This window comes from Panicum virgatum, chromosome 4K (genome assembly GCF_016808335.1).
Source record: "Panicum virgatum strain AP13 chromosome 4K, P.virgatum_v5, whole genome shotgun sequence".
In the NCBI taxonomy this organism is placed as follows: Eukaryota; Viridiplantae; Streptophyta; class Magnoliopsida; order Poales; family Poaceae; genus Panicum; species Panicum virgatum.
In genome coordinates, this window is record NC_053139.1 from 29,168,134 (window position 1) to 29,238,024 (window position 69,891).

Genomic DNA, 69,891 nt, shown 5'->3' on the forward strand with positions numbered 1-69,891 from the left:
TATCACCCCTTGACAAAGATGAGAACCTTCTGAAAACCATCGGCTATTTTTGGTCTGATGCTCTGAACTGTTTCCTCTTTGGCCACAGTCCCATGACCCCTACTCTGCTAGATGTCACCATGATCACTAGCCTAGACATCGGATCCCCTAATCCAGCTACCCACAAAATGGCAGAAGTCCCCTTCAAACTTTCATCCAAGGCAAATTGCACAAACTGGGGCACTTACATGAACCAGCACATGAAAACAAAAGGTTCAGTGACTGAAAAAGAGCACACAACCTTCTTAAATCTTTGGTTAGAACATTTCATCTTCTGTGGTCCTTCTCTAGCTCCAACTAAGAATTATCTTCCCTTGGCCTACCATCTGGCCCATGGCAACCGCACTGGCCTAGGTAAACTTTTCCTTGGAGAAACCTACAGATATCTCCAATTGATGACATCTAACTTACTTAACCAAAAGAAACTGAGAACTGGAGGCCCTTGGTGGTTTATTCAGTTGTGGGCACAACTGTACTTTCAGCACTAGATCCCAAACTTCCAAGGCCTGACCAAGAATTCCTTTCCTGATGAGAGTGGCAAACCAATTAGATGTACTAGTTACGGCCAAGCTTTATTTAGTCTTCCTGGCAGCAAATTGAACCCGACAGACGCAGCAAAATGATTCAGAATCTTCTACAAAGGCCTAGACAATCCACTCTACTTTCCATTCACTGAATCTGAATCCTTTGAGAACCCAACTGCCTTTAGACTGGATAGTTTTGCCGATGACAACAGCACTCGGCATCTATACTCCCTGATAATTCGACCTGGCTTTCTTCCTGTCGGCATGAGTACTTCCAATAGAATCATCAAACCAGGCTATGAAACCTATCAACCAGTCATAGCAGCTCGGCAATTTGGCTTAGGACAAGTCTCTCCCCACTTCTATATTCACCACTTGGTGGAGAGTAGAGCCGATCTGCCTGATGGTCTCACCAGCTCAAGATGCTACAGCATATTCGATGATCTCCACATTCCAATACCAGCCGATCTGTCCTTTGATCCTTCATCAATCGATTTTAGCATGTGGTGGGGAATGTGGAAAACTCACATTTTCAGAAGAGCTTTAGGCTCTCTACTGCAGCAAATTGATCTTGAATATGCAACCCCTAAGGAAGAGGTACTGAATTTGTACACTTAATCCCTTCTGAGTCCTCTATCCTTTTACTTGTCTAATCCTTGCTCACCTCTCTTATAGCAACAAGATGGTCCAGCACCTGTGACTAGTAACGGGGAACCATTCCACTTTCTTCCAACTGCCCCTGATGTCCTCTTTTGTAAGGGATCACCATCAATAAAGAAAGTAATAATGGCTGTTCAGCCAGACTTACTCCAGTCGGCTTCTAAACGAAGACAAACTTTTGCAAGTGCTGCCCCCCAAGTGCCAACTAAGAAAAGGAAGATGATCACGAGGCGAGTCATCAAGAAATCAGCACAAGCTTCTCCGAGTCCATCAGAGTCTAACACCAACCAGGTAACTCATCTTTCTAAAACCTCTTCTTTATTGCGTACACATGTACTCTGGTTGACTGTAATTTTATTTCCAGGATGCAACTGAAGACATCCTTGAAACTAGTAGCCCAGTACAACACGAAGTCATCGTTCATGAAGCTGACACTGGAGCAACTGAAACTTCAAATGCTCTGACAGACGTACATGACGAACAGGCTGACATAGTCGAAGGCACTGTTGTCACCTCCAATCCAACTGGATCGGCTACACTTGAACCGATCATCACTTCTTGTTCAGCACAGGTAACTTTATGAGCCGATTTAAATCAGCTATTCACCCCATTAATGCTCTTCATTCCCAATTAATCTTCATCGTATTGGCAGGGCTTCAATATTTCAGACCTGCTCTCCTTTGATCCAGCATCAATGGGCCTGAATGCACCGAATGCAGAAGTGCAACCACAACAGCAGCCGATTACAATTACAATTCAGCTTCAGAAAATCAAGGACCTGCTCTCTACTCCGATTACTGCTCTAGTCGGTGATTCCAGTGAGATAAAGAACATCTTCGAGCAAATAGAATCCCAACTCCCGGAGCCATTGCAAATCAAACTCTGGCCAGCCAGCAATCTTCCATTCTTCTGGGTAGAAGTGAATAGAGCACAACAAAGAATAGAAGCATGTCACTCTCAAGTTTCTCTGAAAGTTAACATTGCTCAAAAGTGCAAGGCCCTCAACCAGAAGAAGGCAACTCTAGATATCAAAGCTGACGTGTCTGCCAACATGAACCAACTCGACTTTGTATTATACTGCAGCCAGATGGACTTCATCGGCTTTTGCCATTCACCCTCCCACATGCTCGGGAAATATTTCTTGAGGTGCTGGCCATTGACAGCCACAGGAAACTTGACACCATCCAACTCTTCAAGCATGTAGGCATTTTCAGGCAAACCCTGTTCAACTTTGTATGGCCCGTGCCAAGTTGGAGACCACTTGTCATATTTTCTATCTTTAGTTCCTAATGGTAAAACTGCCTCCCAAACTAGGTCCCCAACCTGGAATTCTTTCGGCCTGACCTTTTTGTTATATGCATGAGCAACTTTAGCCTTATTTTCCTTAATCTTTTCCAGCGACCAAAGTCTTAGCTCTGTAAGATCATCCACATTATCGGTCATCAAGGCTGCATACTGTTCAGCCGATAGATCATTCTGAAACTCAACACGTCTCGATCCGGCCGTAATCTCCCATGGTAACACAGCATCTTGGCCGTAGACCAAATGGTATGGTGACGTCTTGATGGATCCGTGACACGAAATACGATATGCCCACAAAGCCTCTGACAACACCTCATGCCAGCGCCTAGGATATTCATCAATCTTTCTTTTGATCAGCTTGATCAGGCTCTGGTTGGATGCTTCAGCTTGTCCATTAGCCTGGGCATAATATGGAGATGATCTGATCAACTTGAATCCCGTGTCATCAGCGAAGTTTCTGAATTCCTCCGATATAAAGACCGATCATCCATTGGTCGTAATGGTCTGAGGGATCCCAAACCTATGAATGATGTGCTCTTTAACGAAATTGATCACATCTTTTGATGCCACCGACCTCATGGGTACTGCCTCCACCCATTTTGTGAAATAATCCATAACAGCTAGCACCCATTGGTGACCTTTGCTAGATGGTGGGTTAATCTGGCCAATCATATCCATGGCCCAACCCCGAACGGCCATGGCTTAATAATAGGATTCATTACTGAAGCCGGCACCATCTGAATCTTGCCGAATTTCTGACATGCCTGACATCCCTTGTAAAATTTAAAACAATCCTCAAGCATGGTAGGCCAGTAATATCCCGATCGCCTAATCAGCCACTTCATCTTATGAGCTGATTGATGGGTACTGCAAGCTCCTTCATGAACCTCATGCAAGAGCCGATTCAACTCCGAAGGCCCCAAACATTTAAGCAGCAATCCTTCCAAAGTCCTGTAGAACATGTCGTCCCCTATCTGAACATACTTCATAGCCTTGAGTCTTATCCTCCTGGGTGCCCCCCGAGCCGAATCCTTCAAGTAATTGAAGATATCGGCTCTCCAGTCTCCAGGTTCTAGAAACTGAACCTCTACATCAACCCCATCGGCCATTTCTTTGTGCCCGGAAGCCATCTGTGCCAAATCATTGGCTTCATTGTTCAGAATCTTGCGTATCCAGTGGAAATTGATGTACCTGAATTGTGACATCAACTCACGGCACTGCATCCATATTGGAAAAAGAGCCTTGCTCTCACATCTATATTCTTCCGTGAGCTGAGAAATCACCAGCTTCGAATCTCCAAATATTTCCACCGCTTCTGCACCAGCTTCGAGGAGCAGTTCCATCCCTTTGCGAACGGCTTCATATTCCACCAAATTATTGGTGCATGGGGCAGTCATCCTGATGGAAAAGGAGTAAGTCGCCCCTTGAGGCGACACCAACAGAATTCCCACACCGCACCCATCATCACAAGCCGATCCGTCAAAAAACATAGCCCAAGCACGAATAAATAGTGCAACAATATCAGTGCGGATCCTGTCTGCAACAAGATCCGCCAGTGCCTGTCCTTTGACTGCTTTCACAGGCTGATATCGAATATCGAACTCTGACAATGCAAACATCCATTTTCCAAGCCGGCCTTTCGGAACAGGAGCCGACAACATGTGCTTTATGACATCCGATTTGCATATGACAATTATTTCTGCCGAAAGAAAAATATGACGAAGCTTTGTACATGTAAAGAATAAGCAAAGGCAAAGCTTCTCGATTTCAGGATACCTGGTCTCGGCGTCTAACATAGAACCACCCTCTCCCGGCCATCGTGCTTCTGAACCAATACTGAAGCAATGGAAGTGTCACCCACGGATAGGTACACATAGAACGGCCTATCTTGCTGAGGAGGAACCAACACTGGAGGCTTTAATAAATATTCTTTGATCTCATCGAAACCTTGCTGCTGTTCTGCCCCCCCAGCGAAACTCATCGTCGGATTTGATCTTCACTAAACCCATGAACGGTTCGATGCGCCCAGACAGATTAGAAATAAATCTATGAGCTTCTGCAACTCTTTCTTCGTAGTAGGTGGCTTCATCGTCTTCACAGCTTCTTGACTCTTCAGGCCAATCTCGATTCCTCGTTCATGCACCAAGAATCCCAAAAATTGACCGGCCGATACGCCAAAAGCGCACTTCTTTGGGTTCATTTTGAGCCCAAATTTCCGAGTTCTCTCCAAGACTTGACGCAGATCTTCTAGATGCCCCCCAGCTGATTTGGACTTGACCACGAGATCATCAATGTAGATTTCTACCAACTTGCCGATAAGATCATGAAAAATGTAATTCATGGCACGTTGATACGTTGTACCGGCATTTTTCAACCCAAAGGTCATGACCAAGTATTCGAACAACCTGACTTCACCTGGTACTCTGAACGCGGTCTTGTGTAGATCCTCTAGGGCCATAAAGATCTGGTTGTAGCCGGCATTACCATCCATAAAACTCATCATCTTGTGGCCGGCAGCTGCGTTGATCAATGTTTCTGCAACAGGCATCGGATACTCATCTTTTGGCGTTGCTCTGTTGAGGTCTCTGAAATCCACGCAGACTCGCCATCGGCCATCTTTCTTTTGTATAGGGACCACGCTGGAGATCCACTCTGCATACCGACATGGCCTGATGAATCCTGCATCGAGCATCTTTTCCACCTCTTTCTTAACTTCTTCTAGGACTTCGGCCTTCATCTGACGCGCTGGTTGCTGAAACGGCCGAAATCCTCTCTTAAGCGGGAGCCGATGCTCGACGATGTTTCTATCCAGACCGGGCATCTCAGTATAATCCCATGTGAAACAATCCCGATACTCCTTCAACAGTGCTATAATTTGTCCACGCAAGATCGGGTCTAACCTTTTGCTGGTAAATGTTGGTCGCGGATTATCCCCGGGACCGATATCGACTTCCTCCAAATCGTCAGCAGACGTAAACTCGTAACCTAACTTGCCACCGTCTGAAAGATCGACATCGACAGCAAACACAGCGAGATGACAAGAAAAATTTTCCGGCCAACCGCACGGGCTGGCCGTTCCCACATTCCCGTTATTATTCGGAATTGAATGCTCAGCAAAGTCCATTGTTTGTACATTACGTGACAATTGTAACCCCAAGTACATATTACTCATTTTTTGGGGCCGGTCGCTAGGACCGGCCTCTCTAACCTTGCTGGATTCCGTAGCTTGCCAGGATGTATTTACTCGGTGAGGCTAGTAGATAAGACCAGCCTCAGTCCATTTTTTGTCGCTTCGATCCGATCACAATCTTCCAGCGCGATCCCTGAGATCGGCTCTTTCCCTTCCGCATCCCAGGCGTTCATGTCCGCGAGCGAAACCTCACTGGAATCATCGGCATGGACAACCTCCACTTCATCGCCATCCCACTAGACCAAACACTGGTGCATCATGGAAGGAACACAACAGTTTGCATGAATCCAGTCCCTCCCAAGCAGCACTGTGTATGTACTCTTGCTGTTGACGATGAAGAGCCAGGTTGGGACAGTCTTGCGGCCAACTGTCAACTCCACATTGAGGACACCCTGCGCCTCTGACGGTTGACCGTTGAAATCATTGAGCATGACATTGGTCTTGATGAGATCAGCCGTAGAACGACCCAATCGGCACAGCACTAAGTACGACATCAGGTTGACTGCAGCGCCAGTGTCGACCAGCATCCTGTTCACAGGCTTGCCATCGATGAAGCCCTTGAGATACAATCCCTTCATGTGCTTGTAACTTTTTTCCTTGGGCTTCTCGAAGATGATCGGCTGTGGGCTGAGATAAAGCTGCGCGATGGCCAATTCCTCCGGTTGGGGTGCCCGAAACTCCAACGGGAGCACGAACACCATGTTCACATTAGCCGATGGCTTCTCATCGGCTCTTGGCTGCTTGGGGCGCCACTCCCTCCTTGGAGGACGCCTCTCCTCCCTTCCCGGTCGCCTGACTTGCTCTGCGAGATCCGGACGTGGTTTCCTTAGCACGTCAAGGTACTTTGCTTCCGCTTCCTCGAAATTGCGCAAGCGCTGCACTCTGCGCTTCTGTGACCGGCTGAGCCCGTCAGGACACCACCGTGGACGATGATACTTATCCTCTTCTTCTGGCTCGAGATCATCCTTGGATGGTCGCCTCGCACGGTCATCGTGACATGTCCTGGGCCCTAAGCGCTGGAACACCGATGCTTCATCTTGCTGGCGACCCCGAGGCCTGCACTCCAAGCAATCATCTATAGTAGGCAATCGGCTCATGCCGGAGTTCCAACAGTACCTGAAGAACGGGCAATGCTAGTGGTCGCGTATAGCCTGGCGTCTCCCCAGCGTCCTCCCTGTGCAATGCTCATACTCATCTTCTTCCGATTCGTATCGGCGGCGCAACTTGTACTGATACTGGTATTTTTCTAGAAGCCGATTAGAAGCCGGGAGCTGATTGCGGATGTGACGCACTTGCTCTTCAGTCACATGCTGCTGCTCTGGCTTGTCGTCATCCTGGGGCCGTTTGCCAGAAATGGCCTCTTTCCTCTGCTCGTCACGGCGGCGCATGGGTCCCGCCATGTTGATCTAGAATGCCCAATTCTGGCCCTCAGCTCCAAGATCCGACAGCTCCACTACGTTAGCCTGCGGGAACGGTTGGCTGTCCACTTTCATCGTGTGTTAGGCCAGAATTAATCGACCTTGCTCGATAGCCGATTGGATTTGCCGACGTAGCTCTTTACAGTCATTCGTGGCATGGGTGAACGAGTGGTGCCACTTGCAGTACAGCCTTCCCTGCAGCTCTTGTGCCGTCGGCAGCTTGTGACTCTCCGGGAGCTTCAACTGTTTCTCTTTGAGCAGTAAGTCGAATATTTTCTTTGCCTTGGCCACGTCAAAGTCAAAGCCCTTCACAAGCCCCTTCTGTTTGACCCATCTGCATGGGACGGGGTTTGCCCCCCGGGTCCACTCTGCCACAGCCACTTCTTGTTCCTCACTAGAATCATCGGAACCATCTGCTTGGTCCATGTTTACATGGCGCTTGAATTTCTCTTGGTACAGGTTCGGGTGATAGTGTTCATACGCCGTGAGCTTCTGCACCATGTGTGCCAGCGAGGAAAATTCCAACTGAAAAGCCAGATCCTTGATCGGCTTAGCGAGTCCCAGAAGAGCCAAATCAACTGCCTCCTTCTCTATGATGCGCGATGAGTAGCATCGGTTCTTGACTCCTCTGAAGCGCTGCACATACTCTGAGACAGTTTCCCCTCGTTTCTGCTTGACTTGGGCGAGATCAGTAATCCCGGCTTCGGCAGCCTCTGAATGATACTGGGTGTAGAACTGATCTTCCAGTTGCCTCCAAGTCTGGATCGAATCTGGGGGCAGTGATGTATACCATCCGAAGGCTGAACCCGTGAGAGACTAATAGAAGAAACGGACCCTCAGAGGATCCGATACTGAGATCATCCCCAGCTGCGTCAGGTATCGGCTCACGTGCTCAATAGAGCTGGCCCCCTCTGCTCCGCTGAACTTGGCGAACTCTGGAAGCCGATACTTAGGTGGCAACGGGATCAGATCATAGTCACTTGGATACGGTTTGGAATAGCCGATCGCCTTTCTCTTGGGCAGGATGCCAAATTGGTCCCTTAGTATCGCACTGACCTGCTCCACACCAAGAACTCCTAGGGCCGAGGGTTCAGCATTCGGCCCAGTAGCATACTTTGCCAGCCATGCCTGCTTCTCTGCGTCTGCTCCTAAAGCTGCTGTACCTGCCAGCTGTCCCGTGCGTGTTGCGCTGATGTTGTCAGGTATGTACACGCACGTGTAGCCATGCGGGATCTCTTTAGGCGGCTCAATCAGGAACTGTCCTTCTCCTGGGTCACCGCCAATCTTGTAGACGACATAGATCGGCGAGCTTTGCTATCCTGCTGCTGTGAGTGAATATGGCAATGGCGGCCAAGACTGGAGCGAGGCCTCTCCCCTGTGACTCCCCAGAATTGGTCCTGACGGGGAGTACTGGTTCTTGATCACCTCCTGGACAACGCGATGTGCCGCATGCTCAAGCTCGTTCACCAAGCTCTCTGAGTGCCGATGAAGCGCGTGAGCCACCATATAGTTCATCTCCTGGCGTAGGGCCCTGGTGCGCTCCTCTGAAGGCACAGATAGATCAACAATGTCGAGAACGCCCTCTGGTGAGAACCCCTTCCACCTGATGGCATGGTTGCGGGTCCTCTCAAAAGAGCCGATGAGATCGGCTTCGAACTGAGCTTTGACCTCATCGTATTTTGCTTGTGCTCTGGTTTGGTGACCGGCAGAACCGGTACTTGGTCCTGTGCTCCTGTCATCTCTGCGGTGGGCGTTGTTGTTGATGAAGGTCCCACCGGATGTGCTAGAATGTGTTGTCGTTCGAAACCCACCGGCGAGTAGCGACAGGCAACACGAAGAGCCGGGAGGTCGCCGGGGCGCTGGCAGGCACTGCGCCCTCGTAAACGGCCCGCAATTCCAGCACACGCCGCGGCTTGTGAAGACGCAGGGCGTGCCACCTGACCTATACCCGATCAGGAAGATGCGAACGTGCTTGCAACGATTTGCCTGCATACACAAACACGTGGAAACGTAAGTCCGAGCCGTGATCGGCTCCCTGGGACGACTCTTGCATCGGCTTTAAAGAGCCGATCGAGTCCCAGTGTCAGATTGGATCTGCATCTATCCGGATATTAATAAATAAAGCAAATAAGTGTAAAGCTGCTTCAATTAAATCTAATCAATCTAATCCACGACGGTAAAAGCTTCACTGCTAGATCGGAACATCCTACACGTGGTTGGGCCTAATGAACATAATAAATAACTAAAGCATAACAAAAAACAGAGGCCTAAGAACTAGCAAGAGCCAATTCCCGGATTAATTCCCTGTCAAGACTAAGGCAAAGCATCTAATACATCACCGGATCATCCAATTCGTTTGCAAGGCCTAACCTAGCAGATATCACGCCAACTCTCATGTACAAGAGCAAACCGTAACAGATTGGATCTACTAGACGGAAAAGAAATAGGGTGTTGTCTCCGTGCAACTAACTCTATGCAACAAGAATTAGCATAAGATTGAAACATGACTGCACAGAAACAACATGATATTCGTAGATGATAAGCAACAAAAGCACAATAGATCTACTAAAAGTCATACTACGAACATCAGGATAACTAGCATTACTCGCCATCAAAAACGCTTCAGTACGAGTAATACCAAGGTAAAAGCAAGAACAACGCTGCCCTGATCGCAAGAAGTGATCAGGGCAACATGGCACTTACTTGGATGAAACCCTAAGATTAGGGGTGGCGGTGCGCCGAGAGTTGTTGTTTGCGAGACGTGATGACGTTCTTCTTTTACAAATAACATAGGGTACATATTTATAGTCCGGAGACTTGGGAAACAATCTAAACTAATGTGTCCATATTGGACTTTATCTCTAACTAAACCTAAAGATACATGGCACATGTGGCCCAAATGCTCACACAAAAACCGATTCGTAAGCCTTCTTCAATCTCTTCATTAAGCCCAACTTACTCGCGGCCCATTAATTAACCCTGTTAATTTATGGCGATAACAATTCTTTACTACCAGACTTTACGACTCTAAATTCTCGTTTCAATGATATTGCACATAGTCTCACAGCATCTTTTACGGCTTCAATGTTTGCATATGTTGCACCTTGCACTACCTCATTCCCTCTGTACTCCCACTCTTGATTTCGTACGTCTTCTGCGACATGATTGCCAAAACCATGCTCCTTCCATTCTTTTGGCAATTAGTACTGCTCGTCATCAGATGAGCCCTCATATTCTTCCATCTCCATTGCGGTTTGGTCTTCTGCCTCCATCTCGTCCACAATGCTATGTATCCTCTCTCCCTCATCAGCAAGGCCCTGTGGTCCGATGTTTTGGTTCTCTATCTCTTTTGGCTCATCTTGCTCAACATAGTTGGTCTCTCTTCGAATACTCGGAGTTGCTTGATCTGCACCATGTTGGATTTCATTTTGTGTCTTCTCCCGGGTTTGAACAAGAATGGCCAGAGGCCACCCACGCTCTAGAGCTGCTTGCATGTACTTCTGTCAGTCATCAGTGCTGTATATCATCATCAATTCACATAAATCACTTTCTACCTCTCAATTAACAAGAGACTGGACGGTCATCACATGTGTCTCCAAATCAACACGGAACTCACGCTGCAACCACTTATATATGGAACCAAAACTCCTCTCCAGAGGTTTATCTATGGCGCTAGATGTGCACTTAAAGGCAGAAAGGTCTACTCCATTTGGCCCATACAAAATATTGTAGTCACCAAAAAATACTTGAAACTACATCTTGCTCGACATATCTGTATATCACAGAATACTTATCGAGTTATACTCTTTACTTCACTACCTTATTCAATAATCCGTAAAAACTAAGTATGGATTTCAACTACAACATATAAGTATTCATAACTACGTGCTGACACTCAAATTCTATATTGCATAAGCGAAATTCTATTCTAAATCGTAATTAATTTATAAACATGTCTCTAATAGTACTGCAATTGTAATAATAAACGCGTAATACTAATTTTCTAAACTAATTTACTACTACGTAACTAAAGTATTATTAAACTCCTACTTAAATGGTTCTACTATAGCACTAATTAAATTAAATTACTCTACAATACCAATGGAAAAATACATAAGCTAAATATACTAACCTGCAGATCACAAGTGCGCAATCTGGCAGGGCTTCGCCGCTTCCCTTCTCCTCACCCCTCTCTTTTTTCTGGATTTTTGGTGGAATTTTTGAGCTCAAATGAGGAGGCAATGAATGCTTATATAGGGGGCAGAGCCGGTCGCCCGAGGGGGGGGGCGACAAGCCCCCCTATCGCCAGTGGGGGGCGACAGGCCCTCCCGTGTCGCCCGTGGGTGGGGCCCCCAGCCGCCCGGGGGGCGACAGGCCCCCCTTGCCCCCACGTGCCCCCGGCTAGGGATCTCTTTGCAAATTTGAAGAAAAAAATTACATTAAAGGCCTGTCGCCCCCCCGGCGACCGGGGTATATTTTCGAATTTTTTCGAAACAGATATATATTTTGAAATTTTGATTTTTTATAAATGTAAAAAAGAAAAAATCGCAATTGAAAAAGCATGTGGTGATGGGCCCGAATGTGCTATTGGGTTAATTCACGCTACTAGCCCACCCGCAATGCCTTCACGTGATTGACAATTTGTACGTAAATATTAGAAGTCACTCGGGCGATTAGCAGTCAAACCATCACACAAGGTCAAATAATTATTTTTTTATTTCAATTTTTTTTGTTCTTAAATAATTTTTTTGTATTGCTGAAATAATTAAAAAATTGTTTCGAAACAAAAAAATTGTTTTGAAATAAATTTGACTAGATTACACATGTGAGCCGATTTGTACTTTAGGTCCAAAACGTAAAATCTGGAGTAGGACTCCCTTGTGCGACAGTTCGCGTGGCAGAAACTCGCGTTACTCACCCCAATTTGTAGCATATAAGCGATGTATAGTCTCCACCTTCAGCGCTAGCACCGTGGGATCGGGAGTTCCGTCATATGGCTAGGTGTTGCTAATAGATATGATTTTCACAACTTTAAGCCCACTAATTTCCTAATAATGAATAAAATCTACAGAAACCTATTAGCGGATCAAATCCGGTTATATGTCTAACAAAGATGAGAAGTAATGTTGGGTCTAATCACCGTATTCGGCTGGTGCACCAGCCTCCAGCCCTATAGTATTTCTCTCTCACATCGTTCCAGCACTAGCCTCCAGCCACCAGTCAGGTAACAGTATTTTTCTCTCATACCACTCCAGCTCCAGCCTCCCGAACGCAGTGAATAAAGTTTGGGAAGAATGCTTGGGGTGGGGTGGCGGTGGAAATATATAGCACATTGAGTAATCCGGTGCCAGCATTATATATTATTGCCGGTGTTCTGCACCACGAAACCAAGAACCGGCGGCTGTGGACGGTTGGATTGGCCGCGCCGGTGAAGGAGGTGGTGGCATATATACTGCATGTCTGGCAAACGAGAGACGAGCAGAGTAGGCGCCAGCTGGTCCGGCTGGAGGTGGAGATGATCTCGCCGATGAGCTCTTCCATAGGCGTACTTGTAAAATCAATTAAGATGCAAAACAATCAGATGATGAACGGAGCCTATAGAGCAAGCATAACTGACATGCATGAGATTCATATGCATACAAATGGCACTAACATAATTCCAGAAAGAAAAATGCTTGCCGTGTCGTTTCTAACAAAAAACTTCATTACCATGGGTTTCGGCTTTGTGAGAGCGTAAATAGCTAGTTTTGTACTGTGTGGGTTACATGTAAAGAAAAACGAAGAATGAATATGGGCTAGAGTTTGGGTTAAAAAAAAGAAAAAAAAATCCTCTTTACCTCCCTCAACTATCTTAAAAGTCTATTTTTTCTTCCTCAACTATAAAACCAGATATAGTTGCTCCTTCATCTCTTCAAAACCGGACAAATGATCTCCCCGGTGGTTTCCCTAAGTGGTTTATCTATTTTTCTTTTATATTTATTTTGGTTGAATATTTAAAAAAACTATGGTAAATCATAAAATAATCATAAAATCTAAAATCTAATTTTGCTGATTTATAAGAGAGTAGATCTATGCACGAACATGTGATACGGTATACTTTAGCACAAATTTTTTGTTGTAGCTTTAAATATATTCTTTTTGATAATTAATTCATAGCAATAGTTTCCATTGTCCAGATATGGTGAAATTTTTATGGCGGGCTAATTATTTTATGCTTGAATTATAGTAAAAATTTCATACTCATTGGATCAATGTATACCCCAATAATAGTTACTGGTTTCTCTCGGTGCGTTTTCTATTTTTCTTTTATATTTATTTCAGCTGAATCTCTGAAAAATCACTATAAATTACAAAAAAGCATAAAATGGAAAATAAATTTTGTTGGACTCTACATGAGTAGATCTATGCAGTGAACATATGATATGGTTGTTGACACCGTTTTTTGACGCGTGTTAAGGAAGGTGATTTTGTGAAGGGGAGGTTGCCGATTTGAAAGAAAGCAAAAGATGCACAGGATCAGAATCGGCCGATGAGATGTAACTGATGGGCTAGATGGAATATTCCATGAGGGTGCTGATCCGTGCAATTTGGTGATCGGCCAATGAGGAGTTGCCGGTGAATCAGGAGGAGAAAAGGGAATCCAAGCTCTACAAAGGTTCTGATGATTCGGTTGTAATATTTAGTAAGTTTATTTTTAGAAGGTCTTTACTTTTTAGCCAAGTAATGTGTTTGCCGTAATCGGTTAGGACTTGTTGGCGTAGACTATAAATATCAGTTGTACGGGACCGGAAAAACTTGATACACATTCAATACAACAAACACTTTACAATTTCTTTGCACTTTTTTTGTGACTTCGCCTTTTCTTTTCTTTTCGGTGAGTTCTTTCAAGTTGATCAAGGACGTCTCACATTCAACCAACTTGATTTGCTGGTGAGTTTTCGTTTTACCGACTATATTTGAGCTTTAGCTACCGGGCGTATCGTTGTGGCTTCGTTCAAATCTATTCAAAAGTTATCGAGTTTATCTAGGCTTTGATCTCGGGCGCATAGCTATTTTTTCATCTAGATTTATTCACAATTTATCGATATCGGCTAGATATGTAGGTTTCTTCCTATGCTTTTGGCCATTATCACATCTATCTGCTTAGAAACATATTAGATCGGCTTTAAGTTTTGAAATAACACTTTTGTTATATTTAAAAGCCGGTTTAAATCTTTTTTCAAGCTCGCATCATCTAAGTTACACATTCATAGCTTAGATATGCTCTCGAATTTGACTTTGTTTTATCCCTTATCAATTACAGGTCAAATTGACTGGCACGCTTGGTTGACTTTTCGGAGCTTGGCGAACACTTGCCCTCGGATTCCAGTGTGTTGATTTTTGCGTCAACAATAGTATACTTTAGTACAAAATTTTTGTTGTAGCTTTAGATGTATACTTTTGGGTAATTAATTCATAGCTACAATTTTCATACTCAAATAATGGTAAATTTTTTATGGTGGGATAATCATTGCATGATTTAACTTTTCTAAAAATATCATACTCATTGGAGCATGTATGCCTGAGTTATAGATTTATCTATAAATTGATCTAAACAAATCTATAATTCATCCATACATGATCCAATAAGCATGAAATTTTTACTACTCCTCAAGCTTATAATGATTATCCCACCTTAAAATTTCACCATAATTGAATGACAAAAACTATAGATATGAATTAATTACAAAAAATATATATCTAAAGCTAAAATCAAAACTTTGTACTAAATTGTACTGTAATATTTGTTCATTGGATAGATCTACTCATGTAGAGTCTAATAAAATTAGATTTTTTATTTTTTTATTTTTTATAATTTACTATAATTTTTAAAGATTCAACCAAAGTAAACATAAAAGGAAAATAGCCCAGTTTTAAAGAGATGAGGGAGCAGTTATGCTCAGTTTTGTAGTTGAGGGAGGAAAAATAAATTTTTGCTATAGTTGGGGGAGGTAAAGAGGATTTTTTTTTTTAAAAAAAGGAAATATTGGGTTAAGGAAACAAGTCCCATGATCCATACTCGCTGGTCCGATACCCACGAAGACGTGGTTCTGTATTTGGATCAGGCATGGCCCAACACTTCGCGGCTCTATGGATATGGCCCATGAAAATAGGTGACTCAGATTAATTAATTCCCTTTGGTAATTGGTCTTCTTCATAGTCGTAGAGGAAACATTAATTTCTAACTATCACTCGAGTAAAAATCTGATACATGCGTCAAGCCGTCAATCGATTTTTCTGTTCCATCCCTTGACTGGCCCATTCGATCCTCTTGTGCAGTGCAGGCCACCTTTTGTCCCTCTCTTTTTAGGTAGAGAGGATGTGAGGATGATGGGAAGACCAGCCCAGTTATTTTTGGCTGCCACTCAGCCTTTTCATCGACGTGAACCTCTGTAATGGTCTAGTCATGCCACAGACACTCCGTTGAGTGCCATTGTGACGCTGTTGCTTCTCACCCCTACTCCACATGACATTTAGGAGTTCCCAGCATGATATTTAGGAATACACTTCTTTGAACTTGTTCTATTGTAAAATGTTTTTCTACGATATAATGTAATCTTTTTCAAATTTACTGTAGTATATTAATGATATTTTTCTAGTCAAATTTTTAAATAATTTGTATTGTTTTGTATATTCAAGATGTGTTTGAGGTGAAATGCATTATCCAATGTTGCATGAATTTCTTGTGTTGTTAAGATCTATTAAATGGTACGATCTCTTTGCTTCATATCAAATCAATATTGTGCTCTTGTAATATTAATATTTTCTTTCTTTTTATTTGGATGAATGTGTTGTTAGTTTTAGTCAAGTTTGATATTAAAGTTATCTGTGTACTTGTGTTTGAGAAAAAGTTATCCGTGTACTATGGTGTTGTTTATTTTGGTGAAATCAAATTAATGAAATAATTTCTAATATTTTGTAAGATAATTTTTTTTAGAAAAGATGTAATATAGATGAGACACTAACATACAGATACACTTACTTTTTGTAAAATATAGTATAAATAGAAATGATTGCATACACACACATGCGCATCCACCCTATGAATACACTCACATAATCTTACCCCTACGATCACCTCTCAGAGACTGAGCCGGAATATCTTGAAATTGATGAGTAACCGTAGTCACCTCGCTATCGAGGAGTATGTCACCTAGCACCGAAATAATAGATTTGTTATTCTTGGAATGGATCTTGAAAAATGTGGGCACTCATGCTGAATCGAGAACTCAATCTGGGCGGGCAGGTACCTTGCTAGCCGAGTTGCGCTCAAATCACAAGTCCAATGCAAGTTAAGTTTTAATATTGTAAATTTTTATCAAGAGGGCGCTATTTAGGGCGCTGGGTGCTGGATTATTATCCAACGCGCTAGCGCCCCCAACCCCCCCCCCCCCCACGCTCGCCCCCCGCCCGAAATAGGAAAATTGAATTCCAAAACCGGAAAATTAGTTGTTCAATCGGAAAAACTCATAAATAGGAATTTGAAACCGGAAAATGGAATCCCGAAATCGGAAAATTCTTTGTTCAACCGGAAAAACACATGAACAAGGATTTGAGACTGGAAAATGGAATCCCCAAACCGGAAAATTCTTTGTTCAACCGGAAAACCCATGAACAGGGATTTGAAACCAGAAAAGATATTTCTGTAACCGGAAAATTGTTATCTCAACCGGAAAAGAACAATCCGAAACCGAAAAAGGTATTCATGAAACCTGAATCTTGTAATCTTAACCGGAAAAGAACATGACACACCTTTATTCAGGGATCTGGAACTAGAAAATGTATTTCTTAGATCGAAAAATTGTGCTTTACCTGAAAATTTACCCGAAATAGGCTGAAACAAGAAAACAAAGATTTAATAACCATAAATATGTTATTGTAACTGAAAAATCAAAATTTGTAACAAGAAAATTATGAATATATTAAGCATGTTGGACTACATAAGAAATCCATTTGCCTCGCAAAGAGTATCGACCGTGGTCGAAAAAATCAAAATTTCTAACAAGAAAATTATGAATATATCAAGCACGTTGGGTGTGGGATCACACTGAGGCTAGATAAGTTATTTAAATTGACAACATGGGTAGAAGAATGTTGACTTTTTTGCAATAGGAAAACAAAATAAGGTGGAAACGAATAATTATTTGTCAAGATTCATGTTGATGTCCTCTAATGCCTCCGTTAATTTCTCGTAGGTTTGTTTGGACTTGACCGTTGACTTTAGGAGCTTCATTTTCCGGTTGCAGAATGGATGGCCATGACTCAGCTAAATTTTTCGGTCACAGAATAATTTTCGGTTTGAACCTCCTAATTTTTCAGTTGCGGAACGGATGAGCTAAACTTTCCAGTCATACAGAATAATTTCCAGTTCTCTTAATTTTCTAGTTGCGGAATGGATGCTTATCTTTTTTCCGGTTTAAAGAAGAATTTTCCGGTTTTGGGATCATATTTTTCCGGTTTCGGGGTTGGGGGAGGAGCGTGCTGAATAACTTATGCATCACCCTGGGTGCTAAATAGAGAATGTAATTTTTATTATTCTAATATATTTCTAAGTTTGAGTCATGTTCATGTCATGGTCTATCTTAATTTGATAAGATATCCTTTTGATTTGTAAATGATGGTCTGTTTTATATGCATGAGTGGGGTCATTTTTTGAGTGATTTGTAGCCAAATTTTCAAACTGTTCATACCCAGAAGATCAGTTGGCGAAATCGAGTTATTTTTATCCTACACTCGATTTTTGGCAACTGTAAATGCTACTAGCCTCATAGCTCTAAAAATTGAGTGACGATGTTTGCATTTTTCACTCGATGATCAGGTAGTTTCATGAAAGAAAGAGCGCCAAAGTATTTTTCATGGCAGTAATGAATGAATTCAATACGAGAAGTGAGATCACCAAACAAGAAACACGTCCTCCTTGGCACCTTCTTACTGATCAAACGTACAGCATGCGACAAAATATCAAATCAAATTAGTAAGTTGTTGAATCTCTGACAAGCTTTGGCAAAAAGGGACCACAAATTGTTCAATAATTCGGCTACAATCATAAATTTCGAGAGCTTTCCTGCACCATCCGGTGGCAGACCAAATCGGGGGGGGGCGGGCGGGCGGCGGACAGGGCCTGGCCCCCCATGAGTCCCAAATTTCTATTACAAATTTAAATTTTGATTAAATTTTTATAGAAATTTGTATGGTTGGCCCCCCTAACAATGAAAAAACGACATCCTGGCTCCGCCCCTGGACCAAATAATTGATTCTTCGCAATAATGATATTTTAAAGATAATAGTAATAGATGAAAACTGCACTGAATTCGGAAAGCAACCGGAGACATGGTCACCTCCATCCATATCTGAAGAAACAATGCTAATAATAAGTTCCAGAATCGACGCGATACACAACTTAAATTCGGACAACGTCGTGCTAGCTTCATCCCGCCGGCGACGCGGGCATCACTGTCGGACATGGGGCATGCTGGGCGCGAGCGCATGAACTTAGGACCATGTCACCATCCATTGAATGTGTGATGTATGAGTACATGATTGATCAGGGATGTGGCAACAAGGAGCAACACTGCTACTGACTGATTAGGAATAGCTAGTTGGAGTTGGATGCCGGATACGTAACGGTAGCGGGAGACAGTACAGCTGCTCAAGTTTTTGGATCTCGGGAAAGCACGATCGGTGGGCGACTGTGGAGTTACCTGGCTGGAAGGAAACTATGCCAAGTTGAGAGTGCAGAGAATTTCTTGGCAAGTCACTGATTGGGCCGTGATTTATGGTGGTTGGACTGCAAGGTTGATAACTTGAGATCTGTCCAGTAGATGTTTGTGAACGAGGAGTACTTGTGGAAAATTTAAATTGAAAGAGGAAAAATGCACAAGAAGTCGAGGTATCCAGTTTTGCAGTGACATTAACCGTGTATTACAGCATCTCTTGCAATGGCTCTCAAATCAGACACTTTACTTCTTGAGTAAGGGATTTCTATTTTTTGAGGGCTAGTTTTTTAACCTCAACTCCACCAGTGACCTCTCAATCTCACTCTCTTCTTCTAATCTAAAGAGTGGGACCCATTTGCTAGTGGATAGGGGGCTTCCTAGACACCCTCCAGGAATAGAGTGTGGAAGAAGATATTTGGAGGCCTCCCCAAAGTAGGGGCTTTAGAGCAACTCTAGCAGAGCCCATAATCAGCCCCCTATCCCAAGTTTAGAGGGCTAACAAAAAAAATGCACTCCAACAATCTTCTGCTACACCCTCTATTTTGGGGAGGCCTAAAAAATTCCTCCTCTACCCTCCATGCCTAGGGGGTCTCTTGAGAGCCCTCCATTATAAATTGTAATTGAGGGCTATTGCTGCTGAAATTGAAACAAATTTAGAAACCCTAAAAAATAAAGGCAACCACCATTTAACATTTAGAGAGTGTGATTTAGGGGCTATTGTTAGAGTTGCTCTAATAGAGGATCTGCTCTAGTGCGATCTTTTATTTTCTAACCTCCAAAGTTATGATGTGAGCTTATTTAGAGGGTCTACTGAAGTTGCTCTTAAAAGTTAATTTGGGGAAACTATCAATAACTTTGGAGAAAAGAATGTCCCTACTACGACTAGAATAATGTAAATTCTTATGTTCTTTTTTTAAAAAAAAAAGAAGGCAGGACGCTGAGAAGCAAGAGTCCCATCTTACAATAGGTCTATTGCATTGTAGGAAATCAAATTAAACTCAAAACACATGAGTAACAATATATAGAAACTAAAAAGACTGGGTTTCCCACGTGCGCAGCCCCATTTCTTCCTTGATTTGTATTACCACTCGGGTGGATCAGTTTGCAACTTTCTGTCGAAAATTCTAAGTTCCACACCGGTCGTATACATCAGGGGCTCAGGGCCGCTTTTAATCAACTGCTGGCCTTCTTTTGTAGCCCTCTAGTGATCTATTCCACCACTCTTCCACCGTCGTAGTACCCGTCGGCACGGTAACCAGGCCGCCTGACCATTGCTTGACCTGTTCCCATGTGTCTTTCGCAAATGGGCACTGCAGGCACAAGTGTTCTAACAATATGAAGAATTGTTACACAATGCGGTGGACAAAATGTTTTTGGGAACACTTTCACCAAAAAAATATCAGGGTTACCTAACTCCACATATACATACACTATGTCCTCTCCAAAATAAAGTAACCCTAGTTTAAAGACCCTCATTTGTCCCAACAAGTGATCCTTGCAACGATACCTTAGCTTTTGCAACTTTATAACGATCCATGTCAAGGCAATGAACTTTTTAAATATCCCTCCTCTTTTTTCTCAAAAGGGACTTCTCCAAGATTCATGTCGGAGTTATGCCTGTGTTTCGCAAACATGTACTTCGATCATGTTTTGCACCTACTGACTCATCGCAGGTTATGGAAGGATTAGAATATTCAAGAATCAAGAGAAAGACAGCAGAGATCAGATTGTTCTGAGAGAAGAAAACCTGCAGATCAGATCTCTGGTTGCATCATTGTTCCTTGCCTATGCTACAAATGAAGTCCTGTATATGCCCTGGGACACACGGCAGCTGTTGCCATGCTGTGATTTAATAGTAAAGATCTTAGGGCTCATATATTGCCTCGTGCAAATGCAACATACCGACAGTTTTTCAACAAAAAAAAAAGTGTGGACCACAAGACATTCTGTAAGATTTCTAACCGAGAAAGTGTATCTAGAGCTAACAAAGTTGATCATTCAGAACAACAAAAGTTACAGAGAAAAGCTAGGTTCTAGATCGGATGTGAACATCTGATGTTTCCAAAAGCAAACAAGGATCATAATTCGTCTAATTTAAACTGAAATTTGCAACATCAATAAACCATTGGTACTAGGTGGATATCTAGTGTACTCTACTTAGTGCGATACTGCGTGGCACATGTCCTTAATTGGCTCCCCAAGGAACAGTTTTGTCATGATTCATGAGTCACGAAAGCATGTAACCTCAATATATATTTTTCTCTTCCTTCAGTACTGACCATTTGAATAATCTAGTGCTCATAACCTCATTTGCACCAACAACTTCTCACAACATCATATACAACTTCACGTCCACTACTACAAAGATTGATTTACCACTACCTTTTTTAAGAACCTCCGAGGCGGGCAAGAAAAATAACCGCCTCAGTTAATACTAGACATTAACCGATGCGGTCATCTTTTATTAACCGAGGCAGTTATGACAACCACCTTGAAAAATACATTAACCGAGACGGGCACCATTAAAATAACCACCACGGTTAATATAAATTAACCGAGGCAGTTGTTCTAAACCAAACGCCTCAGTTAATGTATAAAGCCTGCTTCAGAAAATACCGAGACCCAAACAGGTCCAGAAAACCCGATAACAGACTTCCATATATATTGTGAGTTAGGGTTAACAGTTCCCCACTAGTTCCACTCGGCCGCCACCACCCCTCACTTCCCCCTCCACCTCTCCCCTCCCCTCGATTCCCCGCCGCCCCACCCCTCCCCTCCCACTCTCTCGACAATAGCGCAGGGTGACGCGTGCCGGAGCATGCGGCCCGGGGCAGCACGCAGGCACAGGAGCTGGCCATAGTGCCCTCTCCCCTCCTCCTCACCGGTCCTCTCTCCTTCCCTCCCCCTCTACAGCAGTGCGGGGCCAGCGGCCGCACCAGCAGCCAGGAGCAGTGGCCGTGAGGCGCGTGGCGGCTGATGTGGATCGACACGGGCAGCAGGAAGGCGTGGCGGAGGCCCCGCCCGCGCCTAGGAAGGAGTCAAGGCTGGCTGTTCCGGCAGACATTGCGCGGCGGACGATGGTGGCAGGCTCAGGCACGCCGACGTTGGATTTGGCGGCGGTGCGGGTCGGCGGACTGGCGGGACACGGTGACGGGATCCGGCGGGCTTTTTCTTTCTTTTTCTTTTTTCTTATGATTAACCGAGGCGGACAACAAAACTGCCTAGGAAAATAGGTCATTTACTGTGATCTTCGCTCCGAGGCGGTTCATGTTGCCCGCTTCGGTTAATGCTTTTTGACCGCCTCAGTTAAGATTTCTATAATAGGTCATTTACTATGATCTTCGCTCCGAGGCGGTTCATGTTGCCCGCCTCGGTTAATGCTTGTTGACCGCCTCAGTTAAGATTTCTATAGTAGTGGTCTGTTGTCGTACTAGCTTTTTAGAAACATCAACTTTTTACAATGTTATTTATTTTTCTACAAAGTGAAGAGGGTTCGTTAACGTATCAAATCAATCAGCATTCTGACTATTCTCCATGCTTTATTACGCAAAATGTATCACCACAACGCCAGACCCATAGAAGATGTGAAATGCCAATGTAATTCCATTGGTATTATTTTTTCTGACAAACACCCCTAGCTCTGCCCCTGGCTGTTCTCTTGTTGGTGACAGCGCCTTTTCCATCCATTATTAGAAGTCATGTTTGTCTGAATCTGTTATGTTAGATAGGAGTACAAAAGTTGATCATTCAGCTCAGCTGTGGTTTTGACAAGCAAAAACGTGAGGTCGAGGTAGTGCTGAAAACAGAAACTGCCACCGTTCGTACATTTACTAATTTGTATATTGGTAGATGCAATACATATATCATGCAGCGCGACAGCAGGTATAGATGATCAGCATGCATCTATGAGCCGATGCTTGTACAAAACAGAAGAGGAATGCTAGCTAGATTGCTGCCAGTACGTAGAAAAAGAACTATACTAGATTGCTCCTAATTGTATATCTGGTATGAGTGTTCTCGCCCATATACTCGCGCAAGGACAGACGATAGAACTCAGGTTGCCGGAGGCAGCGTTGCACATGACGAAGCTCTAGCGACTGCAATTACTTGGTCTCTTGTCAACCTCATCAGGTCGGTAATTCAGCGCGGCCATGATGAGTTCCTTCAGTACTGGTCGGGCCAGAGGAAGTGTCCCATGGCGAACTTTCTCTTGCTGTCGAGGTCGCCGGTGACGGGGAGGCCGTACTCGCGGAGCAGGCAGTCGACGCGCCACTCCGGCATGGTCTCGTAGTCCGCCTTCTTGTACCGCGGGTAGTGCAGCGGCATCTGGAAGGCGCAGCTGCCGCAGTTCTTCTGGCCTGCGGATTGCTGCTGATCGGCGACGGCAACCACGCTGTTCTTGGGACCAACGCTGGCTGCTGCCTTCGCCATGCTGCTCATGCTACTAATGGTGGTTGGGTCTAGGGAACCCATGCTCTGTGTGTGTCCACGCACGCGCGCGCGTGCAGGTGTGTGCGTGAGAGAGAGGGAGATGTGATGCTGTGTGTTTGTTGTGTTGTTATTGCTCAAGGATCGTTCAAGTGTGTGGGGGCTTTTATAGGGGATGAAAGGAATGATGTGGAGGATGCTAGAACCTTAGAGTGAAGCTAGTGGCTAAGAGAATGTTGTTGAACCGGCCGGTCATTGCTTACCAGTTGGCATTCATGTTGATCACCCATTGGCTCTTGTTAAATTGCAACCATATACTCTTCCATTCTAAATTATAGGTCGTTTGACTTTTTTGACACCAAGTTTGACCACTCATCATATTCAAAAAATTTATGCAAACATAATCAAATTTAAGTCATTCTTGAAGAACTTGTATTGATAAAGCTACAACAGAAGAAGTGATATTTTGCACAAATTTTTCAATAAGTCGAGTGGTAAAACTTGGGGCCAAAAAAGTCAAACGGCCTATAATTTGGAACGGATGGAGTACCGGCTGATCTTATCATTCTATAAATGATTTTTTGCGGGTATTCTATAAATGATTTAGACCAATTAAACTAGTGATCTAATGGTAACTCCATAATTGAATTGTCTTGTGCTACACTCCTTTGCAACATATGGATATATGTCACTGTTCGGATTTATGCTCAATGATCATTTGAAGAATTGAACTTTTTTCCGACAATTTGAAGAATTGAACTTTTTTCCGACAATTTGAAGAATTGAACTATGGGTCTATGGCTCGATTTGTAGAGGATCTACTTTAGAGCCTTCCAGACGAGGGCTTATATGCGGATGGTCGCAGATCAAGTGAATACAACTATGAAGGGTTTAAAATTTTCTATCTTAAGATAAAGGCAGGAGACGTCTTCTCCCTGTGATCGAATGTCTTTTATGCTTTGTGTATGGCATTGTTGGGGATCGCCCCCTCCCGAAAGTGGCGTGACCCGAAGGATTGCCGAAGGTACCCGAAGGTCCCCCAAGGGTATGCCGAAGGTTCAGCGAAGATGACGAAGCATCAACCCGAAGGTTCTTCGAGGATGACGAAGCATCGAAGAGTTCGTCGAGGTCCGGCGCCAGAAGGTGGTGCCCTGAATCGCCGGGATGCTTCGGGCAGCGCGGAGGCGAAAGGTGATGAAGGTGAAGTCCCTCAAAGCTTGTCGAAGGTCGTCGCTAAGGGTCGTCGAACATCACGAAATCCGGAGCATCCGAGGACCGTTCGAAGCCACAATCTGGAAGGTTATGACAAGAACCTTCGGGTGCGGCGGGCAACTCAAGAGTGGCGAACGATGAAGGCGACGCCACACGAAGCTTGTCAAAGACCGCTACTGAAGGTTTCCGAAGGGCAAAAAACACGTGATCCGAGTAGGAGTATCTAAGTCGGACTGTCCAACCTATGGAAATTACCAAATACCCCTATTGTAACCTCTTGAACTTCGTGGGGACCGGAGGGGCATTTCTGGAAAGATGTAATAAGGTTGGGGGTATAAATACCCCCTCCCACCCAACATTGTACGGGTTGGAACATTTCGTACGAACTATAGTGCAATTTCTATTGTGCAATTCGTGTTCTAGTGTTCTAACCTTCGTCTGAAGTGTACTTTCTCTGTCTGGTGATCGTGCCGAAGATCCCAACAGATGCGCCCACCCGTGTTCTTAGCTCGAAAATCACCTTACGATGGCCCCACAAAGAAAGAAAACCACCAACCAGGGTGTTTCTAACGCCGAAGGTTCAAACCTTCACGAAGTCCCCATCGGACAATCTCCTCCAATCGAACCAACCCCCGCCCAGCTGGCTGAGAAAGAAAAGCGTGTCCAAGCAGAACGTGCTATTGAGGCAAAAAAAGGCCGCGGCGGCAGGCAAAAAAGCAGCAGCAACAACAACAACAACAACCGAAGCTGAAACACTAAACAACCTCTCCCAGCTTGAAGATGACCAGCTTGAACAAAACGCGCACCATGAGCTCAACCTTCAGCTTCGCGCAGTAGAAATGAAGAAAGCTCACCTGGCCAGTCAACTGGCGACCAAAAAGAGAGCAGCCGAGCAAGCTCAGAGGCTGGCTGAAGCAAAACGCAGAGTTGCAGAAATGCAAGCAGAAATCCAGAAAATGCAGGAAGAAGTTGGGCAACCGCAAGAGCCCCCAAACACCCACGCGGTTGCTGGACATTCCAGACATCATGAAGGTCAAGACCTTCGCCAGACAACTCAAATATATCAAGATCAACATTTCCAACCAAGCCCTCCATTCGACTCAACATCACCGCTGTCAATTGCCTTGCAGCGAACATCCTGGCCATACGGCTACAAGCCAGTTCAACTCCCAAAATATGATGGATCAGTCGACCCTGCACAATTCATAATGACTTACGAAGCTACAATCGCCTCAGCTGGCGGAGATGATCCCATCATGGCAAAGTCCTTTGTCATGGCATGCGAAGGCCCAGTCGCAAATTGGTACTCCTACATTCAACCCCTCTCAATTCAATGTTGGTTGCAGCTCAAGGAAAAACTCAAGTAAGACTTTCAAGTCTTCAAAAAATTATCCATCAACACCCTGCAACAATTCAGCTGCATATAGATGGACAGAGAGCCACTACCCGAGTACCTTCGGAGATTTGTGCAGAAAAAAGCGCAAACCCCAAACTTCTCTGAGAAAGACGCAATAGCAAAATTCATTGAAGGTCTCCTCCCAAGCCAATTGGCATCCCACCTCGACAGAGAGCCACCAAGAAGTCTGTCAGAATTGTATGCGGAGGTAGAGAAATAGGCAAAGTCCGAAGCAGACCGCAAATGAAGGGTCGAACAAAGAAAGTTAATGAGGCAACAGCTGAGCTGGCAACAAAACAATCAAACAAACACCAATCAGCAAAATCAGTACATACTCCCTGTTGAACCTTCGCAAGATATGGATCAACCAAAAGAATTCGATCCTTTCATAATCCCACCACCCACACAACCCCCAAAGGAGCACGACAACAACAACTCCAAAGAACACCATCAAAGGGGCAGGTCCAACAGGGGCCGAGGGAAAGGAAGAGGCCGAGGCCGCGGACCTTCGCAGGGCCCGCAGAAATTGTTCTGTCACTTTCATGGGGAAGATGCTGGCCACAGAACTAAATAGTGTCCTGAAAAGAAAAGGACACTCGAAAGAATGGAAGCTGAAAAGAATGCCAAACTCGTAGCGCACACCAGCTGGCCTGCCCAGCAAACACTGCAGTTCCAACCTCCGCAACCAACTTTTAATCCTCCTTTCCAAACAGTGCCAACCTTCGGCTATAACTCATATCCCATCAACTGGCAACCCCCGCAGCAAAACCAACCAAGGCTGCCTCCCCCGCCCACAGCTCAAGCAACTCAAGAAGAGCTGCCCCCACCTCCGCCAGGCCCCCCACTCAAGCAAGAAAACCAAACTAACCAAAATGCCCAGCCTACAGCACTACCAACCTTCGGCAGGATAATGCCAATATCCGGAGGGTCATCCCTAGAATTCGAGAACAAAAAACAAAGAAGAAACTACTTTCGAAAAGTTCATTCCATTATTGTGGATGGACCCGTCCAGAAAACGCAATGGTCTCACATGCCCATAGTGTTTTCTGAAGAAGATGTAAACCTGCTCAGCTTTCCCCACATAGATGCACTAGTCATCGAAGCCAATATACAAGGCTGGACCATCGGAAAAATTCTGGTCGACACGGGAAACTCCGCAGACATCATCTTTTCAAGTACCTTCGACCGCTTGAACATCGACCGCAACCTTCTGCAGCCAGCGGACATCCCGCTCATTGGCTTCGGGGGCAAACGAGTGAACGCCCTTGGAAAGATAACCCTTCCGGTATCCTTCGGGAATCTCTCAAACCCAAGGACCGAATCTATCACCTTCGATGTCGTGGAAATGAATTACCCATACAATGCAATCTTCGGCCGTGGCCTCATCAATAAATTTGAGGCAATCGTTCATCAGCTCTATCTGTGCATGAAAATGCCTGCAATCAAAGGAGTAATCACAGTCCGAGGCAACCAACAATTGGCCAGAGATATCGAGCGGGGTGTCGCTCCCGGACAAAGAAACGTCCATTTGGTCGAAGCTGACAAAAAATCCCCGCCACTCAAAGAGCCAAAAAGGGACAAAGAAGAAACATTCCAACAAGAGTGCAAAGTAAAAAAAGTACCACTTGACAAGCTCTTGCCGGACCGGCAAGTAACAATCAGTGCGGCCCTCGAGCCAGAAGAAGAGTGCGAACTCTTGGAGTTTCTAAACAAAAACAAGGATGTCTTCGCTTGGTCAGCAAACTACCTTCGCGGCGTCAGCCGAGACATCATAGAACACAAACTGGACATTGACCCGAAGATAAAGCCCAAAAAGCAGAAGCTTCGCAAGATGTCTGACGACAAAGTCGCAGCAGTTAAAGCAGAAGTCCAAAGGCTTCTTGATGCGAAGGTCATAAGAGAAGTAAAGTAACCCACTTGGCTGGCCAACACTGTGCTAGTAAAAAAAAATGGTAAATGGAGAATGTGCATAGATTTCACTGATCTAAACAAAGCCTGTCCGAAGGACGACTTTCCCTTACCAAGGATCGACAAAGTTGTCGATGATGCATCAAACAGCCAACTGATGTCACTCTTAGACTGCTTCTCCGGATACCATCAAATCTGGATGAAAAGAGAAGACGAAGAAAAAACTAGTTTCACAACCCCTTTCGGAACATACTGTTTCGTCAGGATGCCCGAAGGTTTGAAAAACGCTAGACAGTCATTCTCACGAATGTCCTCAAAAGTTCTGGGCCCTCAACTCAGAAAAAATGTGTTGACCTATGTCGACGACATAGTGGTCACTAGTGCAGAAAGAAAGAAACATGTGGCAGATCTGGCCGAAACCTTCACGAACCTTCGGAAGGCAAACCTAAGTTTGAATCCTGAAAAATGAGTCTTTGGAATAGACAAAGGCAAACTCCTCGGATGCCTTGTTTCAACAAAAGGCATAGAGGCAAACCCAGACAAAGTCAGAGCACTTCAAAACATGAAAAAGCCACAATCCGTAAGAGATGTGCAGAAACTGACAGGCAGAATCGCAGCATTGAACAGATTCATCGCTCGATCAGCAGACCGAAGCTCTTTATTCTTCAAAACTCTCCGAAGCTCCAGTAAGTTTGAGTGGGGAGAAGAACAGAAGAAAGCATTCAGAGAATTAAAGGACTACTTAGAAAACTTGACCAAGATGACCTCACCCAACCCCGAGGAAACTCTTCTGCTCTATACGTCCGCTTCACAAACAGCCGTTAGTGCAGCCCTGGTGGTGGAAAGAACAATCGAAGGTCGGCAAAAACAACTGCCTATATACTTCGCCTCAGAGGCACTCTCCGGTTCAAAGTTATTCTATTCTAAGCTAGAGAAAATTGCCTATGCCGTTGTCATGGCATCAAGAAAATTGAGACACTACTTCGAAGGTCATAAAATAGTAGCAATTACTGACCAACCACTGCATGACTTCTTCCAAAACAGAGAAGCTTTGGCAAGAATAAGCAAGTGGGCTTTAGAACTTTCGGAGCACTACATTGACTTTGAGAAAAGAACAGCCATTAAATCCCAGATCCTGGCAGACTTCGTGGTGGATTGGACCTCGCCAACCTTCGATACAGAAGCACCAATTGAACCTTGGACAGTACACTGTGATGGTGCATGGTGTAACGAAGGAGTTGGCGTCGTGGCAATCATTCAGTCACCTTCGGGTGCGAAGCTAAGATACACCGCGCGCCTCGAATTCAGTGATCCAGACCCCTGCACAAACAACACCACAGAGTACGAAGCACTGCTGCTAGGCCTCAAGAAAATGAAGGCCTTGGGTCATCCAAACTTCGTCATCAAATCAGATTCAAAGGTCATCACCGACCATGTGGAAAAAGAGTTAGAAGCGAAGAAGCCAGAAATGAAAATGTACTTAGATGCAGTAAGAGCTATGGAGAAATATTTCAAAGGCTTCACTGTCATTCACATACCAAGAAGCCAGAACGACGAAGCTGACAAGCTAGCAAAAGCTGCTGCTCGCAAAGAACCACTACCTCCGAACGTTTTCTACGAGAAAATCACTAAACCTTCCACAAAACAAGAAAAAGCAAAACAAGTCAACGTCATAGCAAACGAAGATTGGCGATCACCAATCATGGCATACCTTCGGGGACACTTCGAGCCTGCGGATGAAAAGGAAGGAAAAAGAATGTTCCAAAGGGCAAGAAGCTACACCTTGTCCGAAGGTGAACTCTACAAGTCTGGAGTGGTTGCCCCCTGGCTCAAGTGCAAAACAATGGCCGAAGGCCAGGAACTACTGAAGGAAATACATTCCGGACTTTGCGGATCACACATTGGCATAAGACCTCTGGTCACCAAAGCCTTCAGGCAAGGATTCTTTTGGCCATCTGCATTGAAAGATGCTGAGAAGATAGTCAAAACCTGCGAAGGATGCCAAATGATGGCACCTAAATCAAACAGACCTTCGCAACCAATACAACTCATACCACCGGTGTGGCCACTCCAAAGATGGGGCATGGACTTGGTCGGTCCACAGCTCAAGGCAACTACAAATACGCTGTGGTTGCAGTGGAGTACTTCACAAAATAGATAGAGGCAAAACCACTAGTGAACATCACTTCCGAAGCAGTCAGAAAATTCTTCTGGCAAAACATAATCTGTAGGTTCGGAGTGCCAAAAGAACTAACCGTTGACAACGGGAAGCAATTCGATTCTCAACTGTTCAGAGAATTCTGCCACTCGGTAGGAACTAAGGTCATGTTCGCATCAGTTTATCACCCTCAGTCCAATGGTGCCGTGGAAAGAGCCAACGGCCTAATTTCCAACGCCATCAAAAAATGCCTGTTCGGACTGAAAAAGGGAAAATGGGTTGACAAACTACCGAAGGTCGTCTGGTCCCACAACACAACTGAATGCAGAGCAACAAAATTTACCCCATTCAGATTGTTGTATGGAGCCGAGGCTATGAGCCCAGAAGAACTCAAACACAAAAGTGCCAGAGTTCTAAACAACATCGAACCTTCGATAGAAGCAGATCTCACAGAACTCGACATCTTGTAAGCTTCGGAAAATTTAGAAGCATACCAAGAAGAACCAAGGAAGTGGCAAAACAAAAAAGTAGCCAACAGAGAAATTGCCGAAGGAGACTGGGTTCTAAGAAGAAAGCCAAACGCCGAAACCATCGGCAAGCTTCAATCCAAGTGGGATGGACCATACATTGTGTTATACTCCAACAGGCCAGGATCTTACCACTTGGAGGACATCGAAGGAAACGAGCTGCAGCATTCCTGGAATGCTGACAGTCTCAAAAAGTATCATGTCTAGGGTAAAAGTTGTAAAAGGATGAGCGGCAAGAAAGCACGCTCATACCTTCGCGTCATTTTCCCTTTCTTTTGAGTCTAGGACCGTACTCTTTTCCTCACAGAAGGGAACTTCAATTCGGAGGTGAGGTTTTTAATGAGGCTGTTCCTATGTAAATTCCCCAAATTATATGAACAATTCCCTTCAAGAAAATGTCTCATGTCGAAGCAACCACAGGGTCGCAAACATCGACCTTCGCATTTGTACCAAGACTGAAAATAACTAAGTCAGTACAACTCGTAACCGTAACAAGCTGTACATACTTATCTTAAAGTGTATGCTATACACTAAGAAAGCCAAGGGGCCGTCGACTCGAAAACACGAGTCGAAGCCAAGAAACCTTCGGCTAAAAATAAAAGTGTATACTATACACTAAGAAAGCCAAGGGGCTGCCGACTCGAAACACGAGTCGAAGCCAAGAAACCTTCGGCTGCAAATCAAAGTGTATGTTATACACTAAGAAAGCCAAGGGGCTGCCGACTCGAAACACGAGTCGAAGCCAAGAAACCTTCGGCTAAAAATTAAAGTGTATACTACACAATAAGAAAGCCAAGGGGCTGCCGACTCGAAACACGAGTCAAAGCCAAGAAACCTCCGGCTAAAAATTAAAGTGTATACTACACACTAAGAAAGCCAAGGGGCTGCCGACTCGAAACATGAGTCGAAGCCAAGAAACCTTCGGCCAAAAATTAAAGTGTATACTACACAATAAGAAAGCCAAGGGGCTGTCGACTCGAAACACGAGTCGAAGCCAAGAAACCTTCGGCCAAAAATAGAAGTGTATGCTATACACTAAGAAAGCCAAGGGACTGTCGACTCGAAATACGAGTCGAAGCCAAGAAACCTTCGGCTGCAAATCAAAGTGTATGCTATACACTAAGAAAGCCAAGGGGTTGTCGACTCGAAACAAGAGTCGAAGCCAAGAAACCTTCCGCTACAAATTAAAGTGTATGCTATACACCAAGAAAGCCAAGGGGCCGTCGACTCGAAACACGAGTCGAAGCCAAAAAACCTTCGACTAAAAATCAAAATGCATAATAAACAAGCCAAGAAGCCTTCGGCTAAAAAGAAGTACAAACTACCAAAGTCTTTAGAGCAAGACTGCAAGGGAGGGGGGAGACGCTTCCGCACAATATTGCAGTCTTCCTCCCAAAGACTTCGTCACATCAAAACAATGAAACCCCAGAGAAACAAGAGCTTGTGAGGGGGGAGACGCTTTCGAAATAAAAAGCTCTTATCCCTCCGGAGATCTACAAAAGCCATCACGAAGGATGGAACAGTTCCAAAACAAGAGCCACCACGAAGGATGGAACACATATAAACTAAAGCCATCTCGAAGGATGGAACAGTTCCAAAACAAGAGCCACCACGAAGGATGAAACACATATAAGCTAAAGCCATCTCAAAGGATGAATCAGATCCAATACAAAGTCAGGCATCCACGAATCCAAGTACTAAACGAGGCTACCATCAAACCACCTCAAGAATTCAGCGACACTAGCACCTGGATTAGCAAAACTAAAGCGTTCCCAATCCGTCCCGCTCACGATAACACCTCCGCCATGGATACGCAGTGGTCGAGCATAAAGAGCATGGTTGGCAGGCACGATTGCCTAATCAAGAAACGAGTGAGTTACTATACAAGGCTGGATCTCTCCCCACCACACAAAAACCCCTAACCAAAGTTGTCGCGGCTCTAAACCTGAGAAGCATCACTCTCGTTTAGAGCCCCGGAGCATCCGCCAGCCACAGACCCTCCCGCGATGTCCTCAAGACGAGCACCTTCCTCCACAACATCCTTCGCGGCTTCGCGAGCACGTCTTGCCTGCGAAGAAGGATCAAAACAATCAATAGCATAACCAAGTTTAAAAAAACATATTCCCCAAGGGAAGGCAGAAGGGAAAAGGAAAAACAAACCTCTTCTAGTCTCCGTCGCGCAGCCTCCTGAACCACTTGCCGACCAGAAAGCTTCCAAAATTTACGAAGGAAAGCCTTTTTAACAGGCTGAACCTTCGCAATCTCTTCCTCAAGCTCAGCATAATCTGGAAAGGCATAATCCCGCACGCCAATTGTTTCCAGCTCACGGCAACCTTCGCAAGCCAAAACAGCCATGACACTTTCACAAGTCATTACTGCAGTGTTGTCCGACACGCTAGCCAAAATCCGACCCAAGTCCTCAAACTCACCCAACAGCCAATCGAGCAGCCCTGACGCGCCACCTTCGGAGTACTCTGGGAAAGGCGAGGGCTCAGCACCGAAAGACGCCAAAGCCTTGCGGTATTCCTCGCGGATGGCCGCGCTCTTGTTTAAGATGTCCTGCGAGGCGGACTCCCACATCACGCGGTCCTCCTCAACCTCCTCAAGCTCTGAGATCTTGACATTCTTTCTCTCGACATCGGCTTTGAGTTGGCGAACCTCCGTTTGAAGGTTAACAACCTTCGCAGCATCTTTCTCTACCACACTTCGAAGATTCTCAAGAACACCTTCGCCTAGGCTTATTTTCTCCTGCATCTTCGAAATGGTCTCTTCTTGTTCAGATACCCTCCCCTTCAGGAGCTCATTCTCCGACGTCAAAGAACCGTGAAGGTTCTCCAAGGCCTCGTTTTCCTTCTCCAAAGTGATAATCCGCTCCAACAGGAGAGCCTTCTCAGCAGAGTGAGCCAGAAAATCATGCTCATCCTTCCTCGCGCTACCCACAACTTCACGGCTGGCAAGCAAAGCCTGAAAGCAAACCAGGCTTAAAACCAACACCGCCATTCAAAGAAAACTTAACACACGGCACAAACCTTCGCGCACAATGACGCCGTGATTCGGCCAAGACTTCCGGTCCCGTAAACTCCCAAACCCTTCATAAAACCTACACACGCCAAAACACATGACAAAACTGCACAAAACACAAGACCTAAAAGAAGACAAGGCCAGAGCGCCGTACCCTCAGCATCAAAATTCTCGACGTCCCCGGGGAGAGCTGGCTGGTCCCTCGACGCGACCCCAACAGTCTCATCCTCCGAAGGTTCCAGCTCCAGCAAATCCCCGAGCTCCTTCATCACGCTTGCAACATCTACTTGAAGGGGGTACCGAAGATAAGGGTCAATGTCAGGCCCTTGGAAAGCAAGGCGCCTAGAGATCGAGAAGGTACCTAGTTCAAAAAACCGATCTTTCGCTTCAATCAAATGGCCGTCAGCCCCCGCGGTCCCTTGGGCTTTGTCCTCTTTGCCGGCCTGAAAAGCAATCGAATCCTTCGGGGCTTCCATGAGATCATCCTTCCCGTCAGCACCCTGGGATCCTCCAGTGGAAACCTCCTTCCCCCCTCTCTGTCATCATCCTTCTCTGGGGATGACTTCTCTTCAAGCAAGAGCTGGGGGGTGCTCCACAACTCTCTTAGGCTGAACCTTCGCGAGAACCGAAGGTGCCTCCTCGTCACTTTCCTCGTCCAGAAGATTCACAACCCGAAGGGAAGATTTGACACCCTTTTGCACTGCCGTCAAGACAGCACCTACAGTGTCTGGCTCTGCACGGAACGAACTAAATTGATCAAGATAAATGTGAACCCTTTCACCAGTGCGCGAGCGCCAGGGAACGTTACTCTCCGTAGCGCGAAGCTCCCGCATAAAAGCATCGCTACCCAAATCCTCCCTAGCAATATGAAAAAAGTAACCGCAAGGAAAGATACCTTTCCCCCTTGAATCTTTCACCGCGCCCGCCGCAGGCCTGATCCTGGAGGTGCCCGAAGGTCTCTCAGCGACTACCTTTGGAGCCCTCGCAGACTGAGCAACAACGGGCTCGGCCTTCTTGGCGGTCGGACCTTCGGATAACCTCGCGGAGGGCGCAGAAGTATTTGCCCCCCTCTTCCTCTCATGAGGATCCTCGCGGGGGCCATACACAACACCCATCTTCAGAAAACTCCGGTTCACCCTAACCTTCTCGGAGCAAATAGCTTCAAATGAGTCACGCTCCTTCGACAAAAAAGGACCGGCAATAGCAACTGCCTCCTGCTCGATCTCTTCGACGATCATATCGTCAGAAACACCTTTGGGTTTCCGCAAGCCAAAATCTAGGAAAGGAAGCTTATCTTTCAAGCCAGCAACTCGAACCTTCGAAAAGGCCCCTAGTAACCAATCCCTCGTCAACGGCCAGACCTTCGCGGCCAGATATTCTTCGATCAGATCCCGACCGCTCACGACACGCGCCACAGAAGCAAACGCGGAGTAGCACTCCTTGTAGCCGGCAACCTTCGAGGCAAGGGGATAGGAGACTCCTTCCGAAGAATCAACACTAGGAAAACCAATCTTGGCATAAAACCAGTACTACTCCCAATCATCTTCCCACTTGTTCTTCTGGCAATAAGATAGCTCTATCCTGTCGATTCCTTGGGTCTTGTTGGTCTTCCTTGGGTGGAACGAACAACACCCACTCGGAGCAGAATATACTTGTGGATCTTCGCCAAAAGAAACCTTCCGCGTCTGTGGATGCATCTCGTAGAGTCTACAGAAAGCATCCACGTTAATCGGCCCATCGAAGGTTTTGACCACCCAGAAAAACTTCGACAGCTGCACGATGGCGTTTGGGGTAAGATGGTGCATCCGAAGGCCAAACCGGGCGAGAAGCTTCGGAAAAACGGGGTCCAGCGGAAAACGCAGACCGGCAGAAAAGAAGTCTCGAAACACAACACACTCTCCATCACGAGGGTCCGGTGTAATCTCATCACCAGGGGCACGGCAAACTCCGGGGCCAAAATACCCTTTCTGCGCATAACTCTCGACCAACTCCCGGGTCGCCCGCGACTGACCAAAAATGAGAGTAGAAGGAGGCTTCTCCCGGGACCCCATCAACTCCGAAGGATCAGCGTCCACGCTGGTCAAATCCTCCTCTCCCTCAGACAACTGCCTTCTCTCCTCTTCCGAAGGCTCGATGTCCTCGGATCCAATGGGCCTTGCAGTAACCTTCAACCGAGCCATCCCTAAACAAACCAAATGTTCAGAATCGTAATGAACAAATCTTGAAGATCCCAGCAAAAAAGTTGAAGCGAAAACTCACAAAGACTTAGCAGAACAATCCTTCCCTTTCCACAACCGCCGCGAAGAATGGGACGGAACAGGTCGCTTTCACAACCCAAAGAATGGGGCGAATCGGAAAGCGCCGCGTGCCAAAATTCGACAAGCGGGCGAAAGTTCGTAAGGAATGAGAGCGTGAAAGCGACCTTTCCTCCCCGCCTCCTTTTATAGGGGGGTAACTTCGCACTGTTCACACAACGGTAAAAACGAGGAGAAGTCAGAACGACGGCAAATCATGCCGCGACACGTGTAACAACATACCTTCGGGTCTCGCCCACCTCCGACCTTCGGGGGAGACGCTTTCGCATAAATGTCTTGACCGATCTTTGTTTTTTTTAGGGTTCGGCCGGCCGGAGTCGGACCTCGCCCGCGAGGGGCTACTATTGGGGATCGCCCCCTCCCGAAGGTGGCGTGACCCGAAGGATTGCCGAAGGTACCCGAAGGTCCCCCAAGGGTATGCCGAAGGTTCAGCGAAGATGACGAAGCATCAACCCGAAGGTTCTTCGAGGATGACGAAGCATCGAAGAGTTTGTCGAGGTCCGGCGCCAGAAGGTGGTGCCCTGAATCGCTGGGATGCTTCGGGCAGCGCGGAGACGAAAGGTGATGAAGGTGAAGTCCCTCGAGGTTTGTCGAAGGTCGTCTCTAAGGGTCGTCGAACATCACGGAACCCGGAGGTTCCGAGGACCGTTCGAAGCCACACTCTAGAAGGTTATGACAAGAACCTTCGGGTGCGGCGGGCGACTCAAGAGTGGCGAACGATGAAGGCGACGCCACACGAAGCTTGTCAAAGACCGCTACCGAAGGTTCCCGAAGGGCAAACAACACGTGATCCGAGTAGGAGTATCCAAGTCGGACTGTCCAACCTAGGGAAATTACCAAATACCCCTATTGTAACCTCTTGACCTTCGTGGGGACCGGAGGGGCATTTCTGGAAAGATGTAATAAGGTTGGTGTTGTGGGGTTTTTAGGGTACCCACAGCCGGGTGGCGGAACGCACCCGCCTAATCCCAGAGGGGGTGTACTCGGGATTGCGCTAAGCGATTAGGCCTATCTAGCTTGGGGGCAAGAACGCAAGAACACACGAGGATTTAGAGTAGCTCAGGCCGCCGGAGCGTAATACCCTACGTCCACTTGAGAGTAGTATTGCTCTTGTGTTCAGGATGAGTCAAGCCTCCTCCTTTTCTCTAACGGGCGTCTCCCTTTTATAGAGCAAGGAGGGCGCGTACACAGGTGTTGGACCCCGACAGGTGGGCCCAACATGGATGTATACTATAGACACTAATGGAGCTATAGTGATGGAGAATCTCTTGCCGGATTTACTTCATCGTCTTGTAGACTCTCTGACCGAGGGGGGTCTTCTCCTGTCCCATCGGCGAGGCGCCCGTTGAGGTAGTGTAGGTTGCGGCGTAGACTGTTGGGTCTACCGCGTAGGCGTTATGATACTCCGTCGTCGAGTTGTCGTGTCTAACTGGCGTGAGTGGCGTGGGCGGTGCCAGAGGCTGCACCGCGCGCCTTGGGAACGCGCGGTCAATAGTACAGCCTGGCAAAAGCCGCCTCGGGCTCTGCTGTGGCAGAGCGCACTTACGTCTACCGCATTGAATGCGGTAGGTGGGCGTGTCTTCCCGGGGAAGCACTGCGCCCCTACGCGTGCCAGCACCTGCGGACGCGTGGCGGCTTCGGACCCCCCCCAGGCGGCTTCGGACCCCGACAGGCGGGGTGTCTGTTCTCTCCCCGCTAAGGGGTCCGGATAGTATTTGGGGGTCCGGGACCTGGTGGGAGGTCCGGGCCCCCTAGCCGAGCGCTCCCTTCTCCGGGACACGTGGCATCACCGGACCCTCCTCAAGCGGGGAGCGGGTCCGGGTCCGTTTGCCGGGAGAGTAGGGCTCCGGACTACAGGGGTCCGGCCGCCCAGCCGTCGAGGCGTAGTTAAGGATAACTACGAGCCTCTTGCCTAGGCACAGCAAGAGGGGGTACCCCAGTCCTGGGGTACCGACAGTGGCCCCCGGGCCCACCTCGGGAGAGGTACGAACCCGCGGGTGGGGCCACCATCGTGACGTGTTTCCACGCAACTTGGCTGTGTTGGTGCGCTCATGTCGAGTGCGGGTACTCCGGACCCCTTGGAGGCCGGAACACCTGTTACCAGGTTCTGGTACTAGTGTGTTCTCCGTAGGGCGGTGAAGGTACAGGCTTAGGGTATGGAACCAAGCTAAGCACTGCACGAACCTCGAACCGCTCAGGGAGCGAGCACCACTTCCTCGGACCCGGCTTCAGGCGACCGTGGCGAGCGGTCTCCGCCGGAGCGGGCCACCGGAGTGGACTTGGAGCGATCGTGGCGAGCGGTCTCCGCCGGAGCGGGCCACCAGAGTGGACTTGGAGCGATCGTGGCGAGCGGTCTCCGCCGGAGCGGGCCACCGGAGTGGACTTGAGTCGTTGCTGCCGATCCCATGAATTACGCCACCGGACCTTGCAGTGAGGTGTAGGGAACCAGGACTTATACTAGAAAGGAGCCCGGGACCTCTAGGGATAGCAGTTTCGGATACTAGGGGACTCGTAACAAGGTAGTGAAGTACGTAGGCTTAGGATACATTACCAGGCTAAGCTACGCGGAGCTTCTCTACCCCAGGATACGGGTACCACTTCTCCGGAGCAGGTCCCTAGAGGTCCGAACTGCCTTCCAGCTAGAAGGGGTGTCCCCACCTGACCGCAAGCCAGTAACACAATTTTGGATTGTTAGGAACAAAAGAAAAGACTCCGTACAGAAGAAAGAAAACATGCAAGCTGAATGGACAAGTGCTATCAGGTTATTGTAAAGATAGGACTGAGGAAGCAAATCTCCTTTATTGCTTGACTCGTGGTGTACATCAGAGGTCGGGTTTACGAGGGCGGACCTCTACCGCTCTGGAGCACTTGCTGGTGTCGCCTGTTTGTGCGATGAAGCCAGAGGTCGGGTTTACAAGGGCGGACCTTTACCGTTCTGGACCACACGTAGGCACCAAATCATTACAAAGGAGAAACACAATCAATCCTATCTAGTGATAACCTACAGCCGCTGCCCCGTAAGGCGTGCACGTTGCCGGCCGTAGTGGAGCTGCCACCTTGAAGGTTCCTCTCAGCTGTTGGGGGCGAAGGCGCCCTGGACGTGCCTTCACAGCATCATCCAGCATCACCTCGGGAGTTTGCAGGGCCCTTCCCAGCATAAGAACTGTTTCATGCTTAGTTTGCATGAGAACAATTTCTTTGGCTTTGAATGGGAGTGGCCCTGCAATTGCCGGCTACCGTCGGAAGCCAGCCCGATGGCCGCTCATAGTGAGCTGAAGCCTGCCTGGCCCCCCGGCGCAGCGGAAGGACGTGTGCTCGTTTGGACGAGCACGGAGCGTGGAGAAGGGTGGTCGTTCGCCGGCTCCACCTTGGTGCTGGCGCAGGGCCCCCGTGCCTCTCGGTGAGGCCGAGGCCTGTCTGTAGCAGCACCGAGAGAGGCCTAAGCCAGGTGAGGAAGAAGGCGACAAGCATCCTTCCCGAGCCACAGTCGTCGGGTCCAGCTCCATCTTGAGAGGAAACCTTGAGCCGACGTCGTGTCGACGGAGGGGGCTCCCGGTGGTTGCTTGAGAGAAAACCTTGAGTCGACACTGGAATGGCGCAGGGCGACGCATAGCAGGCGTCGCTCTTGCGCACCACCGTGCCGGCTCTGAGGTGTCGTAATGGCGACACACAGCAGGCGCCGCTGCCGTGCGCTACCGCACCGAGGATTCTGCCGCTTCGGTGTTGGGGCATGCGTCGCAGGTGGCGCCGTGCCCCTATTCATCTTCTCGTCGTCGTTGCAGAGGATGAGCTCAACCTCAGAGGCAAGGAGGCGAGCGGAGATCTAGCCAACGCTTGCGCGATCCCCATGGACGGCGCCAAATGTTGTGGGGTTTTTAGGGTACCCACAGCCGGGTGGCGGAACGCACCCGCCTAATCTCGGAGGGGGTGTACTCGGGATTGCGCTAAGCGATTAGGCCTATCTAGCTTGGGGGCAAGAACGCAAGAACACACGAGGATTTAGAGTGGTTCAGGCCGCCGGAGCGTAATACCCTACGTCCACTTGAGAGTAGTATTGCTCTTGTGTTCAGGATGAGTCAAGCCTCCTCCTTTTCTCTAACGGGCGTCTCCCTTTTATAGAGCAAGGAGGGCGCGTACACAGGTGTTGGACCCCGACAGGTGGGCCCAACATGGATGTATACTATAGACACTAATGGAGCTATAGTGATGGAGAATCTCTTGCCGGATTTACTTCATCGTCTTGTAGACTCTCTGACCGAGGGGGGTCTTCTCCTGTCCCATCGGCGAGACGCCCGTTGAGGTAGTGTAGGTTGCGGCGTAGACTGTTGGGTCTACCGCGTAGGCGTTATGATACTCCGTCGTCGAGTTGTCGTGTCTAACTGGCGTGAGTGGCGTGGGCGGTGCCAGAGGCTGCACCGCGCGCCTTGGTAACGCGCGGTCAATAGTACAGCCTGGCAAAAGCCGCCTCGGGCTCTGCTGTGGCAGAGCGCACTTACGTCTACCGCATTGAATGCGGTAGGTGGGCGTGTCTTCCCAGGGAAGCACTGCGCCCCTACGCGTGCCAGCACCTGCGGACGCGTGGCGGCTTCGGACCCCGACAGGCGGGGTGTCTGTTCTCTCCCCGCTAAGGGGTCCGGATAGTATTTGGGGGTCCGGGACCTGGTGGGAGGTCCGGGCCCCCTAGCCGAGCGCTCCCTTCTCCGGGACACGTGGCATCACCGGACCCTCCTCAAGCGGGAGCGGGTCCGGGTCCGTTTGCCGGGAGAATAGGGCTCCGGACTACAGGGGTCCGGCCGCCCAGCCGTCGAGGCGTAGTTAAGGATAACTACGAGCCTCTTGCCTAGGCACAGCAAGAGGGGGTACCCCAGTCCTGGGGTACTGACAGTTGGGGGGTATAAATACCCCCTCCCACCCAACGTTGTACGGGTTGGAACATTTCGTACGAACTATAGTGCAATTCGTGTTCTAGTGTTCTAACCTTCGTCTGAAGTGTATTTTCTCTGTCTGGTGATCGGGCCGAAGATCCCAACAGGCATAGGTAGGCATACTACATTTTTCCCGTACTAGATGTGATGATAGTTAAAATAAGACTGAATTTCCATAATTTAGTTGTTGTGTTTATCAATTAGAAACTAACTTTTCATACTCGAAGTTAGACATTACATTTCATCACAAGAATAGCAGATTGATGGCTACTAATAGCCCACATAGTATTAAAGAGGTAGGGTGAGAAGTGAATGCCTTTAAGTGACATGCACCTTCTTGAGAAGGAAATTGGATATATTAGACAGATGGTAGGGATGATAGAGAGGGCGATAATAGTTACATCACACCATACTCATAAAACATTCACGTCAAGTTGTCAATAGTGCTGATTGATGGAAACTGCTCCCTATGTAGGAGGTCACCATGTAGGATTTACGGAGTAGCAAGTGTGTTTATATTTAGTTTCTTCCATAACTAGTTGAATGCCCGTGCGTTGCTACGGGTGCAATACACGGAGTGCAAGCAATATGGTTTGATCTTAGCAACATGTCGCTTGATGCTCATTCAAAAAAATAAGCATATATAAACATATATCAAGTACAAACATAGCACACGAAAGAAACTTTCAAGCTCGTAGATTGGAATTATATAAAAAGGTATATATGCTATTGATGAAGTACATCGTGCATCCGCTTGGTTTTGACTTAAAACTTCTCATCAGCTGGGCAAGGACACTCACCACTCAATAGACAGCAACATATCCATCATTTAATCGAGTATGATCCATTACCTTTGCTTTCATTCATCTGTTTGATTACCATGGCTCCCAAGTCACAAAGGCAGCGCCCTTAATTATTCTCATCAGGGCTTAGACAAATTAAATCCTAGTCAGTTCAGGAACGGAAACGTCAAATGATTTGCGGTGCAAGCAAGATTATATCAATTCGAAAGGTTGTCAAAAGGATATAAAATGCACCTAGCGTCTGGTGATTCCCCTAAATTTATCTAATCTCTAGGCAAGAATCAGAAAGAAGATACAAAAATATTTGTGATCAAAATCAAAATCTTGGAAGGCTACAGTGTACATCGTATCTGTGAAGATATAAGTGTCAATGTAGGCATTCAAGATCTACATAAATCAATACCAGTACCTAATATTACTATTCCGATCAAAAGCTGGAAAAGAAGCTAGGCATTCAAGATCTACATAAATGATGTCTTGCCTGTTGGTGGCACCAATGATGAAAACAATATTCTTGGCGTTCATGCCATCCATCTCAGTCAGCAGCTGGTTCAACACTCTGTCAGCAGCACCTCCAGCATCACCAACGCTGCTTCCCCTCTGAAATACACACACAAAATATCAATCATAACTAAGTTGCAGGGAGCGACCATGTATGCACAAGAGCATCATAACAAGAGCATAAGGAGACAATACCTGAGTAGCAATGGAGTCAAGCTCATCGAAGAAAACACATGGAGCAGACTGCCTGGCCTTGTCAAAAATCTCACGGACATTGGCCTCACTCTCACCAAACCACATGGTAAGCAGCTCAGGTTCCTTCACACTGATGAAGTTATCCTGGCATTCACTAGCAATTGCCTTGGCCAACAAAGTCTTTCCACAGCCAGGAGGGCCGTAAAACAGAACACCATTTGAAGGAGACATTCCAAACTTCTCGAATTTCTCTGGATGCTCCACTGGATATTGAACAGTCTGCAAGAATTTGAAGTTGTCAAAAAAAACGATAACTAAGGTTTAGCAATTTAATAGCTAAACCAATGTATAGGACAAAAACACCTCCTGGAGCTCCCTCCTGACGTTCTCCAGGCTACCAATATCATCCCGAGAAACATTTGGAAAACAACCTGAACAAATAAGTTCAATGTTAGCATCTGGAACAAGTAAACTTTATCACAACAAAGAAAGTCCTCACCTGCCCTATTCAGTAAGTACACGAACACAAACACGAATGATCAGAATATGACATTATCGATGCAGTATTAGTCAGACTCACAGTGAACTACATCAGGAATTTCTAGGGATCCCAAAGGTCGTATGCAGATATAGAAAATCCTAAACTAAAACGAGTCACTGCCAAATCCATGTAGCAATGCCTACACTATCAGATTGTGAATGATTAGGGGCTTCACGTACATGCCTGAATGGTTGTTCTAAAAAGAAATCATTGGAAAGCAGTGAATCAACAGCTAAATAAAAACTTAATCACGAATCTAGATTGGTTCATACAGGGAAGATAGCCAGCAGCGGATGGAGAATTTTATTCATGGAAAGCAGTGAATCAACAGCTAAATAATGAAGTGGAAATTTGTTCAGACTTTTTGCTTACGATATAGAACAGAGGGAAGAAGCCAGGAACATGAGATAATCCGTCCCCTCACCTGCTCACCATGTCACGGGAACTCGGGAAGACGAAGCCCACCGGCCGCATTGGAACTGCCATGATCCAATAAACAAGGATGAGGAGGTGCTACGGGGCTCTCCTGGGGACCTGGGCCGCACTGAGGCCGCATCCAGCGCCACTGACGCTGCCTACGCTGGGGCCGCATCCACGTCGCCACCGCCTAGCGCAGATCTTGGAGGCTGGATAGGCACGGAGCACGGGGGAGGCCGGAGCACTCGGAGACGGGTGTGGAGACAGCGGGTGCGAGCCCACCCACGACCAACGGCGCGGCGGAGAGGCCTGGTGTGGCGGCGGCGGCCGAAGGACGCGCGCGCCGACGGCCGGGCGGAGGAGGATGACGTGCGCAGCGGAGGAGGAGGAGGTCGCGCGCGCCGATGGCCGGGCGGAGGAGGAGGAAACGCGCCGGCGGGCGGGCGGGGAGGAGGACGCGCGCAGCAGCGGGCAGGCGGAGGAGGAGGACGACGCGCGCGACGGCGGGCGGATCCCCCAAGGACAGAGCGGATCGGGCGGAGCAGCAACAAAACGGGAGGGGGGTGGGCGACGTATGAAGGGAACGGGCGATGTACGATGGGAGCAGCGGCGGGCCGGCGTGACGGCGTCGGCGAGGTCGCAAGCACGCGGGGGTGATGGGGAGTGTGAGGGCGATGGGGAGTAGCAGGAGTGGCGCAGGAGGGGCGGGCTGCCGTGACGGCGTCGGCGAGCGCGGGACGAGAGTGGCGGCGCCGAGCGGGCGGAAATAGTGGAGCGACGGGGAGGCGGAGGAGGGGCGCGATGGTCGGCGGAGAAGGGGGCGCCCGTGTGAGGAACCGTCGAGAGGAGTGGGCGGACGGGGAGGGGACGCACGGAGGAGGCGGACCCACGGAAGGGCAGACTCACTTCGTTTTTTTTATGTAGTAGGAGATTTTAAGGAGCCACACAACATTCATGCAATCACAATATTTCATAATTTTAAATTGAATCATTGGATGCTATATTTATCAAAAATATATGGTAGATATACTCCATTAGAAAAAATCTTGATTTTCTCAAATTAAAAGTTTTCAAAACTTCAGTTAAAAATCTCTCAATAAGTTGTCCATTCCAAATATTTTCTCCATTTTAGTTAGGAGCTCTTGATTTTCTCAAATAAAAGTTTGCACAAATTTGAGTTAAAATTCTATCAGTAAGTTACATAATTAAATTGATGTTTTTTTATTTTGCGTTCAAGTAGTATATATACAATTAAGTAACATAATTAAATTAAGTTGCTAGCTACCTGGGTTGCTACTGCCAACCACGCAAGGGCCAGGGACGCGGACCACAATGGCCCCAGCATTCACGAATGAGCACAGAGCAGCAGGTTTGATCATTTTTCTTCCCTTTGTTTTCCTTTTCTCTTTTTACAATTCTTTCCTTTCATTTTTCATGTGTATGTATAAGTTATGTATAGTTGTAACTATTTTGTTGAGCAAAATGTTTGAAGTGGTAACACGCGGCGGTGTTCCCGTTTTGGATTTCCGATTTCCGATCGTATTCGACTCGTTCCCGATCGAATTATTCCGTTTCCGATATCCCATAATATCGGTTTCGTATTCCCGTCCGGCTTTCCCATTCCCGGCCAAAATATGTTGTTGCGGGAATGGTTAAGGTGTTTTCCCGACTGTTCCTGACCGTTTTCATCCCTACATGGGCGTTGCGAACACGCATATATCTTTACATTACGAAACAAGCCAGCGTCTCATTACTTTTATAAAGTGAATAGTCAGTTCCCTAAAGCGACATGATCCATGTTGAGAAGGAAACTTGATACTGCTACATGATAGAATAGCTAGCTTTAAATAACTGTAAGCATATTCGAGAGTCTTTCTAAATTTCACTCTCTAAATTATCATTTGAAGTCTTCTGCATAAAAGTCAATTTCTATATGTTTTCACTCTCTAACAGTTTTTCTATATCTCGTGTACACTCTAGAAATCCATTTTCGTCATCTATCTTTGGCTTGCGAGAAATGCGGAATGGAGGATGATTATATTTTGATAACCACTTAGAGAAGCTATTGGAGGGTATTTTCACATCAAAATCTATATTCCTAACAATAAAAAAAACGCGGCCGGGGGAGTAAACGGACCCCACCATTTTTCATTAAGAGGAAGCAACGCGGCTTCTTCCGGCCGCGAAAAAACCCCCGAACCCTGGCCCATGCCCGAGCGGGCCAAGCTTTGCTGCGAATTTTTTTATCCACGGGCGGAAATTCGTCCCACCTAGAATTCGAACTCGCGACCTCGTGGGGGCGACCATACCTCAGCTCCTCTAACCAACTAGACTATAGGAGCTTTGGTTATATTCCTAACAATAAGAAAAGATATGAAGAGTCTCTTGGAGTTGCTAAGTCAGATTATTGTTAACATTGATGGACATGTATTCCCTACACCGAAAGGTACCGCTTGAGAACTAGGAAGGTCCTAAAATTGCTTTTATGATAGGTGGAAGCTGTAGTTTCCTCAATCATTACTTTTCCAGGTTCAATACAAATGGTGCTTTTCGAATTTAATAAAATTGAACTTTGGCCACCATTTCCTTCTATTATATCATTCATAAACTGAAAGATTCAAGTATCCTAGGACACGATTTAAGCATCGATCACAACATCTATGCATCGCTTGTCAGTCGAGGATCTCCAAGTTCAAATCTTGCAACGGATTGCGCACCTTTGTTAAAGAGAAAAAAAATGGCGAGAAGCCACATGTTATATTGGAGCGGCATAAATTTTCGAACTGAAGCTGAAACTGTTATGACCGCTCGATGACTTCAAGCTTCTCTACCCCGAATGTCCAGCTCGAGGATGAGCTGTTTGCCGGGGCGGGAAGAAATGTTATGACCGGACTGCACTACTCTCGACGCAGGCCCATTAGTGGCTAATGGGCTCCTTAGCATATTGATTTCTTTTCCTTATTTCCTAGAGACAGTATAAATACTTGTAAACATTGGTGATTAAGATCAAGCAAAAGCAATCTACTGCTTGGCTTCCCAAGGGAGCCGGGAGTCCCCCAAAACCCTAGCCGCCAGTTCCTCCTCCTCTCCTCGCGACAGCGCCACCACGGCGCCTCCCCGTCGATCCTCCTCCTTCAAACCTCGCCCTTCCCTTTCCCACTCTTACAACCTTAGGCCGATCAGGGGAAGGACTCTGCTGCGTACCAGAAACAACGGGAAGGAATGTGTGAAAAATGAGAACATGATGGAATTTGTGAAGTTGGAGATCCCGCACGCGCAACTGATATCGTTTGGTACGGCGTTCGTTCTTAGATGCTCCTGCAAAGATGTGTAGGTTTCCTGAGTGTTTTCTAGTTTATGGGCAACGGTTATGTATCCAATATCTGCTAATTAAGAGATCTCTGTCATTAAGTCAATCCAACTATAGCAACCGCAAATCCTGCTGAAACCGCTTCAGTTACAAGATGAGGTACGCAGGGCCTCCACAAGATGGATTGTTGGCTTCACGACACCTTCGTGATGCTTCTAGAGGCTTCCACACGGGATGCCAGCCTATCTTGGTAGAGAAAGAGAACAAGAACCTGTGGGTGCTGCCGGACTAGAGGCGCTAGTTGATTTTACAAAACCATGGTGGTTTCGATCCGACTTTGCCCCAGTTCCGGCGCCGGCCATGGCTGCTAAAGTGCTGAAATGCCCGGATCACAGGTTTATTGTTCCGGAGGAAAGAACATAAGAACTGCTTTGGAAGTTGGAACCCTGCTCCTTTCTCTGAATCCAGTATCGTATCGTGTGGAGAACTACTGGTAGGCAATTGAAACAACACTGAAACTTTCCAACCGATTCAGACGATCAAGCAGAGAGACACAGTTCATGCAGGAAACATACTTGAGAGCTCTGATCAGCATAAAAAAAAGGTGAAAAAGAAACTCAAAAGCAGGACAACAGGTATCTGATAGAGAATGAGCACATCTTATTATTCCGCCATAGCTATACAGGGCGCAAGAAACATACGCATTCACCGCCTCTGTGTCATGTCCGGCCATTACAAGCAGATGATGATAAGTTAGGACGATCTCTTTCTAAATAGTGAGTGTGATGACTGACTCAATCAGGTTGTTATCGCTATATGTAACGTAATCACTGAAGCTGCGTGGAGGTGCAGCTCGTCCTCCGAGCATGGTGAGATCAGATCGATCACGGCGGGCCACGGCGAGCTTCCTCCCGCTGTTCAGTACTGGTCGGGCCAGAGGAAGGCGCCCATGGCGAAGCGGCGCTTGCTGTCGAGGTCGCCGTCGGCGGGGAGGCCGTACTCGCGGAGCAGGCTGTCCACGCGCCACTCCGGCATGCCCTCGTAGTCCTCCTTCTTGTACCGCGGGTAGTGCAGGGGCATCCGGAAGCCGCAGCCGAGCACGCCGCACCTGCCGCCGCCCTCCTTCCTCTCCGGCGGCTGCTGCCCGCCGCCGGCAGCCGCAGCGCCGGGCTTGGTCATGCTCACGTTCACGGTCACGGTAGGGCCCAACAAGGATCCCATGCGCGCGCAGGGAGCTGCTGCTCTGCTCAGCACTCTGCAAGAGGCTTGCTGCTGCTGCTTGGCTTGAGTGATCCTGCTCGATCTTGCCTTGCGAAGGGGACGGTCAGGCGTGGAGGTGCCTTTTATAGAGGGGGATTGGAGAGGAATGGCACAGTGTGGAGAGTGGTGGGCCCACCGTGTTGTGAAGTTTTATGGAAAACTCTGAGGCGGTTTCAGGCGTTTCATCATCGAGACCATGTTGAGACGGCGGTTGTGGACCAACTCCTCACGTAAAAATGGCGGTTTCCAAAGATTACCGATCGATCCAGCCCTGCTTCGCACGCATTCGTACTCGTCGAGAGACATAAATGATACCATGATGCTGATTTTATCCTAATCACAGTTTTCCGTTCAATGCCGTGTTTGCAAGGAAATTTCATACACTAACAGTAATCTGTAAGATTAGAGCTCTTCTCCGTGCCGGAACACCATCCCAATGGGAGTATATTGGGGATGTGGTTAGGATAGGGTTGCATGAGTTCGGCGTGCACTGCAGGCAGGCTTGCTTTGCAAGCGTTTCTGTTCCGGAGGATGTGACGTGCTGTGGTTAGCACTGAGGTACCTGTTGAGAGCTGATACTATGGGCGGGCGACACGAAACCAGGGGCATCCCTTGCGCACAAACGGCAACCTGCTTTCGGCAAATTTGCCTCGCTATTGTTTCCTCATTTTTCGATTCGTTGCCTAGCCGAAACAGGCCATCACTGGACATTTCTCGAAAGAAACAGAGATTGTCGCATCGAGACACAAAAGCAATGTACCTCACCTTTTTCACGCGGTGCCGTTGGCAGGATGGTAACATGAACGTTCGTGGTGAAGCCCTTGCCCTTTTCCTCTTCTCAAAGAAGGGAAGGAGGGCATGGAAGAGAAGAAACCGGCCAAGAGGGGAAATCAGAGGGAGCTAACACCAGATTCGGCTCAACTGTCAACTCATCCATCAGTGCCCGTCGATGGTTACAGTTTCTTTTGTGCATACCAGTCACTGGCTTTGTTAGTTGTTACTTTAGATGCTAGCAAGCAAAGCTAGGAGTTGGAAACTTACCGGTGCAAACCTTGAGAAAGCATGTTTCCAGCCAGCAAGGGTTTTCTTCACATCCTATGAAGCTCCTTTGCTAAAAAAAAAACATTAGTTTACCCTGGACCAGTGGACAAGTTCCCTGGTTGGTTGAATCAAAACATCAAGTTCACTAATTTCAGGTACCTTAAAAATAACTTCTATCCAGGGATACAGGACAAAGGAAATCGAGCTCAGCAAGAAGAGGTACTCCTCACATAATCACTAATGTTCTTAAGCTTTTCATAGAAGTAAGCCATATGAGAGGCCCCTAAATTTCCAATTCCAGCATACAAAGAAAATTGACAGATTTCTCTTGCTTCACGAAATTAAAGTGACAAACAATTTATCATTGGCTAGCTAAACAAAGGAGAAAACTGAATATGAAAATTGTATCTGGACTGGGAAGTCAAGTCATATCCTTTGACCAATCCTAGCAAGATTGGAGCGATATTCATTATTCACATGGTCAGATGGCTGCACCTTTCTAACTCTAGAGTGTCTAGGGCCAGCTCACCTGGAATTTAAAAGTTTTCTTGAGGTAGAGGGAAGAATCCCAGGACCAATCCTGCCAATAAAAAAGATGCAATATAATGCTCATGTTTCTGAAGGCCACAGGCCCACATGCAGATAACTCGGGTCAAGATGACCTGAAATCCAAGCAGGTACTGCTAGTACTGATGAAACAAGCTATACTTAGTTATACAGGCTAATATGAAGTTATTGAATCTCAGTTGGCACACTATTCAATGGACTCTTTTAAGGGCTAGAACTAGCAACAGGTGTGTGTTTGGGTGGGGGGGGGGCAATACTTTCAACCACGAGTTTACCAACTTATATTGGTACATCAATAACCATATGCCGGTGGCCTGAGATACTGCAGCAAGCCATGCCAGTCACTTGGTTGCATGATTGAGGCCTCAACCACCACAATCTATTCTTGGCTACACATTTCCTCCAGTTTTCTAAGTAGATATTTTAAGAGGAGAATTCCATGTTTCAAGAAAGAAAATTTATTTGCACATAAAGAGGATGTGCTCGATCATGTTCTTTCTGAATATTTCCTGAACAGATAGATACATGAAAATAAACTGTAAGGAAAAAAATAATCAGTGTAGTGTGGAGAGAATTGACACTTTTTGCAAAGATGGCATAACTTGTTGCACTTGCCAGTTTTGAATCTACTCTAATAATAATGTCAATTTTGGATGTAAGTAATGGACAGTTTTGCACTATTTAAAAAAAAATCAAAAAGTTTGCTTGATTTCCTTTTCCCTAAGACAAAACAATACCAATCAGCCTCCCATCTTTTACCTGAAAAACAGTAGGAGAGCTTGTAGGAGTCAAAGTTTTTATACACTGGTATGACAAGCTCACTTCACTGTTGATTCACCTTTTCTGCATCATCAAACTAACCACAGCAGTTGAGATTCCAGCCACAAATTTGCCCAAACAGGTCAATCAAACAGATTCTTGCCCCCAGATAAACAGTGTTCTACCCTCCGATCAGGTTAGCTAAGCCTACTTTGATGTAACAGGTAATGTTTGTGGCAATTCAACAAGCATGTGGACAGGCATAAAATACATCTGCAGAGATATTATGCAGATGATAATGCCTAAGAAAAGCTGCATAAGAATGGTGTTAAAGAATGTGTTAGTAGAAAATATAGTAAATAACAAGGACCAGAATCCAACTGCGAAACTAGAGTACATCAAAAGCACCTGAATTGTTGCTTTCACACTGAAAAGGTATATAGATAAAACCATCGTTAATAGCATGGCCATTGAAGTTGAGTACACCTGTCAAAACAGAGTTCCATTGACACAACATCTCAACTTCTGGTGATGACAAAATAATGCATAAAATTGAAAAAATAAGTATCTTTCACCAACCATCATATTAATAAGATCAAATGAGTTCAGGGCAAGCTTCAACAAAATTAAATTTTCCAAGAGCCAATGAGTCCAGGTGCAATCTTTTGAAAAAAATAATTTTCCAAACCAACTCACACAAAGGTTCTGGAAGAGCAATTCTGAATAGAGCAAAAATCCTGTCTTGATCACTATGAATTACTACATAAATCCTTATTTCTGACACAGGACATACTGATAGTTTAATTTGCATGCCTTCTTAGGCATAGATGTATAGCATGCTCAAAGTATGCAATGAAAGAGCCAGATCAGTCAGGTAAGCCATCTTCTCAACAAACACCAACACAGCAAACCGATAGAGACAAAAAGAATACAGTTTCACCTTAAAGGCATTAGGAAAAAGTAGTGAGTTCAAATCATTTTAGCAGCACTCATAAGGAGGGTCATTTTGCAGTTTCTGCACTTGTTTCGAAGCAGTGGAAAAGGAATAATAAAAAATCATGTAGTTTGTTTGGGAAATGAAATAAAATTAAGACTACACATTTTCTGCTATCCCTTATCCTATTGCTGTTTCTGTCATAACCGATCTGCACTTTGAGAGACAATAATATTATGTTTGCAGTTTATATTATGAAAAACCAGTTAACAAAATACTGAAATTTTCTAAAAGCGGTTCAACCAAAAAAGCCTATCATAGTCCACTTGAATGGAAAAGGAATCCAGTTATCTCACCTTGACTATATTGTCTGAATACTTCATCAACCATGATACTAGTAGACCAGTGGACCCTAAATTGAACACAACCATCCATGTTGTGACAGAATAGCCATTAAATAGGCGCTGCCACCATGGACCCAACTCAAATCCAGCTTTGAAATCGCCATAAATTAGCCACCCCATGTTGAATATAACTCCAAACCTGACAACACATAGGATGGATATGAAATAGTGTTTGTTCAAGAACACTGGTGACTAAAAAAGTACACACTGCGGCACGTTGGTTTTTGGTATGTGAAATTTCAGATAAATGGACAAGTGTTAGATATAGATACCTACGTATATAACTGTACATTTTGCCAGTACAAACTATCATTGTTCTTCTTCATCAAGTACTCTGTGTAGACACCAGCTAGTGCTGAAAGACAAGCAGAAAGTATACCAAGCATGTAACCCTGTAATGGCGCCGAGAAAAGCGAATCACATGGTCCATCTCCACATCCTTTGACCTAAAAAAACAAGAAGTTTAAACTGAGCCCAAATTTTATTAGCTAAACCCAGTACAACTAAGCTACATAGCATATTTAATCCATATACTATTTAGTTAAAAAAATAGCAAATGATGCCAACCAAATCCATTTATGCTGATAGTTTATTGATTCATGTATAAAAAAGAATAACTCGGGTCAACTAACTACATAGCTTAAAAAGTTTCATAAAGCTTCTAGTGTATCTAGAAATTATGTGATGGATTGTAATTTTGTTAAGATTCTGAAATTAGATTACTTTACATACCGAAAAAATTATGCCTTGGAGCATGTATATTGCATGTAGATAAAATTCAAAACAAAGGGAAGAAATGGCAACCAGATGTTCTCTGGTTACATGCTCACAAAATTTACATCAAAGTGAGACAAGACAGAAGAAGTTCAAGTGGAAAACAAATCATCCTTAGAACAAAAATTGTGTGATAAAGATAAACAGGGTTATTTCATAATGTTATTAACAAACCTGGCTAGTAGTTGTACCAACAGCAAGCAAAACAATCGCCATCCATTGTAGATTTGATAACTTCCTTTTTAGGACAAGCCTAGTAGATTTACAGAGAGAAAATCAAGAGCACTATTTAATTAAGGGGAAGAAGGATAAAGCACCAATAACACAGTTTTATTCGCATGTAAACTCAATTTATTGCCAGCAACAGATTGAAAGTCTGAAATAAGTTTGAAGAAACAAGCATAAGCTTATGGAAATACAAACAAGCACATCTCTGGATGCTAAACAACAAAGTGCGCAAACATCATGCAAAAGTCTGACTACTATAACATGTAAACCAAGAAAAAAGGTGTAAGCATTTTCAGTGCACTGCTTAGGTAGTGTACCATGGAACAGCTGCCATTTATTGCCTGAAAAATACTGAACAGTAAGATAGATGCTTAGGAAGATGGAGCCATGGGAATAACTACCCACATATATGCCAATAAATTCTTTTTATGTTCGAGACCATTATTAAATAAGTTGTCACAATTATTGTACATTCAAAAGATTAAAGGGTCAAACATTGTTTACAACGGAAGGATATATTCAGACGATAATTGGTATTGCCAGTGTTGAGTGAACTAATTGCTAATGGCAAGAACAAAAACAAATCAAACTTCCCACTGCTTGAAATATTTTGAATCATCCCACCATTTCACTTATGCACTTCAAATCTTTGTATCATTAAGACAAAAAAAAATCAGCTTTAAGGACTCGGTCCAGAGGACAATAAGAAATGAAATATGGATTCTATCATGTAAATAGTGCTAAAGGTAAAAAATAATGAACATTTTAGTGAATAGACAAGTTACATACCTGAACAAAATTCCGGTTGTCACAATTTTCAAGTTCCCCATTATCTGATAGGTAGATGGATCAACATAGGTCAAGGTTGCAAACTGCACATTGTTATGGATGAGGTATATTATTGAAGGAACAAGATATAGCCGCACACTCCTCCACTCCTTTGTCATCCTTGGTGGAGATGAAGACTGGCTTTCCTTCCAAAGGAAGAAACTTGATACAGACAACTGCGTCGAGGACAGGGTAATGTTAACACAGAAATTCATCTTCAAAACATTGTCCAGTATATTTACTGGTATAAGGGTACCAAACACCTTACGTACAGCAGCTTAAGAATGAAGAGAACTGCAGCTTTTTACCTTGCAGAGTTCTGCTAGGAAGGGAATGGTTGCATAGTCGTACTTGTACTTGCCATTGCTCTGGGAAAGAGTAGTTAATATACCCTGCACACAGTCAGGAAAAGGGTAATGTTAACACAGGAGACTGATAAATTAAGAAAATAAGCCAAACCGCAACACATGTGTAAACATTTAATTAAGACTTAACCCTACTGCCTACATCCTCAGAACTTAAACTGCTCAATGACCATGATTCTTCACTTGAAATAAAGTTTCTTCACTCACGAACTCACGGCCAGAGCATTTCCCATCCCACAAGTCCACCAAATCGACCCCATGTACCCCAAACAATACAACATAACAAATACCAAGCTTCCTGACAACCAATTTCGCCCGGGGACCGAATCCTTCTACCTATTTGGCAATCCCCAGAAGTCCAAGATGGCATTCGTCTGAAGTGCGTTTCTCACCAATATGGTAATGGGCTAATGGCGACACCAATCGGGAATGAAATTGCAGATTGACGCCACCTCCGCCACCCATTCCACCGCGCACCTCGACAAGAAACACCCCAAATTACCCAGCAACCGAATCGCGCAACCAAAACCCGGCTGTAGACAGATCTGGGCCGCTTCCCTGATCAAATCGGCTGAGAAAGAAGAAGACGAAACGGGGGAAGCGGGGATTGCCTGGGAGCTGGTGAGGACGGTGAGGAGCGCGGCCACCAAGTACCACTGCATCGAGTCCCCTTCGACGTCGTCGCGCTTTTCCAGGTCTCTCTCCCTCCCTCTTTCTCTACGGAGGCCGAGATTGGAGGCGGGCGGCAAGCCGGCAGGGCACCACTACCTGACTGGACGAGCTGAGCACGACGAACTTGCCTTTTGCACTTTACCCCCGCTAACTTCCGTTATTATTGTTTGTTTCCCCGAAACCACACGCTTTTTTTTTTTTGAGAGGAGCACGCTTTTTGGTTCCGTCTTCTCGCGGCCCAATAAATCTCCATCTCCTAAAATAAATCTGCAGCCCACAACCGTATAAACCTGCAGAAGTCAGAACGGGCTGTGCACACGGCCCAATAAGAAAGAAAAAAAAGAATGTAACAGATAGAAAAAGTTAAACTATATATTCAAATCAAAATCTGATTTGTTTCTTACTATGAATCTTCAAAATAAAATCGCATTTGAGTATATGTAGATAGTTTCATAACTAGAACATTTATTTTTTATAAGCTAGAACAATTTTGTTTTGAAGCTAGAACAATTGTTCTTAGCTTCATAATGAAAATGTTATTAAAAAATATTTAAGAGTTTAAATAAAATATGTTCAAGTGTAATCTTATTTTGAAGATCCTATTGTAAAAAGAATAATGGAGCAATTAAAATTTAATTTGAATGTTTGATTTGTAAACTAAGAATTTTTTATTTTAAATCTTGATTTGCATGGAGCTCGAGGTAGAGTCACAAGTTTTGATTCCTTCGATATTGTAGCACGTAGTCGCGTGCGACTCTGATTACTGCTGATGAGCCTCAACATATATGACAGCTATTATTATATAGTGCATCTGTTTCAAATTATAGTTCATTTCACTTTTTAAATCTTAAGTTTTACTGCTCATCTTATTTAAAAATTGGTGCAAAATATCACTTTTTTATGGTGGCTTACTTTATTAAAAAAGTTATGCAAGAATGAGTTAAATTTGACTATGTTTGTATAAATTTTTTGAATAAGCTTAGTGGTCAAATTTGAGATAAAAAAGTCAAACGAATTATAATTTGGAACAGAGTGAGTAATTAGAGATAATTTGGGTTGCAACTCTTTGTTTTTCGGTTAGTGGGGTTGTATCTCATGCTCACGGTGTGGGTCCATGATTTCACCTTTGGCCCTTCGGATACTCTAGCTAAGTTAGAGGTTAGAATTAGTTTTTAGCTCGTGACTAACTCTGAACTAATTTTAACCAAAGAGTTGTTTGGATGAAAGGGTTAGACTGATAATAAATGTATTTTCCCAATCATTTGGCTCCTTTAAACCCTTTTCCAGCCGGATCTAGGGTGGGCAGCTCTTGTGTGGCCTCCTCCCGCTCATAAATGACATAGATAAACGACACCGACAGCCGCCACGCCCTCGCCCTCCGCATCATCGCCGAAACCCTGCTCGACCGCCGCCCCGGGTACACGCACATCAGCCCCTCCCACTCCGTCGCCACCGCGTCTCAGTCGTACATCTCCCGGCGCCCTCTGCTCGCCCACTGCGCTCATCGCCTCCACCGCTGCCCCGGCCTCCCCAACACGCAACTCGGTGGCCACACGCTCGGCCGTCTTCGTTGGCGCCTCCAGCTCCGATCTTTCTCGCCGGCATTGAGTGCCTGCACCCACGCCAGCGCTGCGCACCCGCTTAGGTACTCGTACTCATACTCGAGCTGCGAGATGGTTATGGTCCCGAACCCCGCGACGCACTCCTTGGCTGCATCGTGCCCTCCACGGCCGCCTTCAGCTTCTTCATCGCAGCCGCCGCAAGCTCCTTCACGGACTGCTCAGAGGGGCGGAGCCCGGAGGGGCCACCGGCACTTCGAGGGGCGGCGCTCGGAGGGGTGGCGGGTTGGCAATGCAGATCGGAGAGACGGACTGCTCGGAGGGGTGGCGGGGTGGCGACATGGATCGGGGGGATCGGGGGTGCGTCGCGGAGGGGGAGGGCGGGTGGCCACAGAGGGATCCTAGGGGTGACAAAGTGGGGGAAAGAAGGTGGGGCTATCCCAATCTAATCCCAATAAGTATCCCCTAAAAGATTTTTTTTTAGTGGATTAGATGCATCCAACCTAATTTAATATATATGTTTGGATTTTTTGAGTTAGATGAGTAAAAAACCAAATCTAATTCTAACTCTAGCTAGGCGGGTCCCCAGCGGAAGCTCTCGGCGTGTCTGACGGGGAGGCGCTTGGCACTCCGACGGCGTCTCCGGCGGGAGCCTACGGCGCGGCTACCTGCTTGCCTTGACGGCACTCGGCTCCGAGCTTCGTGTCGGCGGATCCGCTTCTGGGGGTAAGGCCGGCGGGTACTGGTTCATGGTTTTGGGCCCTGCAAGATGAGGAATCCGACGGGGAGGAGGAAGCTGAGGCTGCTACTCCAGTTTCCTCGGTTGATTCGGTGCCGGATGCAGAGATTCTGAAGGAGGCTCTGCTCGCTGGCTTCACCGTCGACGAGGTATGCCAGGCGGAGTTGCTTGCTGCTGGGGATTTCTCGCCTTGTTTTGCGTCTGCTTGTGTTGGTGCAGGGCAGGTAAAGCATCCAAGATTACTGGCGCGGCAGATTGTTGACATTGTGGCGGAGCGGTTATCACCGAGGATAAAATCATGGAAGGGTCCTTTGCCAGCGAGAAGGATTTCACCCAGTTTATCACTGGGGGACATTTTGGCGACTAATCTCAGAGTAGGAAGAAGTTCACAAGGCAAGCTGAAAAGTTTGGTGGGGACATCGGGGCAAGGGGGATCTGCCGGAGCTGTGCCTTGCGCGGCGGCAGCGTTGGCGGCGGGGATGACGGTGAGGTCGAAAGGAAGACAAACCCTCACTTCTCAGTCAGCTGGGCTGATGTGTTGGGCCGGATCAGCGCCTGGACAGGCCCATTGGTGTGGCGGTACAGCTCGTTGGTTCAAATTCACGGACAGCCTGGGGACACTTTTTAAAAATGGAGGAAAGCCGAGACGACGGGAAGTTATGACTCTTAACTCTGATGTTGGGGCCAATTGCTCCAATGACTACATCGGGAAGAGAAGTGAGAGGGAGGACATTAATTGGGTGAGAAGCTTAAGAGGTGAAACCAGAAAGGAAGGAGGCACCACCTGTTCGGGTGATAAGACTGACAAAGAAAACCTCAGAGTGAAAACTGACCAGCGGAACTCTGGTAGTGAGATCAAGAGAGCGAAGGAAGAGAGAAGAGATTTGGTTGTGCAGTGGGAGAAGATGCAGAGGAGAGGTGGCGCCTTTGGCTACGGGATTGGTGGTCGCGGACGTGGGTGGCCGCGATTTGAACCGTCTCGTAGATGGAGCAGAGAGGAGGAAGGGGTGAGAGGACATCCTAGAAGCCAGAGGTTGGGATGGAGAGCACGCCAGGAGCAATCAAACCAGAGTTCGTGGGGTGCTAAGGACAGAGCAAAGGATGAAGTGAGCCACAAGCAAAAGACTGATGAGTCCAAGGCTGATAATATTATTGATACAGAGATGCTTGAGGCTGATGGCAAGGGAGCTGGTGATGAGGCTGATGGCAAGGCTGATAGTGCGTTGGGGTTAAAGTGCTCAAGATGTTTTAAGAGAGGTCATTTGGCAAGTAAGTGTGAAGCTGAGTTATACTGTGTTATTTGCGATGGTCATGATCATGTCAACCACAAGTGCCCGATTTTGAAGCAGAGCAGGCCAGTTGCCCACGCTGTTGGTTATGCAGTCCATGGACTTGGCTTTTATCACATCCCACACCCACCCTTGCCAAAATCTAAGAAAGAAACAAGACAAGCTCTAATCTCGGTGGTTGGAGGAGAGCTCTCGAGGGATCAGGTGGTGATGCAACTTCAGAGGATTTTTGCTGGAAAGTGGACTTGGGAGCTGACTGAACAGGATAATAACTATTTTGTAACCAGATTTCCGTCAAGTATTGAACTACAGAGGTCTGTGGCCTTTGGTGGTGCTGATGTCAAGGGTGTAGAGGGCAAGGAGGGCCTCAGGTTGTAATTTGAAGAATGGCAAGAGAAGGAGGAAGGTTTTTTACTACCTAAAGTTTGGATAAGAGTTTTAGGGATAAGGAAGTCACTGAGAGAGTACCAAAATTTGTGGGCAGTGGGCTCCATGTTAGGATCAACTCAAGTTGTGGACATAGCGACAACTAGGAAGAATGACTTTGGAAGAATTATGGTGGCAGTTCTGAACCCTTTGCTAATCCCAGCTCGGTTGGACGTTGTCATCGTTGATCATTATTTTGAACTAGAATTTGAAGTCGAGAAAAAAGGATTTGATGAAAATGGAGAAGAAATGGAAGTAGATTGGGATGGAGGAGAAGGAGATGGGGAGGGGGAGGAGAACAGAGCCCTGAAAAAATATCATAAGATAAGAGGGACCGAAAGAGACAAAAAAAGTTTTGATAGGGAGTCAAAGGAGGATGATGGGGAAGAGAAAAATACACAGTATAACTTGTAGGCAGATGAGCTGAATCTAAATACAGCAAACTTTAAAAAGAAGCTGTTGAATTTGACAGATAAGGAGTTTACTGCCTTCCTAAGGGCAAAAGCTAAAGAAATATTAGATATTGCTGTTGACAACCTTGGATGATGCAGTCGATTTAGTGATGGCAGAAACTGAGAATGTGCCCAGTAAAGAAAAGGAAATAAGCAAGGAAAACCAGTTTGATGCTGAGAATGAATAACAAATATGTAGCTCTGAATTGCACCCTGGACAGATAGTGGGTAAGGCTGAAATGGCTAGAACTAGTCAACAGGAGGTGATAAATCTGAAATCACCACAGAAGACGGTAGACCTGAAGGTGGCTGCCGCAATTCCTGAGGTTGTCTCATCCCCATTGAGGGCAAGCCCCAGGCTGGCAAAGCATGCTGATGAGCACATACTACAGAAGACGGCAAGAAGGACTGCAGAAAGAAACCTAGAAGACATGGAAGGTAATTCTAATTGCCCCTCCTTGTTTTCTCTTGATAAGAATGTTGTGCCTTCTAATTTAACTCAGATAGGTGTTAGTATTGTACCTTCTTCTATAGATAACTTATGTAAAAATGCTTTTAGCACGACCAACCCAGGGAATTTAGAGAGTTTAGAGTGGGATTTTCCTGTTAGTGATGAGGATGAAAGTTTAGAAGAGATTGAATGCCTAGCTGTCAAGGAACTGTGTGGAGAACTTTGGGAGGAAATTTATGATGAAGACAATATTCACATTAGAAGAAAAAAAGGAGATGGAAGGAAAAAGAACAAGTCTAGTGCTAAGCCACTAAAGAAGAAGACTTGTAAAGTAAATCTGAATAAAACAATGACCATTATTTCCAAATGAAGAGAGTTTTTTTGGAATAACAGAGGTCTTAATGACTTGGCTAAAATAAAATTTCTTGCTAATATAGCAAAAGAGCAAAATTTAGATTTTATTGCTCTTCTAGAGATAGGAAAAAAAGATTTCTCACCAACTGGACTTAATGGTCTATGCAATGGGAGAAATTTTGTGTGGCACTGGACTGAACCTCATGGAAGGTCAGGAGGCATTTTGTTAGGGGCGAATGCAGACGAGTTTGATGTTGGTAGCATAGAGGAGGGGGATTTCTTTGTGAAGTTCAAGCTCAGAAATAAAAGGGATAACTTCAAATGGGTGCTAGTGGCTGTGTATGGAGCTGCACAGCCAGAATTCAAGGAAAAATTTTTGTAGAGCTGGTCCAAACTTGTGACAAAGAAAAACTTCCTATTCTTGTGGGTGGTGACTTCAATATTATCAGAAGTCCTAGTGAAAAAAAAAAATAAGGTCAATGCAAGGTGGCCTTTTCTGTTTAACGCAGTCATTGATGGCCTAGACCTGAGGGAATTAGAAATGTCAAGAAGAAAGTATACCTGGGCAAATTCTTTGAAGAATCCAACTTTTGAGATATTAGATAGAGTGCTGGTAAGCACTGAATGGGAACAACACTACCCTCTTGCTACTATTGTGGCTTTAAGTAGGGAAATTTCATATCATACTCCTCTACTTTTGAACACTGGGGAAGAAGAAAAAGGTGGCAGGCAGCCTATGTTCAAGTTTGAACTAAGTTGGCTGTTAAAAGAAAACTTTTTTGATATGGTCTCTGAAGTCTGGAACAAAGAAAAAAGGGGAAACAATGCTTTGTAGAAATGGCAAAATAAGATTAGAAGATTAAGGCAATTTCTAAGAGGGTGGGCAATAAATCTGAATGGAGCTTATAGGAACGAAAAGGAAGAGTTATTAAGGAAAACAAATGAACTAGATAAAAAAAGCATAAGATTATCTTTTGAACCAGCAAGAGATGGACCTCAAACAGTGCATAAAAGAAAGACTTGCTCAGATTTTGAGGAGGAAGAAATTAGGTGGTTTCAAAGGGCCAAAACAAAGAAATTACTCCAAGGTGATAGCAACACAAAGTATTTTCAGATGGTGGCAAATGGAAAGAGAAGGAAGACTAGGATTTACAGATTGGAACAAGAGGAAGGGATAATTGAGGGAGAAGAGGAATTGAAAAAGTATGTTACAAGTACTACAAAAATTTATTTGGGAAATCAGAAAGAAATAATATTTCTTTAGATGAGACAAGAAAGGAGGACATAATACAGGTGCAGGAGGAAGAAAACAAGATTTTAGTAGAAGAGTTTACAGAAAAAGAGGTTAGAGATGCAATTTTTCAAATGAAGCACAACAAAGCTCCAGGACCAGATGGTTTCCCAGTGGAGTTCTATCAGGCATTTTGGAGCCTCATAAAGGATGACCTCATGGCACTGTTTAGGGACTTTCATAGTGGGAACCTAGACCTATTTAGTCTAAACTTTGGTATGGTAACCTTAATTCCAAAGCTGCAAGAAGTCAAAATGATCCAACAGTATAGACCAATTTGTATGTTGAATGTTAGTTTTAAGATCTTTACTAAGGTCTTAGCTAATAGGCTTACAACAGTGGCAAATAGAATAATTGAACCATCTCAAAGTGCTTTCCTACCAGGAAGATATATTTTGGAAGGAGTAGTGGTGCTGCATGAGACCATCCATGAAATGAAAAGGAAAAAAACAAAGTGGGATCCTTCTAAAACTAGATTTTGAGAAGGCATACGATAAGGTAAAGTGAGATTTTCTGCAACAAACACTGAGAATGAAAGACTTTGCACCTCAGTGGTGTGTTTGGATTAAGAAAACGGTTACTGGTTGCAGTGTTGGGATTCAGGTAAATAATATTGTGAGCAGTTTCTTTCAAACAAAGAAGGGTTTAAGGCAAGGCGATCCCTTATCACCAGTGCTTTTCAACATTGTGGCTGATATGCTTGCATTGTTGATCTCAAGGGCAAGAGAGGAAAATCAAATAAAGGGAGTAGTGCCACACCTGGTAGAAGGAGGGTTATCAATTCTACAATATGCAGATGACACCTTTCTTTTCCTAGAGGATAACATCGAATAAGCAAAGAACCTGAAGTTAGTGTTAACTGCCTTCGAAAATCTCTCTGGATTAAAGATCAATTACCACAAGAGTGAAGTTTTTGGTATGGGAGAAGCAAAAGGAAAGATAGATAAGTACATTCAAGTGTTTGGATGTAAAGAGGGCTCTCTCCCATTCAAGTATTTGGGGATTCCAATGCATAATCAGAAACTAACCAATAGAGATTGGAGCCATATAGAAGAAAGATTTCAAAAGAAGCTGAGTAGCTGGAAAGGTAAACTGCTGTCAGTTGGGGGCAGACTGGTACTGATAAACTCAGTACTTACCCGTTAGCCATTGTTCATGCTTTTTTTCTTTAGAATTCCTAAAGGAGTTCTTAAGAAACTGGACTATTATAGATCCAGGTTTTTTTGGCAGTGTGATGAGCATAAGAAAAAATACAGATTGGTCAAATGGAATATACTGAGTACATCCAAGAGTATTGGTGGGTTAGGAATTACTGACCTCGAGGCTCAAAATACTTGTTTATTAAGCAAATGGTTGTTCAAGTTGTTAAATGAGGAGGGCACTTGGCAACAACTTCTCAAGAAGAAATACCTAAGTGGGAAAACTCTGACACAAGTAACCAAACAGCCAGGAGATTCTCAGTTTTGGGGAGGTCTGTTGGAGATCAAAGAACACTTTCTACAAAGAGGAAAGTTTCAGATTAATAATGGTAAACAAGCAAGGTTTTGGGAGGACTGGTGGTTGGGTAGAAAACCTTTGATGCAACAGTATCCCTCTCTTTGCAATATTGTGAGAAGGAGAAATCAAACAGTTGCTTGTGCTCTAGGTTCTATACCTCTGAATATCTCGTTTAGGAGAGCCTTGGTTGGGGACAAGTTGGGGTTATGGCACGAGCTAGTCTCAAAAGTAATGAATATAGTTCTTATGATGCTAATGATTCTTTCAAATGGACTCTGACCCAAAACTCAGTATTCACTGTGAAATCGATGTATAGGGATTTAATGTTGACAAATAGTATACCGTGTAATAGCGTGGTGTGGAAGATAAAGGTACCTCTGAAAATTAAGATTTTCTTATGGTACCTTCAAAAAGGGGTCATACTAACTAAGGACAATCTGTTAAAAAGAAGATGGAAAGGGGAAAGCAAATGTTGCTTCTGTTCTAAGGACGAAACAATACAGCACTTGTTTTTTGAATGTCATGTGGCGAAATTTGTGTGGAGTGCAATTTTCTTTGCTTTTGGAGTGAAGGCGCCTACCAATGCTATTAACATGCTGTGTTCTTGGCCGAGTGGTTTTCCCATGAAGCTCAGGAAACAGGTCTTGGTAGGAGTTGCAGCAATGTGCTGGGCCATTTGGCTAAGTAGAAATGATGTAGTTTTCAACCGAAAGCATCCTAACTCATATATGCAGGTGATATTCAGGGGGACGCACTGGGCAAGATCCTGGTCTCAGCTTTCTAAGGAAGAAGAGAAGGTGCGCATGATGAACAACTGCCGAGGAATCGAAGGATTGGTCATGGAGCTTTTTGCTAAAAGGTGTTGGAACTTCAGACGAAGACTAACGCATTAGCGGTTTTGCTCAGTTTAGTCTGGTCTTCCGTATTGTATCTTCTTTTATCTTATTTTGTTAGATGTTAGTGTTTGCTAAGCAGCGGTCTGCGTACCCCATTTTTATTTGTTAAATGTAGCCTTTCAGCTGTGAGAGGTCAAGGCTGGATTTTCCATAATCTAAAAAAAATTCTAACTCTAGCATCCAAACATAACCTTTGTCCATATACTGATGCTCGCTCCCGTGCAGTATGCCTTCTCTGTCACCGGCAGCTCAAGGCTCATCGCGGCTTCTTTACATCCGGACTACCATCGTTTTAATCCGACTTTTGCTTGAAGCCCGCATCTCTTTGCTGCCCACCGGTTCTCCTCCGCCATCTGTGGCCGGTGCCACCCCTGCACCTTGCAACCCGCAAAAAAAAGATACATCCTAGGTTCCTATAGTCGAGTAAATAGCCGAATCTGATCTATCCATTTTTATTTGTATTTTAAAATATTTGAATTCGTATTCAGGTTAAATATATTAATAAAAGTGATATCCAATCCAAATCTGATTCCATCCCTATCCGATCCGAGTTCTATCCCGACCTTTCTCGTTGTGAGCACGCAATCTTAATTATGATGGCAGTAAGTGACATGCACTGGGGTGGTCAAATTTAGGAAATCAATTGGGCTTCTATTTATCCCTAGAGCATCAATTGTTTATCTCTCGTATCCTCTATATATTTTCTCTCTTCATCACCAATAATACTTTTTATATTTTTAGTAGCAAGCACTAGCTGCACTACTGCAAAAATAATTTTTAGGAGCGGGTAAAATCGTATTTTTAGGGACAGATGTGGTACCCGGCTCTAGTTTTTGCAGCTAAAAATGTCATTTTCAGGAGTGGGTAATGCGCCCGCCGCTAAAAATGATTTTTAGAGGCAGGTCATGGCATCACCCGTCCCTAGAAATCGATTTCTAGGGGCAGGTTACAAATTCTTGTCCATAAAATAAAAAATGCTTAAAAATCAAAAACAGCAAAATAAAAAAGAAAAAAATTATCATAACCAACCAGCCACTACCACTAGCCATGTAGTGTCAAACTACAATTTTTTTTAACGAAATATACACACTTGCATCACATGGAATTCGAACCGTCTACCTCCAGCCTTGCGCGTACCTTTCTTACCACTACACTACACAAGCGCTAGTGACTCTATGAGGTATGCTATTCTTTTATATTAACTCGAAAATTGATTTGTAGAGACGGATGACACCATCACCCGCCTCTACAAACGCATTTTTAGGGGCGGGTGACGCCATCACCCGCTCCTAAAAAATATTTTTCTATTTTATCTGAAAATCCATTTAATTGTTTATATATAGTAAAACAAATTAAAAAATGTGAAACTTCTACACAATGATTATTATGAACTATAGAAACAAAAAATATGTCAAGTATATTTCGTGTATATAAAAGTTAAGATTGTAGAAACTTCAAATTATGACTTGACTTATATGAGATACTGTATAGTTATAGCTATTAGAGAACTAATAATATTTTTTTACCACTGGATAACCTTAAATGAAAAAGTTATCAACTACAAAGTTTTAGATTTCGTCATTCTCTACAATTTTGATATAAAATTTGATTTCATCCGAGATCATATGAAAAAAATTATGATTTTTTTTCTGTGAAACTATTTGTAAGGGCGGGCCATGCTATCACCTGCCTCTAAAAATACATTTGTTGGAACGGGTGAGGCCATGACCCGCCTCTAAATGCCACCATTTTTAAGGGCGGTTCATGGCATCACCCGCCCCTAGAAATGCTCTTTTTAGGGGCGGGTGACCCATGAATCGCCTCTGAAAATGACGCTCATTTTTAGGAATGGGTGAGGGGTGACCCGACCTTAAAAATATTTTTTTAGGGGCAGGTCGGATGCTACAATAACCCCGTTACATTTGTACCAATGGGTGAAATTTTGGTCCGCACATGAAAAAAAATCGGGACGTTCCTGCAAATCATTTTTATAGTAGTGAAGTATTGTAGCAGATTACTCAAAGGATAGGGTGAAAGGAGGAACCCCCTACATTTGAGCAAGAGAGGGATGTTTTGGCGATTGCCAAATTTTTTTTTGGTATTGGCGATGAGATTAGTAGTCTGCTGAAGCACCTCTCATTACAAAAAAAAAAGTTTTAGGTATTGGAGAGAGAGATAAGTAATCTGTTCTAGCGGCTCTTTGAATCCTTCGAAGTCTGGATACTTTACCTTGGTGATAGCTGAAGAAGCTGATCTAAAGTCATTCTCATGCAAATTAAACGGCAAATAAACAACATCAACATGCTCACAATTCTTTCTATGGCCACTTTATATCAAAGAACAAACATGCTAGGATGCTGGAATCTCACACTAAACAATTACATCAAAGGAGAATGCAACGCTTCACAAGGCCCTAATAATAGCCTTGGAAGCACAAAGCTGTGCGCAACCTCTCGTCCGCAACCTTCGGCGCACAACTCTCCGCGCCACCAGCACCGGGAGCAAAATTGAGGGAGAAGACGAGGGGAGGAAAAGAGTGCGAGGAAGGAGGGGTCCGACATGAGTCTTCACCCCGTCTCCCTCCCATCGCCTCCCTGCTTCCTCTCCCCCTTGCTCAGTCTCGGCCATGGCGTCGTTGTTCCTTCTGCTCCTGCTCCTCTTCCTCTCGGCTGCTGCTGCTGCGGACGCCGCCGGTGCCGCCGTCAACCCGCGCCGCCGCTCCCTCGCCGCCGCGCAGACCAACAAAGGCGCCGTGGCGTCCCTGGCCGCCGGGAACCCGATGGTGGTGGGGGTGATGAACGACCGCCTCAAGGCCCTCACCACCTCCTTCGCGCAGCAGATGGGCAGGGAGTTCCACTACTGCATCAAGAACATGTAACCATGCATCCAATCACCGCTCGTTTCCAAATAATTCTCAATGCTTTTGCCTCCTCCCTATGTACCAGCTGTGGATTATTGATGCATGCTTGCAAAAAAAAAAAATGCAGGGACCAGGAGTGGAACACCGCCTACAATTTTTCCTCCGATCCCACGTTTCTGACCAACTGCATGAAGAAAACGGATGGTACATTTCAGTTCCCCTTCATTTTGTTTTCTGTAGATTGGTTTTTTGGTTTCGTTGCTTCATTCCCTGTCGGTTTAAATTCAATTTTTTTCTGGAGTTCTAGGGAACACCCCCAAGAGCCGGTTTAAATCAGTGAAGACCGGGATGAATTGAGTTTCAAACAAAATTTCTAAAAACAGCACAACATGCTTACCTTTGTATATGCCCACTTGGCTTGGAGCATCAAGATATGTACGAATAATCAAGCTCGTTTTTAGCTTTTAACGTCGCAATGCAACTCTGGTTAAGTGAATGATCACATTTCACATGGCATTTGCACAACCCCTGCCTCAGCATTACATTAGAGTAATAGAGTGTCACGATTTAGTAGTTGTCTTCCACCGTAAACTATCCATCAGATCAGGTTCTAACATTGAAGTATTGTCCATTTTATTCGTCCATGAACGGATCAACAGGAGACCTGCCGCAACGCGTGTGCACGGCCGCCGAGATGAAGTTCTACTTTGAGAGCTTCCTCGAGAGCAACGGGAGAAAGAACTACGTGAGGCCAAACAAGAACTGCAACCTCACTTCGTGGATCGATGGTTGTGAGCCTGGATGGTCATGCAGTGCCGGCAAAGATCAGGAGGTCAACTTGAAAGATGCTGTCAACATCCCTTCCAGAACCCTCGATTGCAGCGGTTGCTGTGCTGGGTTCTTCTGCCCTCATGGCCTCACTTGCATGATACGTAAGTAAGCCCTGGCAGCCACACCGTAGCTCACTCGCATGGCAATTATTTACATCGTTACTCACCTGATGTGCTGTGTGCAGCATGTCCTTTGGGAGCATACTGTCCTGAGTCCATTTTGAACAAAACAAGTGGAGTCTGTGATCCGTAAGATCCTTTCCACTACTGTATTTCGTAAGCTCTGAATTAGAGCATATTGTTGTCCATTACTGATCCATGAACACTGCTTGGTGCAGGTACCACTATCAACCACCTGCCGGAAAGCCAAATCATACGTGTGGTGGTGCGGATAGATGGGCAGATGTTGTTAGCACAGATGATGTTTTCTGTCCACCCGGTTACTACTGCCCAAGCACTATACAGAAGCTCGATTGTAGTAGTGGGTAATTCTATCTATCGAATGCCTCAATATTTGGTCAACCGCCTAGACTAGTGGTTTTTCTTAGTTATTTAACGCGACATAAGCGTAGCTCAAAAGTTTAATATGCTTCACAATACTAATTAATGAATGCAAATAATTGCGCCTTTGCAGGTTCTATTGTAGGAAGGGCTCAACTTCACAAACCAGTAAGTTTAACATTTGTTCATATAGAAAATCTGATTGTTTCTTTTGTGCTGATACTGTAATTTGGTTTTTTTAATAGCCTCTGCTTGAAATGGCCTAACTATACATGCTATGTGGTCTCTGTATCTTGTCAATTGCAGAATGCTTTAACAAAGGAAGCTGTAAACCAAACTCTGCAAATCAGGACATTACCATATTCGGTGCACTGCTTGTGGTAATATGATACGGTTCAGCTGGAACCTCAGTCAAGAGTGTGATATGTCTTCTTCTAACCAAAGAAGTTGAGTTAACGCATCTACCCTTTGATGATTCTGTAGGGTGCCCTGTGTTTTTTGCTGTTGATCATTTACAACTTCTCCGGACAACTTCTGATGAACCGGGAGAAAAAGCAGGCAAAATCTAGGGAGGCTGCCGTAAGACATGCCAGGGAGACAGCAGCAGCTCGTGAAAGATGGAAAACAGCTAAAGATGTCGCAAAGAAACACGCTGCAGGCCTGCAGTCGTCACTGTCCCGCACATTCTCGCGCAAGAAAACTCTGAGGACACATGAATCGTCCAAAGGCGGTATGCCTTCAACCGAATCCACTGATGGGCCATCGAACGAGCCAGGAGGAAAGAAGGAAAGCCTCACTGAAATGGTGCGTTCACTGGACGAGAACCCCGAGAAGGGAGAAGGTTTCCATGTGCAAATAGGAGAGAAAAAGAAGCCTAAAGGAAAGCATGCGCATACCCAGAGCCAAATTTTCAAGTATGCTTACGGACAGATTGAGAAGGAAAAGGCAATGGAACAAGACGCCAAGAATCTTACGTTTTCAGGAGTGATATCGATGGCCACCGAAGAAGATATCAAGAAAAGACCCACAATTGAGATTGCTTTCAAAGACCTCACTCTAACCTTGAAGGGGAGTAAGAAAAAGCTTTTGAGATCTGTGACAGGAAAGCTCATGGCTGGTCGGGTAGCGGCGGTGATGGGCCCATCAGGCGCGGGAAAGACCACATTCTTGAGTGCTATTGCTGGCAAGGCAACAGGATGCCAGACAACAGGTATGATACTTATAAATGGGAAAACAGAACCTATCCGCTCTTACAAGCGAATCATCGGCTTCGTCCCGCAAGATGACATTGTCCATGGGAACTTAACAGTTCAAGAGAACCTCTGGTTCAATGCAAGATGCAGGTATGCAAAATGAAAACCATAGCTACAAGATTTGTACTCATCCAGTTAGTAAATGTAGACTCATCAATTTCTTCACATGCCATGTCATGCCCCAGGCTGTCTGCTGACATGTCAAAAGCCGATAAGGTCCTTGTCGTGGAGAGAGTTATCGAGTCCTTGGGGCTTCAACCAGTTCGTGATTCTTTGGTTGGAACTGTTGAACAGCGCGGCATCTCTGGCGGCCAGCGCAAACGAGTAAACGTTGGTCTAGAGATGGTCATGGAACCCTCTGTACTGATTTTGGATGAGCCAACCTCGGGTTTGGACAGTGCTTCATCCCTACTTTTACTTCGCGCCCTACGTAGGGAAGCTCTTGAGGGTGTCAACATCTCTATGGTTGTTCATCAACCCAGGTTTTTTGCGAACTCATCTTATTGCTGCTTGTATGCTGCCTTAAACTCAATTACTTTAAGGTCGTAACTGGGCTGGTTTTATTTGCAGCTATACATTGTACAAGATGTTTGATGATTTGATACTTCTCGCGAAAGGTGGTTTGACTGTATACCACGGGCCTGTAAAGAAAGTGGAGGAATACTTTTCAGGATTGGGCATTGTCGTGCCAGATCGCGTGAACCCACCGGACTACTATATAGACATCTTGGAAGGAATTGTGAAGCTAGAGACAAAAGAACCTGTAAATGTCAAAGATCTCCCTATTAGATGGATGCTGCACAATGGGTATGAAGTTCCACGAGATATGCTGCAGAGTTCTTCTGACTCCGAATCCTCTGTTAGGGGGGGAGGAGATCAATATGCCTCAGGTGGTGACACTGGGCAATCTATTGCTGGTGAAGTCTGGGGTAATGTGAAGGACATTGTTGGGCAGAAGAAAGATGAGTATGATTACAATAAAACATCTGAAAACTTATCGAATCGGCGTACTCCTGGTATCCTTAGGCAGTACAAATACTACCTGGGGAGGTAAGATATTCTAACAAGTGGAAACTTTAGCTTCCTTTTTTTTTTGTCTCTTTGGTAAATGAATA

General features: G+C 45.5%; 6 protein-coding genes across 11 annotated transcripts in view; 1 reads left to right on the top strand and 5 right to left on the bottom strand.

Annotated features, from left to right (window-relative positions):
• Positions 1–22,680: 22,680 nt before the first annotated feature.
• LOC120704723 lies at positions 22,681–23,459 on the bottom strand. Its single transcript, XM_039989205.1, has one exon. The coding sequence runs from the start codon at positions 23,360–23,362 to the stop codon at positions 23,054–23,056; it is 309 nt and encodes a 102-aa protein (XP_039845139.1). The 5' UTR covers positions 23,363–23,459; the 3' UTR covers positions 22,681–23,053.
• An 8,514-nt stretch (positions 23,460–31,973) lies between these two features.
• Positions 31,974–36,110, bottom strand: LOC120704724. The gene is made up of 2 exons (XM_039989207.1): positions 32,679–36,110; positions 31,974–32,586 (listed from the first exon to the last, which is right to left on the bottom strand). Exons 1-2 carry the CDS (start codon positions 33,516–33,518, stop codon positions 32,458–32,460), a joined length of 969 nt encoding a protein of 322 aa, XP_039845141.1. The 5' UTR covers positions 33,519–36,110; the 3' UTR covers positions 31,974–32,457.
• A 5,277-nt stretch (positions 36,111–41,387) lies between these two features.
• LOC120704725 (cell division cycle protein 48 homolog) lies at positions 41,388–44,099 on the bottom strand. Of its 5 annotated transcripts, none has more exons than XM_039989212.1 (4): positions 43,252–44,099; positions 42,279–42,709; positions 42,064–42,182; positions 41,388–41,724 (listed from the first exon to the last, which is right to left on the bottom strand). In XM_039989212.1, the coding sequence occupies exons 2-4, from the start codon at positions 42,507–42,509 to the stop codon at positions 41,718–41,720; spliced, it is 357 nt and encodes a 118-aa protein (XP_039845146.1). In that variant the 5' UTR covers positions 42,510–42,709; positions 43,252–44,099; the 3' UTR covers positions 41,388–41,717. The 5 variants fall into 5 exon arrangements, with proteins under 5 accessions (XP_039845146.1, XP_039845145.1, XP_039845144.1 ...); XM_039989211.1 differs by having other exon boundaries at positions 43,244–44,099; XM_039989210.1 differs by lacking the exon at positions 41,388–41,724 and having other exon boundaries at positions 41,812–42,182; positions 42,279–42,557; positions 42,642–42,709.
• Positions 44,100–47,184: 3,085 nt separating this feature from the next.
• LOC120704727 lies at positions 47,185–49,432 on the bottom strand. The gene is made up of 2 exons (XM_039989215.1): positions 49,377–49,432; positions 47,185–48,917 (listed from the first exon to the last, which is right to left on the bottom strand). Exon 2 carries the CDS (start codon positions 47,765–47,767, stop codon positions 47,465–47,467), a length of 303 nt encoding a protein of 100 aa, XP_039845149.1. The 5' UTR covers positions 47,768–48,917; positions 49,377–49,432; the 3' UTR covers positions 47,185–47,464.
• A 540-nt stretch (positions 49,433–49,972) lies between these two features.
• On the bottom strand, positions 49,973–54,514 carry LOC120704726 (CMP-sialic acid transporter 1). Of its 2 annotated transcripts, none has more exons than XM_039989214.1 (8): positions 54,099–54,245; positions 53,650–53,733; positions 53,303–53,517; positions 52,460–52,538; positions 51,788–51,957; positions 51,464–51,650; positions 50,582–50,659; positions 49,973–50,485 (listed from the first exon to the last, which is right to left on the bottom strand). In XM_039989214.1, exons 3-8 carry the CDS (start codon positions 53,458–53,460, stop codon positions 50,381–50,383), a joined length of 777 nt encoding a protein of 258 aa, XP_039845148.1. In that variant the 5' UTR covers positions 53,461–53,517; positions 53,650–53,733; positions 54,099–54,245; the 3' UTR covers positions 49,973–50,380. The 2 variants fall into 2 exon arrangements, with proteins under 2 accessions (XP_039845148.1, XP_039845147.1); XM_039989213.1 differs by lacking the exon at positions 54,099–54,245 and adding an exon at positions 54,318–54,514 and having other exon boundaries at positions 49,989–50,485.
• An 11,126-nt stretch (positions 54,515–65,640) lies between these two features.
• The window catches only part of LOC120704728 (ABC transporter G family member 28-like), a 5,434-nt gene continuing 1,183 nt past the window's right edge, over positions 65,641–69,891 (top strand). Inside the window, exons 1-10 of the mRNA XM_039989217.1 lie at positions 65,641–66,206; positions 66,320–66,396; positions 66,852–67,124; positions 67,208–67,271; positions 67,361–67,507; positions 67,657–67,691; positions 67,830–67,903; positions 68,007–68,866; positions 68,962–69,258; positions 69,347–69,826. Of these exons, the coding sequence (XP_039845151.1) occupies positions 65,959–66,206; positions 66,320–66,396; positions 66,852–67,124; positions 67,208–67,271; positions 67,361–67,507; positions 67,657–67,691; positions 67,830–67,903; positions 68,007–68,866; positions 68,962–69,258; positions 69,347–69,826 (2,555 nt within the window). The 5' untranslated portion in view covers positions 65,641–65,958. The remainder of the gene's footprint in view (positions 66,207–66,319; positions 66,397–66,851; positions 67,125–67,207; positions 67,272–67,360; positions 67,508–67,656; positions 67,692–67,829; positions 67,904–68,006; positions 68,867–68,961; positions 69,259–69,346; positions 69,827–69,891) is intronic.

Excerpts from the sequence above, each read along its gene's own strand:
- LOC120704725 (XM_039989210.1), bottom strand. The coding sequence starts at position 42,509 with ATGTCTCCTTCAAATGGTGTTCTGTTTTACGGCCCTCCTGGCTGTGGA. Across the intron at positions 42,183-42,278 it reads TTGACTCCATTGCTACTCAG|AGGGGAAGCAGCGTTGGTGA; the intron begins GTATTGTCTCCT and ends TGTGTATTTCAG.
- LOC120704724 (XM_039989207.1), bottom strand. The coding sequence starts at position 33,518 with ATGGCGGTGTTGGTTTTAAGCCTGGTTTGCTTTCAGGCTTTGCTTGCC. Across the intron at positions 32,587-32,678 it reads CGCGACGGAGACTAGAAGAG|GCAAGACGTGCTCGCGAAGC; the intron begins GTTTGTTTTTCC and ends CCTTCTTCGCAG.
- LOC120704727 (XM_039989215.1), bottom strand. The coding sequence starts at position 47,767 with ATGGGATCCTTGTTGGGCCCTACCGTGACCGTGAACGTGAGCATGACC.
- LOC120704726 (XM_039989213.1), bottom strand. The coding sequence starts at position 54,368 with ATGCAGTGGTACTTGGTGGCCGCGCTCCTCACCGTCCTCACCAGCTCC. Across the intron at positions 53,518-53,649 it reads TCCTAGCAGAACTCTGCAAG|TTGTCTGTATCAAGTTTCTT; the intron begins GTAAAAAGCTGC and ends TCCTCGACGCAG. Across the intron at positions 51,651-51,787 it reads CAAAATGTACAGTTATATAC|GTTTGGAGTTATATTCAACA; the intron begins GTAGGTATCTAT and ends ATGTGTTGTCAG.
- LOC120704723 (XM_039989205.1), bottom strand. The coding sequence starts at position 23,362 with ATGGGTTCCCTAGACCCAACCACCATTAGTAGCATGAGCAGCATGGCG.